Source organism: Pan troglodytes, chromosome X (genome assembly GCF_028858775.2).
Source record: "Pan troglodytes isolate AG18354 chromosome X, NHGRI_mPanTro3-v2.0_pri, whole genome shotgun sequence".
NCBI classification, from domain to species: domain Eukaryota; kingdom Metazoa; phylum Chordata; class Mammalia; order Primates; family Hominidae; genus Pan; species Pan troglodytes.
In genome coordinates, this window is record NC_072421.2 from 62246422 (window position 1) to 62318510 (window position 72089).

The following is a 72089-nucleotide window of genomic DNA, read 5'->3' on the forward strand; positions in this document are numbered from 1 at the left end:
GTGTGATCAGCTCACTGCAACCTCCGCCCCTTGGGTTCAAGTGATTCTCCTGCCTCAGCCTCCTCAGTAGCTGGGACCACAGGCATGCACCACTATGCCTAGCTAATTTTTTGAGTAGAGATGGGGTTTCACTGTGTTTGCCAGGTTAGTCTCAAAACTCCTGACCTCGGGTGATCTACTCACCTCGGCCTCCCAAAGTGTTGGGATTACAGGCGTGAGCCACCGCCCCTGTCCTGTCTCTTAATTTGAACTGAAAATAGTTCAGTGATCCCCTCTCTTCCTTCCCAACTGGCTGCCCCACCACCACCTCCCTCTCTACTCAGAAGAAAACAGAAAAGACTCAGGTAGGCTTGATATGCCTTCAAGTTGTTGGCATTAATTGATCCTGGCTTGAAATATTTTTATGCTAAGATACTTTCCTCCTTTATATTTTTCTGTATCCAAATGTAAGGAACAGTGCTTAGCCAAGCTGGATGGATCACTGGATGCCTATTGTACTGAGGTGCTTTAAAGAATGAGACCTCTTTTACTCCCTACCCCTTTCTACCCTCAATCAAGAAATAATGATGGGCCTTTCATTGGCACCTCTGCTAATGAAGTGAGGCCTCTGGGTCCAGGATTCTAATCTTAGTTGAACAATGAACAAAGCAATGGCTTTGGACTTACATGCAAAAGACAATCAGAGGATATAAGACAGGGTTTGATAAAGTGCTACATTGTATAGTACAGGCTATGAGTGCATTGGAGATAGCCAGAATTGCTAAGGAAAAAATTATTACAACAGTTAAAATGGTAAGAAAAACTTTAGGAACATTGTTAGTAGATGTTGAGACTATCATAATATGGGAGAGATCAGGCTCAACTCCAAATGCAGCAGGGACAAGTGGGGATTTATAGCCAACAAGCAGAACCTCATTCTGCTTGTTGGGATGGAGCAAGTGGATGGAAAGTTACTAAAAAGTCACATCAAGGGTTGGGTGTTTCTTGCTAAACTGATTTAACAGAATTCTTGCTGAAGGCAGGCCAGGGTGATCAGATGTTAAGGGTGAGATATTCTCTCTATACTGACTTAGAAGGATTCTTGCTACCACTGGACTAGATGGGCCAAAGATAAGGCCCAAGGACAAAGCCTAGTCAAAAAGAGGACTCAGAGGAGCCTAGCTAAAGTTTGGTCAAGGAGATGGTCTTTATTGGAATCCAGTGGATACCAGGAGAACAGCGATGAACTGACTATAGCACTCAATATGGAATCTGTGGGTGTTTGATGGCAATTAATTGATTAGGCTCACATGACTGCTAGTCTCTACCAAGTTCTAAATCCTGGGGGGTAGAAGTCTTAGTGTTCTGTAAAAATCTGCAAATACCTTGGCAATAGTAATAATGTCTTATGCTGATCAGTGTATTTAACTCTTCTAATGTCCTCTTTTCAGAAGTGTACAATCTCTTGGACTTAGAAAATTTCAGAAGTGGATACACCCTTGTAAGTCACATCTAGTATAATAACTATAATTATAATAATAGCAGATAAGATTTTTTAAGGGCTTATTGCAACCTGGGCGCTGCATTAAGGAGCATTACATGCAGTATTTCATTGAATCCTTACAACAAACCTACTTCCAGGCCTGACCCAGAGACCCTGGCCGAACAATGGATGAAAAAATGTACACAGACACAGGTTTTTTCCCTGGCTGCATGGTAGGGGACCAGGCTGCTCACAGACATCGAAGAGGATGCCATAAAGAGTCACAGTGGCCACAGCCATGACAAGCTGGCACTGCAGGCATTTATTTAGTACAGATTTAATGACAAAGGCTTTGAGTCAACACACTTGTGGGTAATTAACATGGTGGCATGGTCGTGCCCTGCCCCACATCTTGCGCAGGGATAATTAAAGGCCAGGTTCCGAGGCCTAAGTAAACTAACTTATCTAGATCAATTTATTTACATCCTCTTGTTATCTAACCTTTGCTTTCAGGCTCTGGATAAGAGAATCTGGCTGGCTTCAGCCAAATCCTCTTTGGAAGCTTTTGTAAAATCTCCTGGCCTTCCAAGAAGGTTTGCATCTTTTTTCTATAATTTCTGCCACCACCCTGACAGATCTCCTACAACCTACAAAATGTGTACTACTATACAGTTTCACAGATGAGAAAACAGATTCAAAGAGGTAAATCAATTAGCCAAAGATCACACAATTAGTAACTGACCAAGCTAGGATTTGAACTCAAGTTTGTCTGAAATTAAAGTCTAAGATCTTAGCCATTACTCTCACTTTACAGGACAGAGGACTTGAGCCCTAGGGATAGGAAGTGACTTTTCAAAATCACAGAGCAAATTGGGTGATCAGGTAAGGACTGTAACCCAGAAATCTTGGCTCTTAGTTCAGTGGGCCTTTATAGTATCTACCCTGTCTCACCAGTTTGCTGACAGCAAGGTAGACTTAAAAGAATGTCAGATTAAGTCCTGACTATCTCACCTACTGGCTGTGTGTGACCTGGGGTTAGTTACTTAACTTGGCTTCACCTCAATTTTCTCATTTGTAGAACAGAAGCCAGAATAACTACTCTGACCTGTGAAGCTGTTATGAGAATCAAATGAGATATGGGTATGAAAATGCTTTGTAAATAACAAAAGACTCTACACTTCAGAGGGCAATTTTCCAGTCCGGAACACCTAGTGAATTCTTGATGTAATCTATTATCAATAAGTCCTCATTGGAGAACTATTGGCTAGCAATGACAACTGAATACTTGAGGCCTGACTCCAGCCCGAGTAAAAGGAACAATAATTGCTGGCTATCCATAACTTTCCAGTGGTTTAAAAGATTAATTTGAAAGAACATTGCTTTAAAGGAGGATAGGCAGAATGAAATGATTTAAGGTCTATAAAGTAGAAGACACTCCCCCAGAGAGAAGTGGTAGAATCAATGAAAACTACTATTGCTGAGACAACCCCAATGAGAAATTGCAGTGCCCACAAGCTTCATTTGGTGTTTGCAGTTGGAGAGAATCAATTTGCTAAATTGGAAATGAAATCTGAATTGAATTCAGTGACTGAAGATTAAGTTTCTTCAGCTCTTTGCATTCTTAAAGTTTCTACTAGCACACAGAAAACAGCTTGCATGCTAAATCCCCTTTCCTTCTCAAGAAGGTGAATATTTATGGTCAATACTGGAGAGAGAGAGAGAGAGAGCCCTTAATCTCCATGTGTTCCCTTTCCTCCAACAAGAGTTTAACAGGGAGAAGAGTAGAGACAGTAGGAAAGTTTGCAAAAACACATCATGATGATTTTTCAGATGCAGCCTCTTAAAGAGGATGTAAGCAAAATTTCCCCTTTTTAAGAACAAAAACGGAAAGAAAAAACTATCTGTAGCTACAAGTAAACACAGTCCCCAAAAGCTTCAGGCCCAATTTTCTATTAAGGGGCAATAAACCTAGATTCCTTAATTGTCTGGCTTATTTCCCAAATTGTCTCTACTTTCCAAATTCATCTCTGACCAGAGACTGTATTTGCATAACTCCCAGACCATGGTGCTGAAAGAGCTGTTACATTCGGCCAAGTCCCAGGCAATTAGACTTGGGGCATCTGTCAAAAGAATTCCTCATGTGCTTTAGGGGCACTTAGTTGACAAATTATTTTCACTTGAACTTTTCTCTTTTGATCCTCCTTAAACTTCAGAGAAGTTGGGCCAAACAGGTATTATTCATATTTCACAGTTAAGGAAGTAGGTCCAGCGGAATGATTTGTCTAGTATCTCAGAGTGATTAAGAGGCAAAGACAGTCTAGGTGTTCTGATTTCTAACTAAGGACTTTCCAGGAAATACTATAGCTTCCTTATCCAACCCTCCTCACTGCCCCAGGATTCTCAGAGCTCTCAAGCAGTCTCTCCCTTTTCACCTATTAAATAAGGAGAGGAGGTAATGGTAGTCACTGCTGGGAAATATATATATTTTTGGAAGGACAATGCCTCACCCCAAAGGAATCAGTCGAATTATGAATTTCAGATTATTTGTAGCCAGGTGAGGGTAGAATCTGAGGAGTAGAGGACCATTTTGGCTCCAGAAAAGGTCCCATCATGTGGGCCCAGGTATGATCATCCATGTTTATAGTAGGAAATAATAGACTGTGCAACCTCTGGCCTGGTTTTAGTGTCCAGAGAGATTGGAGAGTGTTCTGAGCTGAACCAGGACATCGAGGTTCCATTCTTGCCTTCAGTGATGATTCACTTCGGTTTATTCTGTTCGGCAATGGTTACATCCAGCAGAAGGCCTCAGAGGCCATTTCCCAGGGCCAGTGATCTGGAAAAGTCCTCAGAGACCTTTGACTCTATCTCCCTTCATTGTACAGGCAGTAAAAGAGAAGCCCACTCAGGGCACAGGCTTAGGGGCCCGAGGTGACAAAAACAATGTGAAGGTTAGAAGTAAGGCCCCCTGTATCTGGTAAAGGAAGAATAAGGAGAGTGAGTACCTGGTATTCAACTTTGTTTGTAATAGCAAAAACGTTGGTAAGCACACAAGTCCCTAAGAACACTCAAGAATGTTTAAGACAAGTATTGCAGATGATTGAATATCTCCATCTATAAAGGGTGGCAATGTTTATTTAATGCTTAATATATGGTTACCAAATGCATGAATATGTGCACAGTGGGTGCTCAATACAGATTGTTTGATACAAACAGAGGTGGGGATAGCTAGCAACACACTTTTGTTCCTCCTAGGCTGTTAAGAGCCATAAATAATCTTAGAAATCATCCCAATCATTTTTCCATTCTCCATTTTAAACTGAGGCATAAAAAGAAGTAGTGGTTTGCCTACAATCATACAGTTAGTGGTACAGCTAGTACTCTAGTCTTCTGACTACCAAAGCAACATTTTCCCTACCATATCACATCATTTTACAAAGTCTTGGAGAAGGAAAGTGTCCTGCCCAAAGCCACACAGCTATTCAGTCACACAGCAGTATTAAAGCCAGGACTAAATAAATATTTCGTGTTATTCCTTTTTTTTTTTTTTTGAGACAGGATCTTGTTCTGTTTCCCAGGCTGGAGTGTAATGGTATGATCACAGCACACTGCAGCCTTCATCTCCTGGGCTCAAGCGATCCTCCCACATCAGTCTCCCAAGTAGCTGGGACTACCGGTGTGCACTAACGTGCCTGGCTATCTTTTTTTATTTTTATTTTTAGTAGAGGTAAGGTCTCACAATGTTGCCCAGGCTGGTCTTGAACTCCTGGGCTCAAGTGATCATCCTACCTCACTCTCCCAAAGTGCTGGGAGCACAGGCATGAGCTGTCATGCCTGGCCTTATTATCTCTCTTAATCTTTGAAACAACCTGTGAGGTAGAGAGTACTACAGCCACAATTTTATAGATGAAAACTCATAATTCTGAGAGGCTAATTTGTCTGAAGCACAGCTAAGATTCATACTCAGATCTGACTCCAAAGCCTGTGTTTTTAACCACTGTATTCTCAATAGATACCAGGTAAATCAAGCCAGAGAAGTTAGTTCTAGTGGGGCTCTAAAAAAACTGTGTAAATTTGAAAAATAAAAAATTATTAAAATACCTCCTTTGGGTGCAAATAAAAGTAATTCATTTTTTCCATTATAAAATTTGGAAAATATTAAAAACATTAAAAAATTACCATAATCCTACCACCCAGACTTACTATCTTGGTATATTGTTTTCCCCAGTCTTCTGATAGAATCAAACTTTAGATAGCCTGAATTCTATGATTCCAAAGAACTCTGTGGTCAAACAATACATTCTTTGAACTAGACCAATCTCCCCCAGTACATTTCAAAAGTTGACCAATCTCCCCCAGTACATTTCAAAAGTTGACCAATCTCCCCCAGTACATTTCAAAAGTTGACCAATCTCCAAATTGCCCATATAGCTGACAAGTTCCTGTGGAAGTCCTCATACCTTGCTACTCTCAGATAATCAAGCATTTGTTTATCAACTGTAAGCAATCTTACCATCTAATTCAGTATTATTCAAAGTATTATCCATGGAATGGTAGTCTTCTAAGATACTCTGGGGGAAGAGAGTCATGTGGTTGAATAAGATTGGAAAATACTATGTACTAGTTTCCTTGCCTGAGATTTATGATACTCAAAGTTCTTCAGAAAAGAGCCATGTATAGGCACAATTTTCCAGGTTTCTTTCATCCTAGAACTCCCTTTTCTACAAAAAAAAAAATCTATTAGTGTCAAGCAGTATTTTGAAAAAGGCTGATCTAGTTAAGGTGACCAACCATTCAGTTTGTGTGGGACTTAGGGGGTTTCCAGGATGTTGGACTCTCAGTGTTAAAACCATGAAAGCCCTGGGTAAACAAGGAAAAATTAGTCAGCACAGATTTCTATCTAAACTTCCTCTCCTTGAACTACAAACCACTGCTCAACAAAATAAAAGAGGACACAAACAAATGGAAGAACATTCCATGCTCATGGATAGGAAGAATCAATATCGTGAAAATGGCCACACTGTACAAGGTAATTTATAGATTCAATGCCATGCCCATCAAGCTACCAATGACTTTCTTCACAGAATTGGAAAAAAAATTACTTTAAAGTTCATATGGAACCAAAAAAGAGCCCACATTGCCAAGTCAATCCTAAGAAAAAAGAACAAAGCTGGAGGCATCACACTACCTGACTTCAAACTATACTACAAGGCTACAGTAACCAAAACAGCATGGTAGTGGTACCAAAACAGAGATATAGACCAATGGAACACAACAGAGCCCTCAGAAATAATACCACACATCTACAACTGTCTGGTCTTTGACAAACCTGCCAAAAACGAGAAATGGGGAAAGGATTCCCTATTTAATAAATGGTGCTGGGAAAACTGGCTAGCCATATGTAGAAAGCTGAAACTGGATCCCTTCCTTACACCTTATACAAAAATTAATTCAAGATGGATTAAAGACTTAAATGTTAGACCTAAAACCATAAAAACCCTAGAAGAAAACCTAGGCAATACCATTCAGGACATAGGCATGGGCAAGGACTTCATGACTGAAACACCAAAAGCAATGGCAACAAAAGCCAAAATTGACAAATGAGATCTAATTAAACTAAAGAGCTTCTGCACAGCAAAAGAAACTAACATCAGAGTGAATAGCCACCTACAGAATGGGAGAAAATTTTTGCAATCTACTCATCTGACAAAGGGCTAATATCCAGAATCTACAATGAACTCAAACAAATTGACAAGAAAAAAACAACTGCATCAAAAAGTGGGTGAAGGATATGAACAGACACTTCTCAAAAGAAGACATTTATGCAGCCAAAAGACACATGAAAAAAGTGCTCATCATCACTGGTCATCAGAGAAATGCAAATCAAAACCACAATGAGATACCATCTCAAACCAGTTAGAATGGTGATCATTAAAACATCAGGAAACAACAGGTGCTGGAGAGGATGTGGAGAAATAGGAACACTTTTACACTGTTGGTGGGACTGTAAACTAGTTCAACCATTGTGGAAGTCAGTGTGGCGATTCCTCGAGGATCTAGAACTAGAATTACCATTTGACCCAGCCATCCCATTACTGGGTATATACCCAAAGGATTATAAATCATGCTGCTATAAAGACACACGCACACTTATGTTTATTGTGGCACTATTCACAATAGCAAAGACTTGGATCCAAGCCAAATGTCCAACAATGACAGACGGATTAAGAAAATGTGGCACATATACACCATGGAATGCTATGCAGCCATAAAAAATGATGAGTTCATGTCCTTTGTAAATCATTCTCAGCAAACTGTTGCAAGGACAGAAAACCAAACACTGCATGTTCTCACTCATAGGTGGGAATTGAATAATGAGAACACATGGACACAGGAAGGTGAACATCATACACCGGGGTCTGTTGTGGGGTTGGGGGATGGGGGAGGGATAGCATTAGGAGATATACCTAATGTAAATGATGAGTTAATGGGTACAGCACACCAACATGGCACATGTATACATATGTAACAATCCTGCACGTTGTGCACATGTACCCTAGAACTTAAAGTGTAATAATAATAATAAAAAAGAAATAAAAAATGAAAAAATAAACTTCCTCTCCTTATCTCCCATTTTACAGATAAAGACATTACGATCTAGAAAGGAAAAAGTAATTTTATACACCTATCCAATGTCAAAACTGGAATTCAAACCCATTACTCATGGATCCCAAGGAAGTAATCTTTCTATACTCTACTAGGGAGAAATTTATGGGAGAGTAAAATTAAGGCATCTAAGAATCTAATACGCTAATTCATGACTATTTCTTATAGGTAATAATCATACTAAATTTGAATCAGGCATTATGACCTAAAAGATGGATGTCTCATGCACTAGGCTTTTACTGAGTTCTTGACAGGAGGAAAATAGGGCTGCCTGTTGTCCAAGTATGAGGGTGGTATAAAGCTAGGTAGAAGTAGTCTCTCCTTTCTGATCTTCACTGACATTTGGTCAAAAAGTCAGGAGTTTTAAGCTTGACTCCTACTTTTGCCTGGAAGTTGTGGAATGTTTTTTAGTAGGCTGACTTTTCTCTTCCCTGAGATTATATAACTTTCCATTTACTAAAACTTCCTGCAAATTCTTCTCCCCACCTCCCTTTCAGCTGACGATCTTGCCTCATACTTCATTGAGGAAATATAAGCCATGTAAAGCAAACTCTTCTCTCCCTCCCACCACACCTTGCTATTGCCTCCTTAGCCATACTCTCTGCCTTCCTTTATGCCGCAACATAAGAAGTCAGTCTGCTCTTAGCTAAGACCACATGTGTTCTGGCTCCTATCTCTTTTTGTTCACTTTTGTATCCCTAGCACATAAGACACAGTGCTAGACACATAGCCATCATGCAATAGGTATTTGACAGATGAGTGAATATGTGAATGGGTGAATAAGGCATTTCTCTCTCTGAATTTCAGTTTCTCTATCTATAAATGGAGTTCCAGAGAGGTAGCTTGGACTGAGTGAGAAAGGTTTCCCTGTTGCTTAAGAATAGCTCTGTTTTATCTGTTTTACACATCAAGATTCATATAAGGCTTCCTTTTAAGGAAAGGATTTTGTGGACTCACCCCCTAAAAAGCCTTTGAAAACCAGTAGCTAGGTTAATTCAAAGGATTCTTCTGGTTTCAAATGATGGATCTTGAAATCTGATCCATCTGATTTGGGATTCTTTCAGTCAACCAACATTTATCAAGCCTCTTTGGGTATTGAATGTGAATATAAATATATGGCAGAGGCCCTTCAGTCCTCGTTTCCAAGCCCCACACTGCCAAACCCAGACTTGTAAAGCATGAATATAAATTAAAATAATATATGCTCATATTATCATATCTAAAAGATTTGTCACTTTACAAAAAGGATTGACACCACTTTTAAATGATAAGCCTACTATTGTACTTCAAATAGATTTAACATAAATTAATTTTTACCCTATTTTTAGTTTCCTGATTATAGCTGAATGAGATCTACTTCTATCCTTTAAGATACTTGATCCTCTTGGCTTTCAAATGTCTATACAAATTATGAAATGCTTTAATATCTCACTGGTTATCATAAATAACACCTAGCAATTTATGGTGCACATAGGAGATGCTGCTGAAGACTTGATCAACACTTTTCACAACATTACATCTTTGACTGTACTGTTCTAGCTGTTTGGAATGCCTTCCCCTCTTCCACCCCTATCCACCTGGCAATCTCTTACTCATTCTTTAAGGTTAGGTTTAAATACCATTTTTCTGAAGTGCTTCCTGAGAAGCTCTTTCTGTTTTTATCCCAAGTAGAATTAATTATTGTCTTATCTAGAGTCTTACAATATTTCAAAAACACTTCTACAGTATATACCATATTGCATTATTGAATTTGCTTATTCATTTATCTTCCCTACTAGACTAAGAACTTGTTGAGGGTAGTGATTGAGTCACCAGTGTGTATGTCAGTGTTTGGTGTATGGTAGACATCGTGTTTGTTGAATGAATGACAGATCTCTCTTCATTAAGATCTCTGCTAAGTGTCTCCCTCAGTAAGGCTTTCCCTGACAAGCCTATTTAAACTAACACCTCTGGTAACTCCCTATCTGTGTCATTAACCTTTTTTTCTTTTTCTTCATAGTAATAATAACTACCTAATTTTATATGTTTCCAATTTTCTTGTTACCTGTCTCCTTCCTAGATTGTAAGACCCATGAGGGCAGGGTCTCTTTTCATTCTTGAATCCCTAGTACTTGAAAAAGAGTCAGACACTCGTTTTTCATAAATGAATGAATTTCAATGCTATATCACCAAAGGATATAGCAGGTGTTCAGTGAACATACCTGAACTACCATGTAAGACTGCTATGAGGATCAAATGATTCAATATTTCAGAATTTTTGTTTGTGGATTGTAAGTACTACAGGAATGTAATTACTAATATTAATACAACCACATTTTTAAAAGCTTTATTTTTAATTAATACTTCATCATTGTACATACTTATGGGGTACAATGTGATGCACTAACACATGTATACATGTGTAATAATCAAATCAGGGTAATTAGCAAATATTTCATTGAAACATTTATCATTTATTTCTAGTGAGAACATCAAAATATTTTCCTCTAGCTATTTTGAAATATACAATACATTATTGTTAACTATACTCACCCTACTGTGCAATATAATCTTAAAATGATAAATTTCTAAACTCCACATTATGCATAAAGATTTTGTAGTACCACTATTTTTTTTTTTATTTAAGATCTAGGGTACATGTGCACAACTTGCAGGTTTGATACATAGGTATATGTGTGCCATTTGGTGTGCTGCACCCATCAACTCATCATTTACATTAGGTATTTCTCCTAATGCTATCCCTCCACCTGCACCCCCACCCCCTGAAAGGCCCCAGTGTGTGATATTCCCTGCCCTGTGTCCAAGTGATCTCATTGTTCAATTCCCACCTATGAGTGAGAACATGCGGTGTTTGGTTTTCTGTCCTTGTGATAGTTTGCTGAGAATGATGGTTTCCAGCTGCATCCATGTCCCTGCAAAGGACAGGAACTCATCCTTTTTTATGGCTGCATAGTATTCCATGGTGTATATATGCCACATTTTCTTTCTTTCTTTCTTTTTATTAATTATACTTTAAGTTCTAGGGTACATGTGCACAACGTGCAGGTTTGTTACATATGTATGCATGTGCCATGTTGGTTTGCTGCACCCATTAACTCATCATTTACATTAGGTATTTCTCCTAATGCTATCCCTACCCCATCCCCTGCACCCATGACAGGCCCCAGTATGTGATGTTCCCTGCCCTGTGTCCAAGTGTTCCCATTGTTCAATTCCCACCTATGAGTGAGAACATGTGGTGGTTGGTTTTCTGTCCTTGTGATAGTTTGCTCAGAATGATGGTTTCCAGCTTCATCCATGTCCCTGAAAAGGACATGAACTCAGCCTTCTTTGTGGCTGCATAGTATTCCATGGTGTATATGTGCCACATTTTCTTAATCCAGTCTTCCATTGATGGATATTTGGCTTGGTTCCAAGTCTCTATTATTGTGAATAGGGCCACAATAAACATACATATGCATGTGTCTTTATAGTAGCATGGCTTATAATCCTTTGGGTATATACCCAGTAATGGGATGGCTGGGTCAAATGGCATTTCTAGTTCTAGATCCTTCAGGAATTGCCACACTGTCTTCTACAATGGTTGAACTAGTTTATAGTCCCACCAACAGTGTAAAAGCATTCCTATTTCTCCACATCCTCTCCAGCACCTGTTATTTCCTGACTTTTTAGTGATCGCCATTCTAACTGGCATGAGATGCTATCTCATTGTGGTTTTGTGCCTTTCTCTGATAACCAGTGATGATGAGCATTTTTTCACGTGTCTGTTGGCTGCATAGATGTCTTCCTTTGAAAAGTGTCTGTTCATTTCCTTTGCCCACATTTTGATGGGGTTGTTTTTATCTTGTAAATTTGTTTAAGTTCTTTGTAGACTCTGGATATTAGCCTTTTGTCAGATGGGTAGATTGCAAAAATTTTCTCCCATTCTGTATATTGCCTATTCACTCTGATGGTAGTTTCTTTTGCTGTGCAGAAGCTGTTTAGTTTAATTACATCCCATTTGTCTATTTTGGCTTTCGTTGCCATTGCTTTTGGTGTTTTAGTCATGAAGTCCTTGCCCATGTCTATCTCCTGAATGATATTGCCTAGGTTTTCTTCTAGGGTTTTTATGGTTTTAGGTCTAACATTTAAGTGTTTAATCCATCCTGAGTTAATTTTTGTGTAAGGTGTAAGGAAGGGATCCAGTTTCAGCTTTCTACATATGGCTAGCCAGTTTTCCCAGCACCATTTATTAAATAGGGAATCCTTTCCCCATTTCTTGTTTTTGTCAGGTTTGTCAAAGATCAGATGGTTCTAGATGTATGGCGTTATTTTGGAGGGCTCTGTTCTTTTCCATTGGTCGACCTCTCTGTTTTGGTACCAGTACCATGCTGTTTTGGTTACTGTAGCCTTGTAGTATAGTTTGAAGTCAGGTAGCATGATGCCTCCAGCTATGTTCTTTTCGCTTAGGATTGTCTTGGCAATGCGGGCTCTTTTTTGGTTCCATACGAACTTTAAAGTAGTTTTTTCCAATTCTGTGAAGAAAGTCATTGGTAGCTTGATGGGGGGATGGCATTGAATTTATAAATTACTTTGGGCAGTATGGCCATTTTCACGATATTGATTTCTGCTGTCCACGAGCATGGAATGTTCTTCTATTTCTTTGTGTCTTCTTTTATTTCATTGAGCAGTGGTTTGTAGTTCTCCTTGAAGAGGTCCTTCACATCTCTTGTAAGTTGGATTCCTAGGTATTTTATTCTCTTTGAAGCAATTGTGAAAGGGAGTTCACTCATGATTTGGCTCTCTGTTTTTCTATTAATGGTGTATGGGAATGCTTGTGATTTTCGCACATTGATTTTGTATCCTGAGACTCTGCTGAAATTGCTTATCAGCTTCAGTCGGTTTTGGGCTGAGACAATGGGGTTTCTAAATATACAATCATGTCATCTGCAAAAAGGGACAATTTGAGTTCCTCTTTTCCTAATTGAATACCATTTATTTCTTTATATTGCCTGACTGTCCTGGCCCAAAATTCCAACAATATGTTGAATAGGAGTGGTGAGAGAGGGCAACCCTGTCTTATGCCAGTTTTCAAAGGGAGTGCTTCCAGTTTTTGCCAATTCAGTATGATATTGGCTGAGGGTTTGTCATAAACAGCTCTTATTATTTTGAGATATGTTCCATCAATACCTAGTTTATTGAGAGTTTTTTAGCATGAAGCGTTGTTGAATTTTGTTGAAGGCCTTTTCTGCATCTATTGAGATAATCATGTGGTTTTTGTCTTTGATTCTGTTCATGTGATGGATTATGATTATCGATTTGAATATATTGAACCAGACTTGCATCCCAGGGATGAAGCTGACTTGATAATGGTGCATAAGCTTTGTGATGTGCTACTGGATTCAGTTTGCCAGTATTTTATTGAGGATTTTCACATCAATGTTCATCAGGCATATTGGTCTAAAATTTTCTTTTTTTGTTGTGTCTCTGCCAGTCTTTGTTATCAGGTTTATTTTGGCCTCATAAAATGTGTTAGGGAGGATTTTCTCTTTTTCTGTAGATAGGAATAGTTTCAGAAGGAATGGTACCAGCTTCTCTATGTACCTCTGGTAGAATTTGGCTGTGAATCTGTCTGGTCCTGGACTTTTTTTGGTTGGTAGTCTATGAATTATTGCCTCAATTTCAGAGCCTCTTATTGGTCTATTCAGAGATTCGACTTCTTCCTGGTTTAGTCTTGGGAGGGTGTATGTGTCCAGGAATTTATCCATTCCTTCTAGATTTTCTAGTTTCTTTGGGTAGATGTGTTTATAGTATTCTCTGATGGTAGTGTGTATTTCAGTGGGATCAGTGGTGATATCCCCTTTATCATTTTTTAGTGCATCTGTTTGATTCTTCCCTCTTTTCTTCTTTATAAGTCTTGCTAGCAGTCTATCAATTTTATTGATCTTTTCAAAAAACCAGCTCCTAGATTCATTAATTTTTTGAAGGTTTTTTTGTGTCTCTATCTCTTTCAGTTCTGCTCTGATCTTAGTTTTTTGTTGCCTTCTGCTAGCTTTTGAATTTGTTTGCTCTTGCTTCTCTAGTTCTTTTAATTGTGATGTTAGGGTGCTGATTTTAGATCTTTCCTCCTTTCTCTTGTGGGTATTATTGCTATAAATTTCTCTCTACACACTGCTTTAAAAGTGTCACTGAGATTCTGGTACGTTGTGTTTTTGTTCTCATTTGTTTTAAGGTACATCTTTATTTCTGCCTTCATTTCGTTATTTACCCAGTAGTCATTGAGGAGCAAGTTGTTCAGTTTCCATGTAGTTGTGTAGTTTTCAGTGAGTTTCTTAATCCTGAGTTCTAATCTGATTGCACTGTGGTCTCAGAGACAGCTTTTGTGATTTCTGTTCTTTTACATTTTCTGAGGAGTGCTTTACTTCCGATTACGTGGTCAATTTTAGAATAAGTGCAACGTGGTGCTGAGAAGAATGTGCATTCTGTTGATTTGGGGCGGAGAGATCTGTAGATGTCTGTTGGTCTGGTTGTTGCAGAGCTGATTTCAGGTCTTGGATATCCTTGTTAACCTTGTTTCTCATTGATCTGTCTAATATTGACAGTGTTGTGTTAAAATCTCCCATTATTATTGTGTGAGAGTCGAAGTCTCTTTTTACTTCTCTAAGTATTGCTTTATGAATCTGGGTGCTCCTGTATTGGGTGCATATATATTTAGGATAGTTAGCTCTTCTTGTTGAATTGATCCCTTTACCATTATGTAATGGCCTTCTTTGTCTCTTTTGATCTTGGTTGGTTTAAAGTCTGTTTTATCATACAGTAAGATTGCATCCCTGCTTTTTTTTTTTTCTTTCCATTTGCTTGATACATCTTCCTCCATCCCTTTATTTTGAGCCTATGTGCATCTTTGCATGTGAGATGGGTCTCCCGAATACAGCACAGTGGTGGGTCTTGACCCTTTATCCAATTTGCCAGTCTGTGTCTTTTAATTGTGGGATTTAGCCCACTTACATTTAAGGTTAATATTGTTATGTGTGAATTTGATCCTGTCATTATGAGTTTTGCTGGTTATTTTGCCAGTTAATTGATGCAGTTTCTTCATAGCATCGATGGACTTTACAATTTGACCTGTTTTTGAAATGGCTGGTACTGGTTGTTTCTTTCCATGTTTAGTGCTTCCTTCAGGAGCTCTTGTAAGGCAGGCCTGGTGGTGACGAAATCTCTCAGCATTTGCTTGTCTGTAAAGGATTTTATTTCTCCTTCACTTATGAAGCTTAGTTTGGCTGAATATAAAATTCTGGGTTGAAACTTCTTTTCTTTAAGAATGTTGAATATTGGCCCTCACTCTCTTCCGGCTTGCAGAGATTTTGCAGAGATATCCGCTGTTAGTCTGATGGGCTTCCCTTTGTGGGTAACTCGACCTTTCTCTCTGGCTGCCCTTAACACTTTTTGCTTCATTTCAACCTTGGAGAATCTGACAATTATGTGTCTTGGGGTTGCTCTTCTCAAGGAGTATCTTTGTGGTGTTCTCAGTATTTCCTAAATTTGAATGTTGGCCTACCTTGCTAGGTTGGGGAAGTTCTCCTGGATAATATACCGAAGAGTGTTTTCCAACTTGGTTCCATTCTCCCTATCACTTTCAGGCATACCAATCAAATGTAGATTTTGTCTTTTCACATAGTCCCATATTTCTTGGAGACTTTGTTCATTTCTTTTTACTCTTTTATCTCTAACCTTGTTTTCTCACTTTATTTCATTAATTTGATCTTCAGTCACTGGTACCCTTTATTCCACTTGATCGAATCAGCTATTGAAGCTTATGCATGCCTCACAAAGTTCTCATGCCATGGTTTTCAGCTCCATCAGGTCATTTAAGGTCTTCTCTACACTGTTTATACTAGTTAGCCATTTGTTTAATCTTTTTTCAAGGTTTTTAGCTCCCTTGCAATGGGTTTGAACATGCTCCTTTAAGTTGGAGGAGTTTGTTATTACCGACCTTCTGAGGCCTACTTCTGTCAACTTTTCAAAGTCATTCTCCATCCAGCTTTGTTCCATTGCTGGAGAGGAGCTGCAATCCTTTCGAGGAAAACAGTGAGTCTGATTTTTAGAATTTTCAGCTTTTCTGCTCTGGTTTCTCCCCATCTTTGTGGTTTTATCTACCTTTGGTCTTTGATAATGGTGAATTACAGATGGGGTTTTGGTGTGGATGTCCTTTTTGTTGATGTTGATGCTATTCCTTTCTGTTTGTTAGTTTTCCTTCTAACAGTCAGGTCCCTCAGTTGGAGTTTTCTGGAGTTCCACCTTGACCCTGTTTTCCTGGGTATCACCAGCAGAGGCTACAGAACAGCAAATATTGCAGAACAGCAAATATTGCTGCCTGGTCTTTCCTCTGGAAGCTTTGTCCCAGAAGGGCAGTCGCCTATATGAGGTGTCATTCAGCCCCTACTGGGAGGTGTCTCCCAGTTAGTCCACACAGGGTTCAGGGACCCACTTCAGGAGGCAGTCTGTCCATTCTCAGAGCTCAAACGCCGTGCTGGGAGAACCACTGCTTTCTTCAGAGCTGTCAGACAGGGACATTTAGGTTTGCAGAAGTTGTCTGCTGCCTTTTGTTCATCTATGCCCTGCCCACAGAGGTGGAGTCTAGAGGCCATAGGCCTTGTTGAGCTGCACTGTGCTCTGCTCAGTTCGAGTTTCCTGGAGGCTTTATTTACCTACTCAAGCCTCAGCAATACTGCACCCCTCTCCCCCAGCCAAGCTGCCATCTCACAGTTCAATCTCAGACTGCTGCGCTAGCAATGATCAAGGCTCCATGGGTGTGGGAGCCACTGAGTCAGGCATAGGAGAGAATCACTTTGAGACCTTGGAAAAAGCACAGGATTTGTGTGCGAGTGTCCTGTATTTACAAGTAGTCTGTCATGGCTTCCTTTGGCTAGGAAAGGGAAATCCCCTCACCCCTTGTGCTTCCCAGGTGAGGTGATGCCCCACCCTGCTTCGCCTCACTCTCTGTGGGCTGCACCCACTGTGCAACCAGTCCTAATGAGAATAAACCAGGTACCTCAGTTGGAAATTCAGAAATCACCTGTCTTCTGCATTGATCACGCTGGGACCTGCAGACTGGAGCTGTTCCTCTTCAGACAACCACTGTTTCAAATCCCATCCCTGAAACGCAGGATTAGATGGGTTGACTGCAGAATTTTTTAAGAATATTTTAAGGACTATTTTAAGAATCATTTGATAAAATGTTTCAATGACATTTTAGAAGAAGGCACAATTCTCATAGACAGACACATCATAATTTCGCTTAAACCTGAAACAGATCCTCAAAAGAATGGGTCTTATAGTCAGTCCTTTATCATTTTTTTCCAAGATAGTTTATGTCCATATTAGCTAAGAATGGATTAATATAATTTTAGAATGTATTCATAAAGACTAAAGCAGATTTATCATAAATAGGCACTTGGCAGGTAGTGGAAGAATTTTTAAATGAGTGCACTACTATAAATAGTACAAATTGTCGATGTCAACAGTAACATCAGACAGGCACTGAAAAAGCTTTTGTCTGCCTTAAATGAATATTACTTTGAAAACTTTTTTTAAAAAAAGCAATTTGGATAAATTTTCCTCCAGCTAGTTAATGCTTTAAGTAAGGAATGAAACCACATAAAATTAAAGAATTTTTTTTTTAAATTTTGCAGTTAAGAAAGAAATGAGTTGTCTACTCTCTGCACTCCATTTTGCTTGAAAAGGAAAACCACTGGCAATTTCTGTAAGAAAATAACTGAAAATCTCAAGTGCTTCATGCATTATTAGCCTATTTATGGATGATATAATTTACCTATTGCAAGAAATGAAGATTCACAAGTTATCCAGTTACCAACAAGTTTTAGGCTTCAAAGTGGCATAAAATCAGAATTTATAGCTGGGTATACACCAAATGATCTACTCTGTTTAGTCCCTACTAAATTTAAACGAGTTTAGGTGATGTTTTATTTATAGACCACTGGGAATAAAAATGTCCTATGTAATCTGTAATTTGATCATAAACAGTCATGCAAAATTATTCTGTGGAATTTAAAAAGACCTATTTTATTGGCCAACTCTCCAAATGTGATTGGCAAAAATCCAGATGGTTAAGACAGTTATTTTGCTTCCAAAATCAAAATCATATTTTTTGAAATCACCATTGCAACTGCTCAAATCTACCCACTAACTGGAAAAAAATGAATAGGCAATGATATTTGGGACAGCAAAATGATTAGACTATTAATAGATTCAATATGATACTACTGAAATACGAAAGCCTGGGAACCTCAGACCTTAGCGCACAAATAGGCATTATGATGGAACGTGAGACTGAACAAAGGAGATAATGTATATAACTGAAGAGCTCTAAGAATATATGACAAATCACAAAGGAAAGATGTACATGCTGGTACCTGAGCAACATGGGCAGTGGTAGTGGATACCCACTCACTGTGGTGAAGCAGAGTGGGATGATGCCAAGGTTGGGTGACAGTGGCTTGGTTACTAGGAATGGTTCTGAAAAGAAAGGCCATTCATCATAGACAGAGTATGTAAGAGTGTTCCATTGTCTCAAGCCTAGCTTTCAAAGCAGTTGTTTTCTCAGTATCCAATCAGAGATATGTGGCATGTCTGTAAGGTGTCCAGGTAGTCATGATGAGAGACCAGTCTACATATAGCAGTATTCCTATTAGGGGTCAGAGAATGGAGGCAGGGTTTGGCCCTTGGAGAATGGAGGCTGCCAGTACCTGGTGGGGTATCAGGACTGAGGTGTAACTTAAGCACCAGTCTCAAGAAAGGGAGGTTTGCTAGGTACTGCAACAGGTCAGCAATGAGCAACATGAGGACTGTTGTTAATACTACTAATTCATTGCATTTAGGATTTTTGCTAAATGACTGCCAGTAACTGTTGGGGTATCAGGGATGAGGTGCAACTTAAGGACCAGTTTCAGGAAAGGGAGGATTACTAGGCAATGCAACTAGACAGCAATGTGCAGCATGAGGACTATAGTTAATATTAATTAGTTCATTATATTCAAGATTTTCACTAAATGAGTAGGCTATGAGTTTCTCTTGCCACAGGGAGAAAAATGGGTAACTATGTGAGATAATGGATTTATTCATTTGCTCCATTATAGTAACCATTTTACTATATATGTATTTTATAACATCATGTTGTACATAGTAAATATACACAATAAAATTCATTTTTAAAAGGCAAAGAAAATCTGGGCATGGTGGTGGACACCTGTAATCCCAGCACTTTGGGAGGCTGAGGTGGGTGGGTCACCTGAGGTCAGGAGTTCGAGACCAGCCTGACCAACATGGAGAAACCTCATCTCTACTAAAAATACAAAATTAGCCGGGTGCGGTGGCGCATGCCTGTAATCCCAGCTACTCGGGAGGCTGAGGCAGAAGAATTGCTTGAAGCCGGGAGGCAGAAGTTGAGGTGAGCTGAGATCATGCCATTGCACTCCAGCCTGGGCAACAAGAGTGAAATTCCATCTCAAAAAAAATAAAAAAAAGGAAAAACCCAGTAAAAGTCTAGATCTAGGTTCTTTGAAAGTTCTAGGCTAACAAAAATTGTTTTATGCCACATTGCTTTTGGTTAATGACATCTATACTACAATATTTACTTTTTACTCTAGTCCTCTTTTATTAAAAAGTCTTTTTTTCTCATTAAAAATTTAAGAGTCAATACACATTTTTTATGGTTGCTTTTTTATTATTATTATACTTTTAGTTTTAGGGTACATGTGCACAATGTGCAGGTTTGTTACATATGTATACATGTGCCATGTTGGTGTGCTGCACCCATTAACTCGTCATTTAGCATTAGGTATATCTCCTAATGCTATCCCTCCCCCCTCCCCCTACCCCACAACAGTCCCTGGAGTGTGATGTTCCCCTTCCTGTGTCCATGTGTTCTCATTGTTCAATTCCCACCTATAAGTGAGAACATACGGTGTTTGGTTTTTTGTCCTTGCGATAGTTTGCTGAGAATGATGGTTTCCAGTTTCATCCATGTCCCTACAAAGGACATGAACTCTTCATTTTTTATGGCTGCATAGTATTCCATGGTGTATATGTGCCACATTTTCTGAGATACCATCTCACACCAGTTAGAATGGCGATCATTAAAAAGTCAGAAAACAGCAGGTGCTGGAGAGGATGTGGAGAAATAGGGACACTTTTACACTGTTGGTGGGACTGTAAACTAGTTCAACCACTGTGGAAGTCAGTCTGGCGATTCCTCAGGGATCTAGAACTAGAAATACCATTTGACCGAGCCATCCCATTACTGGTTATATACCCAAAGGATTATAAATCATGCTGCTATAAAGACACATGCACACGTATGTTTATTGCAGCACTATTCACTATGGTTGCTTTTTTATGGATAGTAGGGTGGGTAACCACATTTGAGGATAGCTATTACTTTGGTCTCTAAGATTTATATGTTGAGGAGCTTGCATTCTTTTTATTTTTGCTATTATTATCATCATTAGAGAATATTTAAAATATGAAAATACACATTCTGTCTTAATATAAACTATTAATAAAAATGTGGCTCCCCTAGGATGGTGCACTGGATGATCTTAAGCCTTCAAGCAGTCCTCTTGCCAGTGACATCAGCACAACAATCTTTTTATTTTTTAAATTCTTATTTGTATAGATTTAAAAAGTACAAGTGCAGATTTGTTACATGGATAGTTGTGTAGTGGTGAAATCTAGGCTTTTAGTATAACCATCTCAGCACACCAATCTTTAGTAAGGACATTAACAAGTTTTCCATACAGCTGTCTTGCTTGTCAAAACTAAAATTCAGATGATTTGTTTGATAGAGTTATGGCATTATCGTGTATATGAAATTCAAAACAAGTTCTTCTACAGTAATGCTGTTTGACTGAACTGAGTCTGATGTTTGAAATGTCCAAGATGTTACTTCAGTGCCTCATATCTCAGAAATCAAAGGAACAGCTTGCAATATAAATGCAGCACTTAACTCATGGGCTGTTACAAAGAGGGTCAGCAAAATAACAACATGCAGGAAAATGACGCTACAGAAAATTTTCAGAGAATTTCAAATCTGCCAAGCCCAGCTGAAGCTGTGGAAGGTTACACATCAAAATTTGGCCTACAGATTCCAGAATTTATGCAATAGATTCTATTATGGTCTCACTACCTTGAGAGTATGTTCTGTTCAAAAATCTGTTAAAATGAAATCCAGGAACTGACACCACAGAGGTAACATATCCTGTGTTGTTAAACAGTTTGAGATATTATTATTCACACAACAGCAAAGGTCAGGAGGCATAAGGATAGTTAGAGTTCAAGGCAGGATGCCTTGAGATGTGGTCTATTAATAATAACTCAAATGTGGCCTATTAATAATCTCTATATCTTCATCTCACAAGACTGTGGGGGACACCACATATTAAGATAATAATTATCACACAATTGAGACTGCTGGAATATAGTCTTTTCATAGAGATTTCACTGATCTCAAGAAGGAGAGATGCCAAACTGCTGCCTGGGAGGAAGTGATTTACTTTAATGGCAATAGTTTCCAAATCACTGATACCATTAGAATACCTCAACTATAAGAAGCCAGTAACAGATTTCCTAAAGTATCTTTTAGGATGTAAGGGCTCCAAACCTTAAAGTGCCCACAATTACTTGTGAGTGGACCCAAGGTACCAATGATCCCTTTTATTCCCCACTGAGACAAACCAATATGTAGGCAGTTTTCTTTGCTTAGACATGGAAGTGTTAACACCGACCCTTGGGAAGCCACAATGTAGCAAAAGTACTATGCCAAACATTTATAGCTTGTATAAAAATTCCACATCCCCATATTGGCCACCTCAAGATGAAAACAGATAACTCCCTAAATGTTAACTGGCTTTAATCTCCTAACATTAAATATAAAAACCACATGAGAAATATAGAAATTCAAATAGAAGTAAAATAAACATGTCAAAAATCATTAACAAAAAGCTATTTGTGGTACAGCATGGAGGACAAATGTTCTACTGTGTAAATTTTAGAATGAGACAGACAAAAGTTGGAAGGTCAGCTTATTTTCCCCTACTTCTATTGCTTCAGCTTCATCTCCTTGGCATCCGATGTCCACAATGTCGAGTTGTCTATCAGTAATTGCATTACTAGCGTGCTATCTTTGTATGACTTAATGTATCAAGTTCAGCAATAGCTTCATTGGCAGCTGTCTTTGCAAGTCAGCAGGCTTTCTCTGGGGGAGTTCAGAATCTCATAATAAAACACAGAGTAGTTAAGGCCCAGCCCCAATCTGATAGGATGTGCTCGTTGCATTTCCTTTTTGCTGATTCCAAAAGCTTCTTGGTATGCTTGTTGTGACTGATCCACAATCCCCTTCTTGTGATCACCAGCAGCAACCTCAGACAAGTAACCGTAGTAGTCTCCTTTCATTTTCAAATAGAAGACTTTGCTCTCTGCTTGTGAAGCACTGGGGATCAAGAACTTTTCCAAAAAAGGAGTAAATCATTGCAGATATCTCCTAGCTCTATCTCAATTTTCTCTTTGTATTCTCATACTATCTACCGTTTTTTTTCTCAGCACCTTCCGTCTTTTGTTCAATACTTGAGAAGATCCTCCAAGATGATCTACGGGCTTCTACAACATTTTTATAAGCAGCTGAGAGAAGGTTCCTCTCCTCATTGGACAATTCAGCTCCTTACTCAGTTACAAGACTTCATGCAGGCTGCCATGTCATCATATGGCCTACTCGGCCAGTTTGGCCTTCTGAAAGTGAGTGGTGGCCTATGAACCGGGGCTCAGCAGTCTCTTGGCGGTGTCGGCAGCGGCAGGGCTGAGACTCTGTCCCTGGGTCTCGCTGCTCACAGGCTAAAGCCACTCTGCAGACAGGGTTTCCCTGCTATTTTTCATCTTTTTGATACTAGCCATTTTGACAAGTGTGAGGTGATATTTCATTGTGGTTTTAGTTTGCATTTCCCTAATGATTAGTGATGTTGAGCATTGTTTTATATATCTGTTAGCCATTTGTATGTCTTGAGAAATGTCTATTCAGGTTCTCTGTCCATTTTTATTTTATTTATTTACTGATTTTTTTATTTAGTTTTGAGACAGAGTGCCCCTGCGACACCCAGGCTGGAGTGCAATGGCACGATCTCAGCTCACTGCAACCTCCGCTTCCTGGGTTCAAGCAATTCTCCTGCCTCAGCCTCCCAAGTAGCTAGGACTACAGGAGCATGCCACCATGCCTGGCTAATTTTTGTGTTTTAGGAGAGATGGGGTTTCACTGTATTGGCCAGGCTGGTCTCCAACTCCTGACCTCAAATGATTTGCCCTCCTCGGCCTCTCAAAGTGCTGGAATTACAGGCATGAGTCACCATGCCCGGTCTAAATTGGGTTATTTGTTCTTTTGCTATTGAGTTGTTTGAGTTCCTTATATATTTTGGAAATTCATCCCTTATAAAATGTATTACTTCCAAATATTTTCTCCTAATCTGTAGGTTGTCTATTCATTTTGTTCATTGTTTCTTTTGTTATGCAGAAGCTATTTAGTTTGATGTAATTGCATTTGACTATTTGTGCTTCTGTTGCCTAATCTTTTGGAGCCAAATCCAACAAATCATTGCCCAGACCAATGTCATTTCAGTTTTCCCTGCATTTTCTTTTAGTCTTAAGTTCATTCTGAGTTGATTTTGGTATGTGATATGAGATAAGGGTCCAATTTCCTTCATTGTCTGTGCATATCTAATTTTCCCAGCATTATTTATTGAAGAGAGTACCCTTTCCCCAGTGTATGTTCTTGGCACCTTTGTCAAAAATAAGTTAACTGTAAATGTGTGGATTTATTTCAGGGTTCTCTATTCCATTCCATTGGTCTTTGTGTCTGTTTTTAGGCCACCACCACTATGCTGTTTTGGTTATTATAATGTTGTTGTATATTTTGAAGTCAGGTAGGGTGATGCCTACAGCTTTGTTATTTTTTCCCCAAGATTGCTTTGAGTATTTAGAGACTCTTGTGGTTTCATATAAATTTTCAATTTTTTTCCTATATCTGTGAAAAATATCATGGGTATTTTGATTGGGATGACATTTAACCTGTAAATTGCTTTGGGTAGCATTGTCATTTGAACAATATTAATTCTCCCAATCTATAAGCATGGCATATTTTTCCATTTTTGTGTTCTCATCTATTTCTTTCATCAAAGTCTTATAGTTTTCCTTGTATAGATCTTTCAGCTCTTTGGTTACATTGATTCCTAGGTATTTTATATATTATAATTTTTTGTAAATGAGATTGCTTTCTTGATATTCAGATCATTTGCTATTGGTGTATATAAGTGCTACTAATATTTTTGTGTTTATTTGCATCCTGCAATTTTACTGAATTCATTTATCAATTCTAACGTTGGTGGAGTCCTTAGGTTTTTCTACATATAAGATCTTGTCATCTGGCTGGGTGTGGTGGCTCACGCCTGTGGTCCCATCACTTTGGGAGGCCGAGGCAGGTGGATCGCGAGGTCAGGAGATCGAGACCATCCTGGCTAACAAGATGGAACCCCATCTCTACTAAGAGTGCAGAAAATTAGCTGGGCATGGTGGCTGGCGCCCGTAGTCCCAGCTACTCGGGAGGCTGAGGCAGGAGAATGGCGTGAACCCGGGAGGCGGAGCTTGCAGTGAGCAAAGATCGCGCCACTGCACTCCAGCCTGGGCAACAGAGCAAGACTCCGTCTCAAAAAAAAAAAAAAAAAAAAGATCTTCTCATCTGTGAACAAGGCTAATTTGACTTCTTCCATCACAATTTGGATGTCCTTTATTTCTGTCTTTTGTTTAGTTCCCCTGGCTAAGACTTCCAGTACTATGTTGAATACTGTTGTTGAAAGTGGGCATCCTTGTTTTGTTACAGTCCCTAGAGGAAAGGCTTCCAATTTTTCCCAATTTAGTACAGTGTTAGCCATGGGCTTGTCTTATATAGCCTTCATTATTTTGAGGTATGTTCCCTCTATACCCCTGATTAGGGTTTTTTATCATAAAGGAATCCTGAATTTAATCAAGTTTTTGCACCTACTGAAATAATCATATAATTTTTGTTCATAATTCTATTAATGTAATACATCATGTTTATTGATTTGTTTATAAGGAACCATCCTTGTATCCCTGGGATGAATTTCACTTGACCATGGTGAATGATCTTTTTACTGTGTTGTTGAATTTGGTTTGCTAGTATTTGATTGAGGATTTTTGTATCTATTTTCATCAGTAAATAATGCCCTGTAGTTTTTGTTTCTTGTTTCATCTGTGTCTGGTTTTGGTGTCAGGTTAATGCTGATCTCATAGAATGAGCTTGGAAGTATTCCCTCCTCTTTAATTTTTTTGAAGAGTTTGAGTAGGATTTTTATTAATTCTTCTTGAAATGTTTGGTAGAATTCAGCAGTGAATCCACCAATTACTGGGCTTCTCTTTGATCAGAGACTTTTTATTATGACTTTGATCTCATTACTTGTTACTGGTTTACTGAGGATTACTATTTCTTCATGGTTTGATTTTGGTAGGTTGTATGTATCCAGGAATGTATCCGTTTCTTTTTGGTTTTCCAATTTGTTAGTGTATAGTTAGTTTTTCATAGTAGTCTCTAACGATTTTTTTGTACTTCAGAGGTCTAAGTTGTTAGGTCAACTTTTTCATTTCTGATTTTGTTTATTTGGGTCTTCTCTTTTTTTTCTTAGTCTAGCTGAAGGTTTGCTGATTTTGTTTTTCTTTTCAGTAAACCAACTTTTTCTTTTGTTAATCACCTGTATTGTGTTTTTAGTCTCAATTTCATTTATTTCTGCTCAGATCTGTATTATTTCTTTCTCCCTGCTAATTTGAGATTTGGTTTGTTCTTACTTTTCTAGTTCCTGAGGTGCAGTATGAATTTATTTGAAGAGTTTCTACTTTTTTTATATAGGCATTCATTGCTGTAAACTTTCCTCTTAATACTGCTTTTGTTGCATCTCATTGATTTCCATATGTTGTATTTCTGTTCTCATTTGTTTGAAGAAATTTTCAAGTTTCCTTCTTTTTTTATTACTACTATACTTTAAGTTCTAGGGTACATGTGCACAATGTGCAGGTTAGTTACATATGTATATATGTGCCATGCTGGTGCGCTGCACCCACTAACTCGTCATCTAGCATTAGGTATATCTCGAATGCTATCCCTCCTTCCTCCCCTCACCCCACAACAGTCCCCAGAGTGTGATGTTCCCCTTCCTGTGTCCATGTGTTCTCATTGTTCAATTCCCACCTATGAGTGAGAATATGCAGTGTTTGTTTTTTTGTTCTTGAGATAGTTTACTGAGAATGATGATTTCCAATTTCATCCACGTCCCTACAAAGGACATGAACTCATCATTTTTATGGCTGCATAGTATTCCATGGTGTATATGTGCCACATTTTCTTAATCCAGTCTATCATTGTTGGACATTTGGCTTGGTTCCAAGTCTTTGCTATTGTGAATAATGCCACAATAAAAATACCTGTGCATGTGTCTTTATAGCAGCATGATTTCTAGTCCTTTGGGTATATACCCAGTAATGGGATGGCTGGGTCAAATGGTATTTCTAATTCTAGATCCCTGAGGAATCGCCACACTGACTTCCACAGTGGTTGAACTAGTTTACAGTCCCACCAATAGTGTAAAAGTGTTCCTATGTCTCCACATCCTCTCCAGCACCTGTTGTTTCCTGACTTTTTAATGATTGCCATTCTAACTGGTGTGAGATGGTATCTCAATTTGGTTTTGATTTGCATTTCTCTGATGGCCAGTGATGGTGAGCATTTTTTCATGTGTTTTTTGGCTGCATAAATGTCTTCTTTTGAGAAGTGTCTGTTCATGTCCTTCGCCCACTTTTTGATGGGGTTGTTTGTTTTTTCCTTGTAAATTTGTTTGAGTTCATTGTAGATTCTAGATATTAGCCCTTTGTCAGATGAGTAGGTTGTGAAAATTTTCTCCCATTTTGTAGGTTGCCTGTTCACTCTGATGGTAGTTTCTTTTGCTGTGCAGAAGTTCTTTAGTTTAATTAGATCCCATTTGTCAATTTTGGCTTTTGTTGCCATTGCTTTTGGTGTTTTAGACAGGAAGTCCTTGCCCATGCCTATGTCCTGAATGGTATTGCCTAGGTTTTCTTCTAGTGTTTTTATGGTTTTAGGTCTAACATTTAAGTCTTTAATCCATCTTGAATTGATTTTTGTATAAGGTGTAAGGAAGGGATCCAGTTTCAGCTTTCTACATCTGGCTAGCCAGTTTTCCCAGCACCATTTATTAAATAGGGAATCCTTTCCCCATCGCTTGTTTTTCTCAGGTTTGTCAAAGATCAGATAGTTGTAGATATGTGGCATTATTTCTGAGGGCTCTGTTCTGTTCCTCTCATCTGTTCTGATCAGATTCTCTGATCTATATATCTGTTTTGGTACCAGTACCATGCTGTTTTGGTTACTGTAGCCTTGTAGTATAGTTTGAAGTCAGGTAGTATGATGCGTCCAGCTTTGTTCTTTTGGCTTAGGATTGACTTGGCAATGTGGGCTCTTTTTTGGTTCCATATGAACTTTAAAGTAGTTTTTTCCAATTCTGTGAAGAAAGTCATTGGTAGCTTGATGGGGATGGCATTGAATCTGTAAATTACCTTGGGCAGTATGGCCATTTTCACGATATTGATTCTTCCTATCCATGAGCATGGAATGTTCTTCCATTTGTTTGTATCCTCTTTTATTTCATTGAGCAGTGGTTTGTAGTTCTCCTTGAAGAGGTCTTTCACATCCCTTGTAAGTTGGATTCCTGGGTATTTTATTATCTTTGAAGCAATTGTGAATGGGAGTTCACTCATGATTTGGCTCTCTGTTTGTCTGTTGTTGGTATATAAGAATGCTTGTGATTTTTGCACATTGGTTTTGTATCCTGAGACTTTGCTGAAGTTGCTTATCAGCGTAAGGAGATTTTGGGCTGAGACAATGGGGTTTTCTAGATATACAATCTTATCTGCAAACAGGGACAATTTGACTTCCTCTTTTCCTAATTGAATACCCTTTATTTCTTTCTCCTGCCTGATTGCCCTGGCCAGAACTTCCAACACTATGTTGAATAGGAGTGGTGAGAGAGAGCATCCCTGTTTTGTGCCAGTTTTCAAAGGGAATGCTTCCAGTTTTTGCCCATTCAGTATGATATTGGCTGTGGGTTTGTCATAGATAGCTCTTATTATTTTGAGATACGTCCCATCAATACCTAATTTATTGAAAGTTTTTAGCATGAAGGGTTGTTGAATTTTGTCAAAGGCCTTTTCTTCATCTATTGAGATAATCATGTGTTTTTTTGTCTTTGGTTCTGTTTATATGCTGGATTACATTTATTGATTTGCATATATTGAACCAGCCTTGCATCCCAGGGATGAAACACATTCAAAAGCTAGCAGAAGTCAAGAAATAACTAAAATCAGAGCAGAACTGAAGGAAATAGAGACACAAAAAACCCTTCAAAAAATTAATGAATCCAGGAGCTGGTTCTTTGAAAGGATCAACAAAATTGATAGACCGCTAGCAAGACTAATAAAGAAAAAAAGAGAGAAGAATCAAATAGATGTAATAAAAAATGATAAAGGGGATATCAACACCAATCCCACAGAAATACAAACTACCATCAGAGAATACTACAAACACCTCTACGCAAATAAACTAGAAATTCTAGAAGAAATGGATAAATTCCTCCACACATACACTCTCCCAAGACTAAACCAGGAAGAATTTGAATTTCTGAATAGACCAATAACAGGATCTGAAATTGTGGCAATAATCAATAGCTTACCAACCAAAAAGAGTGCAGGATGAGATGGATTCACAGCCGAATTCTACCAGAGGTACAAGGAGGAGCTGGTACCATTCCTTCTGAAACTATTCCAATCAATAGAAGAAGAGGGAGTCCTCCCTAACTGATTTTATGAGGCCAGCATCATCCTGATACCAAAGGCGGGCAGAGACACAACCAAAAAAGAGAATTTTAGACCAATATCCTTGATGAACATTGATGCAAAAATCCTCATGAAATACTGGCAAACCGAATTCAGCAGCACATCAAAAACTTTATCCACCATGATCAAATTTCCTTCTTAATTTCTTTATTGACCCTTCAGTTGTTCAGGAGCATATTGTTTAATTTCCATGTGTTTGTGTATTTTCTGAGGTTTCTCTTGTTATTGATTTCTAATTTTATTCCATTGTGGTCAGAAAAGATATTTGATAGGATTTTTATTTAAAACATTGTTCAGACTTGTTTGTGGCCTAATATATGATCTATTCTGAAGAATGTTCCATGTGCTGCTGAAAATAATGTGTATTCTGCAGCAGTTGAGTGAAATGTTTTGTAAATGTCAGTTAAGCCTATTATATCTAATGTGTAGTTTAACTCCGCTGTTTCTTTTGTTACTTTTCTGTCTGTATGAAGTCTGCTTTTATGTATTGATGATCTGTCAATTACGGAGAGTGAGGTATTAAAGGTCCCTACTATTATTGTATTGTACTCTATCTCTCTTTAGGTCTATTAATCTTTGCTTATGTACTTGGGAACTCTGATATTGGATGCATAGATATTTATAATATTTATGTTCTTGCTGAATTGACCCCTTTATCATTATATAGTGACTTGTTTTTTTATACAGTGTTTGATTTGTAATATATTTTATCTGATATGAGTATAGCTGCTACTGCTCTTTTATTGGTTTCTTTTTTCTTTTTTTTTTTTTTCTTGGAGATGGAGTTTCGCTCTTGTCACCCAGGCTGAATCTCAGCTCACTGCAACGTCTGCCTCCCAGGTTCAAGCAATTCTCCTGCATCAGCCACCCAAATAGCTGGGGATTACAGGCGTGTGCTACTGTGCCTGGGCCTTTTTTTTTTAATTTCTAGTTGTATAAAATATCTTTTCTACTCCTTCACCTTCATTTTATGTGTTTATAGGTGAAGTGGGTTTCATGAAGGCAGGATATAGTTGGATCTTGTATCTTTGTACACTCAACCACTCTGTGTCTTTTAATTGCAAAATGGAGACCATCACATTCATTGTTACTATTGATAAGAAAGGACTTACTACTACCATTTTGTTGCTTGTATTCTCGTTGTTTTGAGACTCCTCTCTTACTTTCATCCTTTATTTATGTCTTACTTTGCAGTTAAGTGATTATTTCTGGTAGTATGTTTTAATGCGTTGCTTTTTATTTTTAGTGAATCTCTTATAGAGTTTTGTACTGTGAGTATCATGAAGCTTACAAGAAAAGCACCTTATAAATACAAGTTATTTAAAAGATATGACAACTAATCTTAGATCACACGGAAAAAAATAGAAACAAAGGCAAAGAACACACAAAAAATCTACACTTTAAATTCATCCCTTCCACATGTTGATTTTTAATTGTCCTAATCTACCTATCTTATATTACTTATCTCTGAAGTTGCTGTAGCAATTATTATTTTTGATAGATTTTTCTTTTGTGCTTCATTTGTCTTTTGGGCTAGACTTATAAGTGGATTTGCACATCACAAATACAGTAATAGAGTATTCTGGGTTTGTCCATGTATTTAATTTTACTAATGGGTTTCATACCTTGAAAAGTTTTCTTTTGATTTTTTTTTTTTCTTTGTAAGACTGCCTCTAGCATTTCTTGCAAGATTTACCTGGTGATGTTGAATTATCTCAGATTTTCTTTGTCTGGGAAAGACTTTATCTCTTTATACCTTCATATTTAACTGATAGTTTTCTGGACTACAATACTCTTTCATGGTAATTTTTTCTCTGAGTACTTTGAAAAATTAATTCAATTCTTTGCAGGCCTGTATGGTTTCCACTGAGAAGTTTATTGCCAGATGAATTGGAGCTCCTTTAAATGTTATTTGCTTCTTTCCTCTTGCTGCTTTTAGGATCCTCTCTTTGTCCTCGATCTTTGCTGTTTTGATTATTGGAGTAGTCCTATTGAGCTGACGATGTTTGGTATTTTAAGAACAAAAAACCAAACACCGCATATTCTCACTCATAGGTGGGAATTGAACAATGATATCACATGGACACAGGAAGGGGAATATCACACTCTGAGGACTGTGGTGGGGTGGGGGGAGGGGGAGGGATAGCATTAGGAGATATACCTAATGCTAGATGATGAGTTAGTGGGTGCAACGCACCAGCATGGCACACGTATACATATGTAACTAACCTGCACAATGTGCACATGTACCCTAAAACTTAAAGTATAATAAAAAAAAAAGAAGAAGAAAAAAAAGAACTTCTTGTACCTGGATATTTATATATTTCTCAAGTTTTGGACAGTTTTCTGTTATTATCTCTTTGAATAAGCTTTCTACTCCTTGTTCTTGCTCAGTTACCTCTTGAACACCAATAATTTTTACCTTTGATCTTTTCAGAGATTTTTATGTATCTTGTAGGTGCTCTTCATTCATTTTGCTTCACCTATTATTGTGCATTTTCAAACACCTGGTCTTCAAGCTCATTGATTCTTTCCTCTTCTTCGTACATTTCCACTGTTGAGAACCTGTAAATAGTTCTTCAGTTTAGCAAAAGTATTTATCAGTTTTGAAATTTCTGTTTGATTTTTTAAAAATTACTTTAGGCCAGGCATGATTACTCATGACTATAATCCCATCACTTTGGGAGGCTGAGGCAGGAGGATTGCTTAAGCCCAGGAGTTTGAGGCTGCAGTGAACTGTGACTGCACCACTGCATTTCAGCCTGGGCAACAGCAGAAGGCCCAGTCTCTAAATTTAAAAAGAAATTACTTTAATCTCTTTGTTAAATTTATCTGATAAATTTCTAAACTAACTCCTTAACTGTGTTATCTTGGAGATCATTGTGCTGGCTGACTACTTCAGTTTCACTTATTCCAGAGTAAAAATTGTCATTTGGAGGGAGATTTTCCACCTGCTTGGTGCCTGGCAGAGTGAGTGGGAGGGTTGTCACAAACGTAGAAGTCTGATTCTCCTTCCTTATGACTACTTTATGGATTCCACTCATCAGAAACCTGTGCCATTACCACTGCAAGCAAACCTGTGAATTAGACCTGGTGACAAGAGGAATCCCCTTGGCTATGTCTTCCCCTGTGGGAAAAAAAGAGAACAGAACACTCCCAGAAGCTTTTGCTGTTGAAAAACCCCATAGCTCTCAATGTCACTGAGGACACCCACAGCCTTAATCTCTAGGAACCTCTTCAATATTTGTTGACATTGATCCTAGCTACATGGAGACAACATCCCTTGGCTCCTACTGAAGCTGAAAACACCACACTCCGCCCCAGCATCACCCTCACACTCACATGTAGGTGAATGTCTTTTGCTCCCAGAACAAGCCAGTAATATATGGAAAACGTGACTGCTCCATCAAATGCACAGACAGCAATGCAAGGCAATAAGAAACATGAAAAAATCAGGGAAACATAGCACCATCAAAGAAACACAATAGTTTTCTAGTAATCTACCTCCCCAAAATAGATATGTTTGATTTTCCTGACAAAGAACTTAAAATAATTGTTTAAGGAAGCTCAGTGAGCTATAAGTGAGCACAGATAGACAAACATCAGAAAAACAATAAACACACACAGAAAACAAGAAGTTCAATAAAGAGATAGAAATGATTTAAAAAAGAAACAGAAATTCTGGAGCTGAAGAATACAATGCATAAAAAATGCAATGGAGAGCATCAATAGCAGACTTGATCAAGCAGAAGAATTTGTGAACTCAAAGATAGGTCATTTAAGCCGACCTAGAAGCAGCTTCTTGGTTCCTTCTCAAATCTCTGTTTGGTTTGGCCCACCTGGCTCCACTCCTGACTCTATCATGTCCATCAGGGTGACCCAGAATTCCTACAAAGCATCCAGCTCTGGCCCCTGGGCCTTCAACAGCCACTCCTACATAAGCAGGCCCAGTACCTGCATCCGCTTTTCAAGCTTTTCCTGAGTCTGTAGCAACACCAGCTTCTGTAGTGGCCTGGTTACTGGCATGGTTCTAGGTGGAGGATATGCTGGGGCCAGTGGTATAGGAGGCATTACAGCTGTCATGGTGAACCAGAGCCTGCTGGGCCCCTTTAAGTTGGATGTGGACCCCAACATCAAGGCCATGAAAACCCAGTAGAAGGAGCCCATCAAGACATTCAACAACAAGTTTGTCTCCTTCATCATCAAGGTATGGTTCCTGGAGTAGCAGGACAGGATGCTGAAGATGAAGTGAAGCCTCTTGCAGCAGCAGCAGAAGACAGATTGGAGCAACATGAACATATTCAAGAGCTACATCAACAAGCTTTGCAGGCAACTGGAAAGGTTGGAACAAGAGAAGCTGAAGCTGGAGGCAGAGCTTGGCAATATGCATGGGCTGGTGGAGGACTTCAGTAATGTGTATGAGGATGAGATCAACAAGTGTGCAGAGATGGAAAATGAATTTGTCCCCTTTAAGAAGAATGTGAATGAAGCTTACATGAGTAAGATAGAGCTGGAGTTTCACCTGGAAGGGCTGACTGATGAGATCAGCTTTCTCAGGCAGCTATGTAAAGAGGATCTCTGCAAGCTGCAGTCCCATATCTTTAACATATCTGTGGTTCTGTTCAGGAACAACAGCCACTCCTTGCACATGGATAGCACCATGGCCAACGGCTGTGCCCAGTATGAGAAGATTGTCAACCACAGCTGAACCAAGGCTAAAAACATGTACCAGATTAAGTATGAGAAGCTGCAGACACTGGCTGGGAAGCAGAGGGATGATTTGTGTTGAAGAAAGATGGAGTTCTCCAAAATGAACCAGAACATCAGCTGGCTCCAGGCACAGATTGAGGGTCTTAAAGGCCAGAGGGCTTCCTTGGAGGCTGCCATTGTGGATGCAAAGCAGTGTGAAGAGCTGGTCATTAAGAATGCCTACACCAAGCTGGTGAAACTGGAGGCTGTCTTGCCATGGGCCAAGCAGGATATGGCATGGGAGCTGCATAATTATCAGGAACTGATGAGAGTCAATCAGGCCCCGGACATTGAGACTGCCACCTACAGGAAGCTTCTGGAAGGTGAATAGAGCTGCCTGGAGTCTGGAATGCAGAACATTATTATCCATATGAAGACTACAAGTGGCTATTCAGGTGGTCTGAGCTCAGCTTATGAAGGCCTCACAAGCTCTGGCTTTAACAATGGCCTGGGCTCCAGCTGTGGCTTTGGCAGGGCCTCTGGCTCCTTCAGCTGTACCAGCTCCTATAGGGCCATGGTTGTGAGGAAGATCAAGACCTATGATGGGAAGCCAATGTTCGAGTCCTCTGATGCACTGCCCAAGTGAATAGCTGTAGCAGCCCCTCCCAACCTCCCCTTCCTGTGGCTGCCCCAGAGCCTGTGAGGGATGCTGCAGTACAGGGGAGCATAGGGAACAGGAGATCCATCTGAGGCTCATCCTTATCCCTCAGCCCACCCTTGTGGGCAGTTTATTGCATGGGGTACCCCCACTTGCCCATGCCCCCAAATAAAAACAAATTTATTTATATTTTTCCCAAAATAAAGCCTCAGTTAGATCTGTTGAACGAATAAAAAAAGGTCATCAAAAAGGATCCAGTGAGTGGAGAAAAAGGAATGAAGAACATCCACAGGACTTATAGACACCATTGAGAAAGCTAGCGTTTTCATTATAAGAATAAAATAGAGAAAGCTTATGTAAATAAATAATAGTTGCCAATTTTTCAAATCTCTGAAGAGATACGAACATGCAGATACATGAATCTCACAGTCTCCATTGAGATCACCCCATAGAATCCATCAAGACATACTCAAAACTGTTAAAAAGAAAAGACAAGGAGCAAATTTTGAAAGCAGCAAGAGAAAATATATTCCTCACATGTAAGGACATACTTATAAGGGTATCAGTAGATTTCCCAAGAGAAACATTGCATGCCAGGAGAAAGGGAAATGGTATATTCAAATTGCTGAATGAAACCTCTGCCAACCAAGAATATCTAGCAAAGCTATCATTTGCAAATGAAAAAAGAGATTAAGACTTTCCCAGATTATAAAAAAAAAAAGCTTAAAGGAGTTCGTTACCACTAGACTGGCCTTAAAAGAAATGCCACAAGAAGTTCATCAACCAGAAAAAAGAGTGCTAATTAGTGACATAAAAATGTATGAAACTATAAAATGCACTGGTAAAAGTGAGTATATGGTCAAATTCAGAATACTCTAAGATTATAATGGTGATAAGTAAATCACTTATAACTCTAGAATAAAGGTTAAAAGACAAAAATGTTAAAAATAACTACAGGCAAAATAATGTGTTAATTGAAACATTATATAAACATGAATTGTTGTACCAAAAACAAAAAAAATATGGGAGGAGTAGAAGTGCAGAGCTTTTGTATCCCAATAAAGTTGTTCTCAGCTTATAATAAATCTGCATAACTAGAAGATGTTTTACATAAGTCTTATGATAGCCTAAAGCAAAAACTTTTAGTAGATACACACACAAAATAGAAATTAAAACATACATACCTTTAGAGAAAATAATCATCAAATCACAAATCAAAACAGCAAGAAACAAGGGACGAAAGTATCTTTAAAAAGTCAGAAAACAATTAACAAAATGTCAGTAATAACTTATTGCTCATCAGTAATTACTTTGACTACAAATGAATTAAATTCTCCAATGAAAACTCATAGAATGAATAGCTAAAAAGAGACCTAACTATATGCTGCCTACAAGAGAATCAATTTTTTGTTTTTATTTTTAGATTCGGAGGTATATGTGCAGGTTTGTTACAAGGGAGTGTTGCACAATGGTGAGATTTAGGCTTCCAGTGTACCTATCAACCAAATAGTGAACATTGTATTCAATAGGTAATTTTTTAACCCTTACTCCACTCCCACTCTCCCACCTTGTAGAGTGTGATGGTTAATACTGAGTGTCAACTTCATTGGATTGATTGATACTAAGTAATAATCCTGGGTGTGTCTGTGTGGGTGTTGCCAAAAGAGATTAACATTTGAGTCAGTGATCTGGGAAAGGCAGATCAACCCCTAATCTGGTGGGCACAATCTAACCAGCTTCCAGTGACTATAAAGCAGGCAGAAAAATGTGAAAAGGAGAGATGGGCCAAACCTCCCAGCCCACATGTTACTCCCGTGCTGGATGCTTCTTGCCCTTGAACATTGGACTCCATGTTCTTCAGTTTTGGGATTCAGACTGGCTCATCTTACTCCTCAGCTTGATGACAGCCTATTGTGGATCTTGTGATCATGTAAGTTAATGCTTAATAAATTCCTGTGTGTGTGTGTGTGTGTGTGTGTGTGTGTGTGTGTGTATTTCCAATTAGTTATGTCCCTCTAAGAGAGCCGTGACTAATACAGACTTTGGTACCAGGAGTAGGGATAGAGGAGCAGAATATTAAGGATAGGGTTCTTTCATTAGTTTGGGGGTTTCTGGAGTTGGCTGCCTAATGTGATTAGATCCAAAGATGCTTCTAATAGTATGGAGAACACTGATAGTCCTTGGAATAAATTGTTTGGAGAGTTATGTAAAATAAATGCATTTGACACTTCTGATTTACCACTTATGTGAGGCAAGTAGTTTAGTGACTCTGCATAATACCTTTGACCATATGTGGAGAACCAAGGAACATAATGAAGCTGATTGGTTGCTCCTAAGTTGAGTGGACAAAGTGGTGAAAGAAAATGATGAACTCAGGGATTCTGTCTCCTGGCTTCAGAAGCAGATACTGAGCCTCAAATCTGCTAAGATTGCCCTGAGTGAGAGTCTTATTTCCTGTAGAAAAAGAACTGAAATTGTGGGGAAAAAAAAAAAAAACAGACATAAGCTCTTATCATGCAAGTGGCTGACCTGCAATGAGAGGTACACGGACAGCTGTGCCAGGTGTATACTGTTAAAGTAAGAGCATTGATTGGAAAAGAATGGGACCTTGAAACTTGGAATGGGGACGTGTTGGAGGACCCTGATGAAGCTGGGGACACAGAGTTAGTAAACTCTTATGAAGCTGTTTTGCCAAAAGGAAGAGTTTCCCTGTCTCCGATAGTGGCAACATTCCCTCCCTGACCCATGCTGCCATCAGCCTTTCCACGTTTGTCTGAGGAGATAAATGCTGTGCTGCTTGAGGCAACAGTGATGCCCGCTCCTGAGGCAGTTGCCAGGCTAGATAATGTTGATTCTCCTCAAGGGCCACCCCCAAAACCTCTGTTTGCTTCTAGACATATAGACTAAAGTCTTGGTGGGCCCCTAGAGGTGAGGTTGAGAGTGTGACCCATAAGGAGGTGTGCTACACTCAAAAAGAACTGTTTGAGTTCTGTAATTCATATAAACAGAAATCATGAGAACAGGTATGGGTATGGGATAATGGTGGAAGGAACGTAGAGTTGTATCAGGCTGAATTTATTTATTTGGGCCCACTAAGTAGGGACTCTGCATTTAATGGGTCCACTAAGTAGGGATTCTGCATTTAATGTTGCAGCTCAGGGAGTTAAAAAAGGTTCCAATAGTTTATTTGTTTGGTTAGCTGAAATATGAATTAAAATATGACCCACTGTGAGCAAGCTGGAAATGGCTGCTCACTTTTGGTTTAATGTAGAGGAAGGGATCCAAAGGCTTAGGGAGATTGGGCTGGTGGAGTGGATTAGTCACTTTAGTCCTACTCATCCCAGCTTGGAAGGTCCAGAAGATATACCCTTAACCAATGCCTTGCAAAATAGATTTGTGAGGGCAGCATCTGCATTTTTGAAGAGCCCTGTAATTGTTCTTCTCTGTATGTCAGATCTAACAATGGAAACCACAGTCACTCAACTATAAAATTTAAATACAATGGGAATAATTGGATCTTGAGATGGCAGGGGCCAAGTGGCAGCACACAACCATCAAAGGCAAGGTGAGTGTAGCTGCCATAATATATAGCAGATGCAAAGCAGCAAACAGAATAGTCTGACTCATGCAGAGCTCTGGAATTGGCTAACTACCATGTTCCTAGAAGTGAAATTGATAGAAAGCCTACTACATTCCTACATATATTATACAAACAGAAAACTTTTATGTTGAATGGATGAAAGACTAATTTAAATTATAAAAACAGACAATCATGGGCCCTAAATCAATTTCCTGACCTGAGCCAATTTACAGATCCAGAACCCCTTGAATAAAGGGGAGGCAGGGTCCCCTTGTGGAAGGATCCCACTACATTAATGACAATTTATGAAGTGAATATTTCTCCCATCCTTCCCCAAGGATACACCTGGCCTTCCACCAGGGTAACCATGCACTGGGAAAAGTGAAATGATCAGACATTTCAGGGACTACTAAACACTGACTCTGACTGATGTTGATTCCAGGGGACCCAAAACGTCATTGTGGTCCTCCAGTTAAAATAGGGGCTTATGGAGGTCAGGTAATTAATGGAGTTTTATCTCAGGTCTGACTTACAGTGGGTCCAGTGGGTTCCCAGACTCATCCTGTGGTCACTTCCCCAGTGCCAGAATGCATAATTGGCATGACATATTTAGCAGCTGGCAGAATCCCCACATTGGCTCCCTGACTGGTAGGGTGAGAGCGATAATGGTGGGAAAGGCCAAATGGAAGCCATTAGAACTGCCTCTTCCTAGAAAAATAGTAAATCAAAAACAATATCACATCCCTGGAGGGATTGCAGAGATTATTGCCACCATCAAAGACTTGACAGATGCAGGGGTTGTGATTCCCACCCCATCCCAATTCAACTCTCCCATTTAGACTGTGCCGAAGACAGATGGATCTTGGAGAATAACAGTGAATTATCGTAAGCTTAACCAAGTGGTGACTCCAATTGCAGTTGCTGTATCAGATGTGGGTTCATTGCTTGAGCAAATTAGCACGTCTCCTGGTACCTGGTATTGCAGCCATTGACTTGACAAATGCCTTTTTCTCCATTCCTGTCCATAAAGCCTGCCAGAAGTAATTTGCCTTCAGCTGGCAAGGTTAACAATATACCTTTACTGTCCTACCTCAGGGGTATATTAACTCTCTGGCTTTGTGTCATAATCTTATTTGGAGAGACCTTGATCACTTTTTGCTCCCACAAGATATCACATTGGTCTATTACATTGATGACATTATGCAGATTGGATCCAGTGAGCAAGAAGTAGCAAACACACTGGACTTATTGGGGAGACATTTGTGTACTAGAGGATGGGAAATAAATCTGACTAAAATTCAGGGACCTTCTACCTCAGTAAAATTTCTAGGGGTCCAGTGGTGTGGGACCTGTTGAGATATTCCTTGTAAGGTAAAGGATAAGTTGCTGTACTGGGCCCCTCCTACAACCAAGAAAGAAGCACAACGCCTAGTGGGCCTATTTGGATTTTGGAAGCAACACTTTCCTCATTTGGGTGTGTTGCTTGGGCTGATTTATTAAGTGCTCTGAAAGTCTGCCAGTTTTGAGTGGGATCCAGAAGAGGAGAAGGCTCTGCAACATGTCCAGGCTGTTGTGCAAGCTGCTCTGCCACTTCAGCCATGTGACCCAGCATATCCAAAGCTGCTTGAGGTGTCAGTGGCAGATAGTGATGCTGCTTGGAACCTTTGGCAGGTTCCCATAGGTGAATCACAGATGAGGACTCTGGAATTTTGGAGCAAGCCCCTGCCATCTTCTGCAGATAACTACTCTCCTTCTGAAAGACAGCTCTCGGCCTGTTACTGGGCTTTAGTGGAAACTGAATGTTTGACTGTGGGTCATCAAGTCACCATGTGACCTGAACTGCCTATCATGAACTGGGTGCTTTCTGACCCATCTAGCCATAAAGTGGGTCATGCACAGAAGCATTCCATCATCAAATGAACTGGTATATATGTGATCAAGCTCGAGCAGGTCCTGAAGGCACAAGTAAGTTACATGAGGAAGTGGCTCAAATGCCCATGGTCTCCACTCCTGTGATCCAGCCTGCACCAATGGCCTCACGGGGAGTTTTCTATGATCTGTTGACAGATGAAGAGAAGACTCAGGCCTGGTTCACAGACAGTTCTGCACGATATGCAAGCACCACCCAAAAGTGGACAGCTGCAGCACTACAGCCCCTTTCCAGGACATCCCTGAAGGACAGTGGTGAAAGGAAATCTTCCTAATGGGCAGAACTTTGAGAAGAGCACCTGGTTGTGCATTTTGCATGGAAGGAGAAATGGCCAGGTGTGTGATTATATACTAACTCATGCGCTGTAGCCAACAGTTTGGCTGGATGGGCAGGGACTTGGAAGAAGCATGATTGTAAAATTGGTGACAAAGAAATTTGGAGGAGAGGTATGTGGATGGTCCTCTCTGAATGGTCAAAAACTATGAAGATATTTATACCCCCTGTGAGTGTGCACCAACAGATGGCCTCAGCAGAGGAGGATTTTAATAATCAAGTGGATAGGATGACCCATTCTTTGGCTATCACTCAGCCTCTTTCCCCAGCCAACCATGTCATTGCCCAATGGGACCATGAGAAAAGTGGCCATGGGGGCAGGCGTGGAGGTTATACATGGGTTCAGAAACACGGACTTCCACTCACCAAGGCTGATCTGGCTACAGTCAATTTTCCGGGAGCAGAAACCAACTCCAAGCCTTTGATATGGCACCATTCCCCGGGGTGATCAGCCAGCTACGTGGTGGCAGGTTGATTATATTGGACCTCTTTCATCATGGAAAGGGCAGATGTTTGTCCTCACTAGAATAGACACTTACTCCAGATATTGGTTTGCCTATCCTGATTGCAATGCTTCTGCTAAGACTACCATCCATGGACTCACAGAATGCCTTATCCACCGTTATGATATTCCATACAGCATTGCCTCTCACCAAGGCACTCACTTTATGGCTAAAGAAGTACAGCAGTGGGCTCATGCTCATGGAATTCACCGGTCTTACCATATTCCCCATCACCCTGAAGCAGCTGGATTGGTAGAATGATGGAATGGCCTTTTGAAGTCACAATTACAATGCCAACTAGGTGACAATACTTTGCAGGGCTGGGGCAAAATTCTCCAGAAGGCCTTGTATGCTCTGAATCAACATTCAGTATATGTTACTTTCTCCCATTGCCAGGATTCAAGGGTCCTGAAATCAAGGCGTGGAAGTGAAAGTGGCACAACTCAGCATCACCCTTAGTGATCCACTAGCAAAAATTTTGCTTCCTCTTCCTGCAACATTACGTTCTGCTGGCCTAGAGGTTCCAAAGGGAGGAATGCTGCCACCAGGAGACACGACAATGATTCCATTAAACTGGAAGTTAAGTTTGCCACCTGGACACTTTGAGCTCCTCCTACCTTTAAGTCAAAAGGCTAAGAAGGGACTTATAGTGTTGGCTGGAGTGATTACCTGGACGATCAAGATGAAATCAGTCTGCTACTCCACAATGGAAGTAAGGAAGAGCACACATGGAATACAGGAGATCCATTAGGGCGTGTCTTCATCAATACCAGCTACAACCATGTGACCAGCTGCAGAAATGAGGACGATAACTGTCATGAGTATTTCCTCCTTGTTTTGTTAAAAACATGTTTGTGCGTGTACCAGTTGTACTAAGGAAATATCTTCCTCTTATTTTCTTTTCTTTATCATGTTACATAAGATTTATTGACTTCATATAAACATTTAATTATTTATGTAATAGTATTGGGGTTGGGGATTGGTTCGTTTTCGGTTGTATGAAGCATAGTGTATTATGTTCAGCGTAATTATGACCTCATTATTTTCTTAACATAAAAATTATGTATGATCTCAGGAGGTATATATGGGTTCAAGTTGACAAGGGGCGTAGTTGTGATGGTTAATACTGAGTGTCAACTTCATTGGATTGAAGAATACAAAGTATTAATCCTGGGTGTTCCTGTCTGGGTGTTGCCAAAAGAGATTAATGTTTGAGTCAGTGGGTTGGGGAAGGCATATCCACTCTTAATCTGGTGGCACAACCTAATCAGCTTCCAGCCAATGTAAAGCAGGCAGAAAAACGTGAAATGCAGAGATGGGCCTAGCCCCCCATCCTATATGTTTCTCCCGTGCTGGATGCTTCCTGCTTTCGAACATTGGACTCCAGGTTCTTCAGTTTTGGGACTCATATTGGCTCTCCTTGCTCCTCAGCTTGTAGACAGCCTATTATGGGACCTTTTGAAAATGTAAGTTAATAGTTAATAAGCTTCTCTCTCTCTATCTCTCTTTCTCTCTCTCTCTCTCTCTCTATATATATATATATACACACACACATATATATATACATATGACATATAGTCATGTATATGAATACTATATATGTATATATATGACTGTATATAGTTCTCTACATATATATAGATCTATATATATAGAAATAATAAGGTATGTATATATCCTATACATAACTATAGGGCTAATAGGATATATATATATCCTATTAGTTCTGTCCCTCTAAGAGAACTCTGACTAATACATAGCTTTTACTGTTGATTATTTCCATCCTTATGTCCATGTGTACCCAATGCTCAGCTCCCACATAAAAATGAGAACATGCAGTATTTGATTTCCTGTTTCTGAATTATTTTACTCATGATAATGGCCTCCAGCTCTATCCATGTTGCTGAAAAGAATATGATTTCCTACATTTCTATAATTTTTAATTATTTTTATAATTTTTTGAGTACCTAGTAGGTGTTCATATTTATAGGGTACATGAGATTTTTTTTTCTTATACTTTAAGTTTTAGGGTACATGTGCACAATATGCAGGTTAGTTATACATGTATACATGTGCCATGCTGGTGTGCTGCACCCATTAACTCGTCATTTAACATTAGGTATATCTCCTAATGCTATCCCTCCCCACTCCCCCCACCCTACAACAGTCCCCAGAGTGTGATGTTCCCCTTCCTTTGTCCATGTGTTCTCATTGTTCAATTCCCACCTGTGAGTGAGAATATGTGGTGTTTGGTTTTTTGTCCTTGCAATAGTTTACTGAGAATGATGATTTCCAATTTCATCCATGTCCCTACAAAGGACATGAACTCATCATTTTTTTATGGCTGCATAGTATTCCATGGTGTATATGTGCCACATTTTCTTAATACAGTCAATCATTGTTGGACATTTGGGTTGGTTCCAAGTCTTTGCTATTGTGAATAGTGCCACAATAAACACACGTGTGCATGTGTCTTTATAGTACCATGATTTATAGTCCTTTGGGACTATAAGTAATGGGATGGCTGGGTCAAATGGTATTTCTAGTTCCAGATCCCTGAGGAATCCCCACACTGACTTCCACAATGGTTGAACTAGTTTACAGTCCCACCAATGGTGTGAAAGTGTTCCTATGTCTCCACATCCTCTCCAGCACCTGTTGTTTCCTGACTTTTTAATGATTGCCACTCTAACTGGTGTGAGATGGTATCTCATTGTGGTTTTGATTTGCATTTCTCTGATGGCCAGTGATGGTGAGCATTTTTTCATGTTTTTTGGCTGCATAAATGTCTACTTTTGAGAAGTGTCTGCTCATGTCCTTCGCCCACTTTTTGATGGGGTTGTTTGTTTTTTTCTTGTAAATGTGTTTGAGTTCATTGTAGATTCTGGATATTAGCCCTTTGTCAGATGAGTAGGTTGCAAAAATTTTCTCCCGTTGTGTAGGTTGCCTGTTCACTCTGATGGTAGTTTCTTTTGCTGTGCAGAAACTCTTTAGTTTAATTAGATCCCATTTGTCAATTTTGGCTTTTGTTGCCATTGCTTTTGGTGTTTTAGACATGAAGTTCTTACACATGCCTATGTCCTGAATGGTATTGCCTAGGTTTTCTTCTAGGGATTTTATGGTTTTAGGTCTAACATTTAAGTCTTTAATCCATCTTGAATTAATTTTTGTATAAGATGTAAGGAAGGGATCCAGTTTCAGCTTTCTACATATGGCTAGCCAGTTTTCTCAGCACCTTTATTAAAAAGGGAATCCTTTCCCCATTTCTTGTTTTTGTCAGGTTTGTCAAAGATCAGATTGTTGTAAATGTGTGGTATTATTTCTGAGGGCTCTGTTCTGTTCCATTGGTCTATATCTCTGTTTTGGTAACAGTACCATGCTGTTTTGGTTACTGTACCTTGTAGTATAGTTTGAAGTCAGGTAGCGTGATGCCTCCAGCTTTGTTCTTTTGGCTTAGGATTGACTTGGCAATGTGGGCTCTTTTTGGTTCTGTATGAACTTTGAAGTAGTTTTTTCCAATTCTGCGATGAAACTCATTGGTAGCTTGATGGGGATGGCATTGAATCTATAAATTACTTTGGGCAGTATGGCCATTTTCAAGATATCGATTCTTCCTACCCATGAGCATGGGATAATCTTCCATTTGTTTGTATCATCATTTATTTCATTGAGCAGTGGTTTGTAGGTCTCCTTGAAGAGGTCTTTCATGTCCTTTGTAAGTTGGATTCCTAGGTATTTTATTCTCTTTGAAGCAGTTGTGAATAGGAGTTCACTCATGATTTGGCTCTCTGTTTGTCTGTTATTGGTGTAGAAGAATGCTTGTGATTTTTACACATTGATTTTGTATCCTGAGACTTTGCTGAAGTTGCCTATCAGCTTAAGGAGATTTTGGGCTGAGATGATGGGGTTTTCTATATTTTCAATCATGTCATCTGCAAACAGGGACAATTTGACTTCCTCTTTTCCTAGTTGAATACCCTTTATTTCTTTCTCCTCCCTGATTGCCCTGCCCAGAACTTCCAACACTATGTTCAATAGGAGTGGTGGGAGAGGGCATCCCTGTGTTGTGCCAGTTTTCAAAGGGAATGCTTCTAGTTTTTGCCCATTCAGTATGATATTGGCTGTGGGTTTCTCATAGGTAGCTCATATTATTTTGAGTTACATCCCATCAACACCTAATTTATTGAGAGTTTTTAGCATGAAGGGTTGTTGAATTTTGTCAAAGGCCTTTTCTGCATCTATGGAGATAATCATGTGGTTTTTGTCGTTGGTTCTGTTTACATGTCAGATTAGATTTATTGGTTTGTGTATGTTGAACCAGCCTTGCATCCCAGGGATGAAGCCCACTTGATCATGGTGGATAAGCTTTTTGATGTGCTGCTGGATTCAGTTCTGCAGTATTTTATTGAGGATTTTTGCATCGATGTTCATCAGGGTTATTGGTCTAAAATTATCTTTTTTTGTGGTGTCTCTGCCAGGCTTTGGTTGAATCTCTGAATACACCAATAACAGGCTCTGAAATTGAGGCAATAATTAACAGCTTACCAACCAATAAAAGTCCAGGACCAGATGCATTCACAGCCAAATTCCACCAGAGATACAAGGAGGAGCTGGTACCATTCCTTCTGAAACTATTCCAATCAATAGAAAGAGGGAATCCTCACTAACTCATTTTATGAGGCCAGCATCATCCTGATACCAAAGCCTGGCAGAGACACAATAAGGCCACTAACTCTTAGATTTGCCCTTTGGGGACTATTTTTTAGCTTTTGTGGGAATGCTTTATTTTTTAAATATGTTTGTACTTTGTCTTCTCAGACTGTGTTTGTTTTCAAGTAACTTGTTTTCAAGTTCTCTAATTTTTTGTTTGATAAATTATGCTTTTATGAGACTCCGATGTATTCTTCAGTATGTCAGTTGCATTCATCAACTCCAGAATTTCTGTTTGGTTCTTTATAATTATTTAAGTCTCCTCAGTCTACCTGACAGAATTCTGAATTCTTTCTCCGTGTTGTCCTTAATTTCCTCTAGTTTCCTCAAAACAGGTATTTTATGTTCCCTATCTGAAATGTTACATATCTTCGTCTCTCCAAGATTAGTTCTTGGTGATTTATTTAGTTTGTTTGGTGAAGTTACATTTTCCCATAAATGCTTGTGAATGTGTGTTGGTTTCTGAGTATTGAAGGTTTAGGTATTCATTGTAGCCTTTGCTGTCTCAGACTGTTTTTTCCCAGCCTTCTTATGACGCCTTTTCAGATATTTGATGGAACTCAGGTGTTTTGAGTTTTCAGTAACTGTAGTCGTATCTGCATTTGTTGGTAACCCAAGCTCAGTAATCATGTGGCACTTGCAGACTTGTAGAGACCTACTCGGTGGTCTTGGATAGAATCCAGATTTCTCTGGATTACCAGGCAGGGGCTCTTGTTCTCTTTCCTTATGTTATCCCAAAGAAACAGAGCCTCTCTTTCTGTTCTTAGGTATCTGGAGCTATGAGAGGGGTTACACAGGTACTCCTGTGGTCAACAAATGTGTATATGTTGAGTCAGGCCTGAAGCCAGCACATTATGCAGTTTTGCTCAAGGTCTGTGGTAATCACTACCTGGCTACTGCCTGTGATTGTTCAGGTCTGTGTAGTCAGCAGGTGGTGAATCTTGCCAGGACTGAGTCCTTTCATTCATTGCAACAGGTTCCATTCTGGTGAAGGGCATGTTTATAAATGTGATCCAGGAGCTAGAGTGTGAAATGGGTTCCTCAAGACTCTGCATGATATTCTATCCTACTATAGCTGAGCTGGTTTCCAAGTTGGAAGAAAATGTTCTTTTTACTCTTCCCTCTCTTCTCCTCAGGTGGCAGGGTGGCAGAAGGAGTTTCTCCTATAATGGTTAACTTTGTTGTCTGAGGTTGGAAGAAAAGTGGTGTAAGCACTCTCTTGTCCACTCCAGCTTGTGTTTCACTGGGTTGTGTGTCCCCCAAGTCCACTCACTCTGAGGCCAACAAAGCAACATGACTTGCCCCGAAATTTCAGTCCTTGTAGCCTAGACTGCCTTTCAAGTTTATTTAAAACCCCAGAGCACTATAGCCCAAAGTTGTAATGCTTTCTTGAATTCAGGTTACAACTAGTGGGATGGGTGATTCCCCTCTGGCTCTGGCAGGTTAAAACGCTCCCTTCATGGGCACCAGTTGATTTCTGCCCCATGTTGCTTTCTATTGTGACAGGAAAACACTGAGTTCCAGTGCATGGTTCCACTGTGATTCCTCTCCCTAAAGTACACAGATTCTCTCTGATTGCCACATGGCCACTGTCAAGGGATGAGGGATGGATAGCATTAGCAATTCAAGATGGCCTTTTCTATCCTCTTTAGTGCCTCTTTTAGTGATACAAAGTTAAAACTAGGTACTGTGATTGTTCATCTGAGTTTTGGTTTTAATAAATGTGCTGTTTTATGTGAATAGTTGCTGAATTAGTTTTTCTTGCAGGGAGGAAGATCGGCGAAAACTTCTATTAACTCATCTTGCTCCACATCCCACTGATTTAATCAGTTTTTTTATGGCTGCATTGTATTTCATGTTGTGTATATGCCACACTATTTTTATCCAATCATACATTGAAGAAGAGTTAGGTTGATTACATGACTATCTTATTGTGAATGACATTGTGATAAACATGAGTTCAGGTGTATTTTTTTTGTAATAATTTTTTTTCTTTTGGATAGATGTCCAGTACTGACACTGCTAGGTGAAATGGTAGTTCTATGTTTAGTTCTTTGAGACATCTCCATAATTTTCCCATAGATGTTGTATTAATTTACATTCTCACCAACAGTGTGGGAAACAAAAGGTGATCTTTTCTTTCACACAAATATCTGTTCTTTTTTGATTTTTAAATAATACCCTTTCTCTCTGATATAAGATGATATATCATTTTTCTAACTATTAGTGATGTTGAGTATTTTTAGTAGGTTTCTTGCCCACTTGTATGTCTTATTTTTTAAAAAGTCTGTTCATGTTCTTTTCCCATTTTAAAATGGGATTTGTTTTCTTCTTGTTGAGTTTTTGAAGTTCATCATAGACTCTGGATATTAGTCCTTTGTCAGAGGCATAATTTGTAAATGTTTTATCCCATTTTTTACATTGTCCATTTACCCTGTTGATTATTATTTTTTGCTGTGCGGAAGCTTCTTAGTTTGGTTAAGTTCCATTTGTCTATTTTTGCTTCTTTTGTATTTTCTTTTGGGGTCATGGACATAAATTCTTTGGCTAGACCAATGTCCTAAAAAGTATTTCCTAGGTTTTCTTCTAGGACTTTATAGTTTTAAGTCTTAGATTTAGGTCTTTAATTCACCTTGAGTTAACTTTTGTATATGGTGAGACATAGTGATCTAGTTTTATTCTTCTTCATATGGCTAGAAAATTTTTCCAGCACCATTTAATAAAATATGAGTTTTTCCCCTTTAGTTTTGTCAACCTTGTCAAAGATCAGTTGGTTGTAGGTATGCAACTTTATTTCTGGGTTCTCTGTTCTGATCTATGTGTCTATTTTTGGACCAGCACCATACCATTTAAGTCACCGTTGCTTTCTAGTATTATTTGAAGTCAGGTAATGTAATTACTCCAACTATTTTCTTTTTGCTTATGGTTGCTTTGGCTATTCAGGCTCTTTTTTGGTTTCTTGTGAATTTTGTGATTGTTTCTTCTAATTCTGTAAAAAACGACATTAGTCTTTTTGATAGATATTATGTTGAACCCGTAGATTGCTTTGGGCAGTATGGACATTTTATATTGATTCTTTCAATCCATAAGCATGAAACGTTTTTCCATTTGTTTGTGTCATCTATGGTTTCGTTCATTAGTGTTTTGTAGTTCTCCTTGTAGGAGTTTTCACCTCTGTATTAGTCCATTTTTTACACTGCTGATAAAGACCTACCTGAGACTGGTTAATTTATAAAGGAAAAAAGGGTGAAAAGGACTTTTCTGCATGGCTGGGGAGGCCTCATAATCATGGTGGAATGCAAGGAGGGGTAAGTCACATTTTACATGAATGGCAGCAGGTAAAAAGAGCTTGTGCAGGGAAACTCCTTCTTATAAAACCATCAGGTCTCCTGAGATGTTATTCACTATCATGAGAACAGCATGGGAAAAACCTGTCCCTATGATTCAATTACCTGTCACTGGATCCCTCCCACAATACGTGGGAATTCAAGATGAGATTTTGGTGGGGACACAGCCAAACCATATCAACCTCTTTGGTTAAATATATTCCTACCTATTTTATTCTTTTGTGTGGCTCTCATAAATAGGTTTGAGTTCTTCATTATTTCTCAGCCTGTATACTGTTGGTGTATGGAAATTCTATTTTTTTTACATTGATTGTGTGTCCTAAAACTTTATTGAGGCCAGTCATCCAGTCTAGGAGTGTTTTGAAAAAGTCTGTAGAATTTTCTAGGTATAAGATCATGTCATAAGCAAACAGAGCTAATTTGACTTTCTTTTTTTTTTTTTTTTTCAATTTGGATGACTTTTATTTTTTTCTCTTGCTTGAGATTTTGAGTTCCATGTTGAAAAGGAGTGGTGAATGTTTTTTGAGGCATGTTCCTTCAATGTCTAGTTTATTAAGTGTTTTTTATCATGAGGGAATGTTGGAATTTATTAACTACTTTTAGTGTATCTTTTTAGATGCTCATAATGTTTTTCTTTCTAATTCTTTTTATGTGGTGAATCACTTTCATTGATTTGCAAATATGCAAATGTATTTTCATTCCTGGAATAAATTACCCTTCATCATGATAAATTATCTTTTTGATGTGCAGATGGATGGTTTGCTAATATTTTGTTTAGGATTTTTTGTTCACATTCATCAAAGCTATTATCCTGTAGCTTCCTTTCTTTGTGATGTCCTTGCATGATTTTTGTATCAGGGTGATACAGTTTTGAAGAATGGATTAGTGGGGAATGTCTCCTCCTTGATTATTTGAAATAGTTTTAGTAAGATTGGTACTCGCTTTTCTTTATATCTGGTAAAATTTGCCTGTAAATTTATCTGGCCATGGGCTTATTTTATGTTGTAAGATTTTTTAAAATTATCAATTCACATTCAATACTTATTGGTTTGTTCATGATTTCTATTTCTTCCTGATTCAGTCTTGGGAGGTTGTATGTTTCCAAAAATTTATCTATTTCCCCTGGGTTTTCTAGTTTGTGCACAGAGATGTTTATAGTAATCTCTGATGATCTTTTGTATTTATGTGATATCTGTTGTCATGTCACCTTTATTATATCTAATTGTGCTTTATAAAATTTTCTTACTCTTTTTTCTTGGTTAAACTAACTAACAGTCTATTGATTTTGTTTATCCTCTAAAAATCTAATTTTTTAATCTTTTTTTGGTCTTAATTTTATTTAGCTCTGTTCTGATTTTTTTTTATTTTTTCCTTTATGTTAGCTTTTGTTTTGACTTGTTCTTGCTTTTATAGTTCCTTGAGGTGTAGTGTTAGGTTGTTAATGTGAGATCTTTCTATCTTTTCGATGTAAGCATTTAATACTATAAAATTTCCTCTTAGTACTGCTATCACTATATCCCAGACATCTTGGTATATTGTATTTGTAATTTATTTGTTTCAAAATTTTTTTTTGATTCCTACCTTAATTTCATTGTTTTCTCAAAAGTCATTCAAGAGGAATTTGTCTAGTTTCTATGTACTTGTTTCATTCTGAGAGTTTCTTCTGGTATTGATTTCTATTTTTATTTTACTGTTTTCTGAGACAATATTTGGCTTTATTTTTTAATTGTTAGAGACTTACTCTGTGGACAAACATATGGTCAATATTAGAGAACATTCTATGCAGAGTTGAGAAAAATGAACATTCAACAATTGTTGGGAAGAATGTTCTATACATGTCTATTAAGGACATTGGTGTAGAGTCCAGTTCAAGTCAAGAGTTTTTTGGTTGACTTTCTGCCTATCTTCTTTGTCTTTTTGAACCTGTTTAATCTGATATAAGCATGGCCACTGCCACTTGCTTTTGTTTTTCATTTTGCTTTGAGTCTGTGGGCAACTTTATCCGTATGGTGGATCTTTTGTAGGCAAGAGATGGTTGAATTTTTTTAAATCCAAATTACTAGTCTATATCTTTTAAATGGAGCATTTAGGCCATTTATGTTCATGGTTAATATTGATTTGTGAGATCTTGTTCCTGTCACAGTTTTGTTAGGTAATTGCTTTGGAGTCTCAATTGTGTAATTGCTCACTAGAACCTGTGAGCTTTCTAGTTACATATATTTTTTATGATAGTAAATATTGTCCTTTTGTTTCCATGTTTGGAATTCTTTTGAGCAGTTCCTGTAGTATCAGTTTGGTGGTGACAAATTCCCTTAGTGTTTGGTGGTCTGGGAAAGACTTTATTTCTCCTTCATTTATGAAACATAGTTTGGCAGGATATAAAATTTTTGGCTAATGTTTCTATTTCTTTTTTTAAAAGACAATCGAGATGGGGTCTTTCTGTGTTGCTCAGACTGGTCTTAACTCCCAGGTTCAAGTGATCCTCCTACCATGGCCTCCCAATGTGCTAAGATTACAGGCATGAGCCACCATGCCTAGCCTCTTTTTTCTTCAAAGAGGCTACAAATAGGCTCCCAATCTCTTCTGGCTTATAACATTTCTACTGAGAAATCTACTGTTAGTCTGATAGAATTTACTTTATAAGTAATTTGGCACTTCTCTCTAGCTCCTTTGAGCATTTGTTCTTGCATGACGACCTTGGAAAGTTTGATGACTCTATTCTTTGGTGATGCTCATCTTGTATAGCGTCTTCTGGATGTTCTCTGAATCTCTTGTATCTTGAGGTCTATGTCTCTAGAAAAAATGGAAAAATTTCCCTAAATTTTTTCCTTAAATATGCTTTCCAATATTCTTAGTTTTTATTCTCCCTCAGGGATGTCTAGATATCATAGGTTTGGTTAATTTAAATAATCTCATATTTCTCAAGGGCTTTATTCAGGTTTTAAAATTATTTTTTCTTTTCCTTTTTTGTCTAGCTGAGTTAATTCAAAAGATCAGTCTCCGAGCTCTAAAATTTTTTCTTCTGCTTGGTTTATTCTATTGCTAAAGCTTTCAACTGTGTTTTAAAATTTTTTCAGTAAATATTCTATTTCCAGAAACTCTGCTCAGTAAAAAAAAACTCTCCTAAATTATTATCTCTTGTTTGTTTGTATTGGTGTTAAATTTTCTTTTGTTATTAGGCCTTCTTACTCTCCATTTATTCATTTATTGAAGTCATTGCACTTCGTTATTCACCATTTTTTGAATTCTTTATCTGTCATTTCAAAATTTTTGTTTAGGATTCATTGCTAGAGAACTAGTGTGATAATTTGGGGATGTCGTAACTCTCTGTTTCTTCATGTTGCAGGATTTCTTGTACCGGTTTTTTCTTACCTATAGAAAGTTCAGTTCTTATTTTTGTATTTACTTTTCTGAGGGTGGAATTGTTTTATTTCCCCCTTGAGAATGTGACTGTTGTCCGTGTTAGGTACCATCTTTTAGGTTTTCTTATATGTGCTTTTATTAGGCCAAGGCTCTGTATGAATTCCTTGGTTATGGATAGACTTAATGTTGTAGTGGTGGTCTCTCAAATGATAGTTGTGTGTAGATTTTAGTAGTGGTGTGTTGTGTGTGGTTAGGCTCACTGTCTCCTACAGAGATGAGAAGATATAGGTCTTAGGAGGCTTATATTATTTCCCATTGCCTTGTGTTTCTGTCAGCAGGAATTATATTGGATTGTGCAGTTCATTTTGCAGGCCTGACATTTTTAAGTATGACCCAGCTGAGCTCTGCACAATGATGTCAGCAGTTGTGAAGGGCCGTGCAGTTTGATTCTCTGGCCAGTAGGTGGCATTTGAATGTGAGAAGTAATTTCAGTAATGGCAGTGGGATTTTTACTTGGCCCTTGCTGATTGTGGGAAGTACTGAAATGTTCCTTGCTATGAGTGGTCAGTAGGCCTCTCAAGACCTTGTTCCATGCTCTTCTTCCATGGTGGCTGGAGAGGGCAGAGCTGGGTGGAGTTAGGTTAAGTGAGCCCACAACAAGGCTCTCTAAGGTGGGTGCAAGAACTGACCATGGTTGGGGTCTATAGGCAACTCACAGGCAGTTTGGACAACACATCAGGGAGGGTTGGAATTATGTTCCTTCCATCACAGAGCCTACTCAGGAAAAAGTGGCAGCTTTGGGCTTTTAGCCCATTGGTCTACAATAGGACCTCTTCAGCACCCACACTCCTGACTCAGCAGGTGTTCCTCCAGCATCTGACAACAGGCCTGACTCATTATGCTATTGCCAAGCCATCCATGCCAAGACTGATGAGCCTTTTTATACATTCGAGACTGTGAGACTCCTTGTAGCAGAAACCTTGGCTATCTGGTCATAATCTTCCCAGTTCAGTCCTGCAAAGTGAAAGGCACCCAGCTCTTACACAGCCACACTCTTCTGAGCCACACTCTTCTCTGTTATCAGAAGGTGAGAGCTCCTCCTTCACTTGAAATCAGTCGACAAATCTTATTTCAATACCCCTGGGCAGTGTGCTTGACCACTGGGGAACTGTGACCAGGCCATTGGATTTGTCCTCTTGCCCTTCAGAGTCAAGCATTAGCTGTAATGTGGGGGTAAACTGCTCCCAGCATACCAAAAAACCACTCAGGCAGGGCAATGGAGGCTGTGCTGTGAATACTCCTATGTGGAAACAGCCAGGCAAGCAGCCTTGCAAGTAACCAACAGTTATGGGGGTACATGATTCAGATGCATTTCAGTCCTATGGCAATGACAGTGGGGACTACCTTGGACATGTGAGTGTGCATGGGCTCTTTCTCCCTACTTGTCACATAGTAGGAGCTGTAGCTGCTTAGGGCAGGATACACAGTCTTGAGAGTTAGGCCTCCAGAGTTTCATTTTGCTGGTTTTGCTCAGCACATTGAAGTCTTTTGGGCTCCATATGTGTTCAGGCAATGCCTTTCTGTGTTCCTCACACAGCTTCCCTGCTAGTTCAAAGTTCTGTGGGGCTGATGGAAACTCCTACAGGTAGCATACCAGAAGTTCATGGTAAAAATGTGGTGTCCCAGGTTTCTTTACTCATCCTAGTTTTGGGTCTGGTCCAGGTCTTGGGGCCATTTTTCCTGGCAACACCAAGCTGGCAGCCCCACTTCCTTTATCTTCAATTACAGCATCTTCCAAAATTCCACCAAAAAGTTAGAACTAGTAAATAAATTCAGTAAAGTTGCAGGATGCAAATCAACATACAAAAATTAGTAGCATTTCTACATAGAAATGACAACTTAGCTGAAAAAATAATCAGAAAAATCCCACATATAATAGCATCAAAATTTTAAAATACAAAGGGAGAAATTTTATTGAGGAGGTGAGATTTAAACAATGAAAACATAAAATGTTGAAAAATGAAAGAAGAAACAAATAAGTGGAAAAATATGAAAAAATTATATGCTCATGGATTGAAAGAATTAATATTGTTAATGTGTCCATACTACCCAAAGCTATATAGAAATTCAATGCAATTCTCACCAAAATTCTGACAAAATTCTTCACAGAAACAGAAAAAAAAATCCTAACGTTCACATGGAACCACAAAAGACCCCAAATAGTCAAAGTAATATGGAGAAAAAAAAAGTTGGAGTGAGTATGCTTCCTGGATTAAAATTATATTACAAAGCTGTAGTAATTGAAACAGTATAGTACTGGCATAAAAACAAAAACATGTAGAAATGAAACAGAATATGAAGCTAAGAAATAAATCTAAACTTAATACAGCCAATAATTTTTGGGAAGGTCACTAAGAATATAATGAGAAAAAAATGACCTCTTCAATAAATTGTGCTGAGAAAACGACACTTCCACATGCAAAAATAAAACAAAATAAAAGTTGATAAAAGGCATAAAGGCAAGACCTGAAATCACAAAGTTTCTAGAAAGAAACGTAGGAGAAATGCTCCCTAACATTGGTCAAAACAATGAGTTTTTTGATATTACACTGGCTGCAAAAAAGAAAAAATAAATAAATGGTACTACATCAAACTAAAATGCTACTGCACTGCAAAGGATACAATCAATAAAATGAAAAGACAACCTATACATTGGGAAAACATTTGCAAACTACTTGTCTGATAAGGGATTAATAGCCAAAATTTATAACGAACTCTTCCAATATAATAGCAGAAAAACAAATAACCCAAATAAAGCAAGGACAAATGACCTAAACTGACATTATTTTTTCAAAGAAAATATAAAAATGTTCAGCAGCTATATAAGAAGTTGCTCAACATCCCTAATCACTAGTTACATGCAAGTTAAAAACACTGTAATATCACTTCACACCTGACAGAATGGCTATTATTGAAAAGTCAAGAGATAACAAATGTTGGCAATGGTGTGGAGAAAAGGAAACCCCACTATACTGTTTGTGGAAATTTAAATTGGTGCAGTCATTATGGAAAACAGTATGGAGGCTCCTGAAAAATGTTAAAATAGAAATATCATATATTCCAGCAATATTTCTGGTTGTATTTCTACAGGAGTTGAAGTAATTAACTTTTGTGAGAAGTATCTGCACTCCCATGTTTACTGTGGCATTATTCACAATAGCCAAAATATGGAAACACCTAATCATCTGTTGTTGGTGGATGAATTTATAAACCCAATGAGGTATATATACAAAATAAAATACTATTCACCCTTAAATATGAAGAAAATCCTGTCACTTGCAACACATGGATAAGTCTGTAGGATATTATGTTAAGTAAAATAAACCAGAAAGAGAAGAAAAAATATTTCATTATGTCACACACAGATAAAATTTAAAAGAAAAACAACAAACAGACAAAGATAGAGAATAAAACAGTGGTTATCAAGGGGCTGGTAAAGAAGGAAATGGGGAGATGTAAGGGAAAAAATTCTAAAGTGCAGACATGTAGGATCAACAAGTCCAGAGATCTAATGTACATTATGAGGAATATAGTTAGCAAACTTTTATTGTGTTCTATAAAAAAAAGTAATGAGTTGTCTAAAAAAATCAAGAAAACCATCTTATATGGTTTGGTTCTGTGTCCCCACCAAAATGTTACATTGAATTGTAGTTTCCAATGTTTGGGGACCTGGTAGCAGGTGATTGGATCATAGGGGATAGATTTTTCCCTTGCTGTTCTGGTGACAGTGAGTTCTCACAAGATATGATGATTTAAAAGTCTGTGGCAATTCCTCCTTTTTTCTCTCTCTCTCTCCCTCTCTTTTCTGTTGCCATGTTACATGCTTGATTTCCCTTCATCTTCTGCTATTATTGTAAGTTTCTTGAGGCCTCCCAAGCCATGCCTCCTGTACAGCCTGCAGAACTATGAGTCAATTAAACATCTTTTTTTTATAAACTACCCAGTACCGTTGGTCCTTTATAGCAATGTAAGAATAGAAAAATACAAAAAAAAACGGTGTCAGAGAAGTGAGGCATTTCTATAAAGATACCTGAAAATGTGGAAGCAGCTTTGGAACTAGGTAATAAGCAGAAGTAGGAACAGTTTTGAGGGCTCTGAAGAAGACAGGAAGATTAGGAAAAGTTTTAAACTTCCTAGATACTTGTTGAATTATTGACCAAAATGTTGATAGTAATATGGGCAATGGATTCCAGGAAGAAGTGGTGTCAGATGGAGATGAGAAACTTATTGGGAACTAGAGTAAGGGTCACTCTTGCTAAGCTTTACCAAAGAGACTGGCAGCATTGTGCCCCTTTTCTAGAGATCTGTGGAACTTTGAACTTGCAAGAAATGAATTAGTGTATCTGGCAGAAAAAAAATCCTAAGCAACAAATCATACAAGTTATAACCTGGCTGCTTCTAACAGCCTACATCACATGCATGGGCAAATAAATGATGTAAAACTGGAACTTAAAGAGTAAGTATAGTGTAAAAGTTTGGAAAATTTGCAGCCTGACTATGTGTGGGGAAGAAACATTTTCCAAGGAGAAATTCAAGCTGGCTGCAGAAATTTGCATAAGTAAAGGGGAGACAAATGCTAATAGCCAAGACAATGGTGAAAATGCCTCCAATGTATTTTAGAGATCTTAGCAGCCGCCTCTCTTATCACAGGCCTGGGTTTATGGGGAAGAATGGTTTCATGTGCCAGGCCCAGGGCCCTGCTGTTCTGTGCAGCCTTGGGACATAACACCCTGTGTCCCAGCCACTCCAGATTTAGCCATGGCTAAAAGGGACCAATGTACAGCTTGGGCCATTGTTTCAGGGGGCATAAGCCCCAGTGCTTGGCAACACCCATGTGATGTTGGGCCTGTAGGTGCACAGAAGGCATGATTTGAGGTTTGGGAGCCTCCACCTAGATTTCAAATGATGTATAGAAATGCCTGGATATCCAGGCAGAAGTCTTCTGCAGAGACAGAGCCTTAATGGAGAGCCTCTACTAGTAAAGTGCAGAGGGGAAATGTGGGGTTGGAGACCCGACTCAGAGTACCTATGGAGGCACTGCCTGTTGGAGCAGTGAGGAGAGGGCCTTCGTTTTCCAGCCTCCAGAATGGTAGATTCATCAACAGCTTGCACCATGCAACTGGAAAAGCTGCAGGCACTCAACGCCAGCCTGAGAAAGCAGCCACGGGGGCTTTACCACACAGAGACACAGGGCCAAAGCTGCCAAAGGCCTTGGGAGCTCAACCCTCATATCATTGTGGTCTGGATGTGAGACATGGAATCAAAGGAAATTATTCTGGAGCTTTAAGATTTAGTGACTGCCCTGCTTGGTTTTAGACTTGCATAGGGCCTGTAGCCTCTTTGTTTTGGCCAATTTATGCCATTTGGAATGAGAATATTTACCCAATGCCTGAACCCTTATTGTATGTTGGAAGTAACTAACTTGTTTTTGATTTTACAGGCTCATAGGCAGAAGGAACTTGCCTTGTCTCAGATGAGACTTTGGACATGAATTTTTGAGTTAATGCTGGAATGAGTTAATACTTTGGGGAGTGTCAGGAAGGCATGATTGTGTTTTGAAATGTGAGGAGGACATGATATTTGAGAGGGGCCAAGCGTGGGATAATATGGTTTTGCTCTGTGTCCCCACCCAAATCTCATGTCAAATTGTAATTTCCAGTGGTGGGTGTGGGACCTGGTGAGAGGTGATTAAATCATGGGGGTGGATTTTTCTATTGCTGTTCTGGTGATAGTGAGTGAGTTCTCATGATATCTGATAGTTTAAATATCTATGGTACTTCCCCATCCACCACTCTGTTGTCACCATGTGGCAATGTGCTTGCTTCCCCTTCACCTTCTGCCATGATTGTAAATTTCCTGAGGCCTCCTCAGCCATGTCTCCTGTATAGCCTGCAGAACTGTGAGGCAATTAAGCCTCTTTTCTTTATAAACTACTCAGTCTCAGGTAGTTTGTTATACTAATGTGAGAACAGACTAATACACCATTCCATTTATTATAGCAACAAAAAAAAAATAAACTTAACAAAGAAAGTAAACAATTTGTGTACTGAAAACTATATAATATTGATAAAATAAATTGAAGAAGACACAAATAAATGGAAAAATATCTTGTGTCCATGAATTGGAAAAATCAGTATTGTTCAAATGTACATACTCTCCAAAGTGATATACAGATCCAATTTAGTCTTGCCCAAAATTCCAATGGCATGTTTCACAAAAATAGAAAAGTAAATTCTACAATCTTTATGGAACCATAAAAATCCCTGCCTAGCCAAAGCAATACAGAAAGAAAAACGAAGTTGGAAATATCATGCTACCTTACTTAGAAGTATACTACAAAACTATAGTAATCAAAATGGTATGTTACTGTCATGAAAACAGACACATTGACAAATGAAACAGAATAGAACCCCTAGAAATAAATCCAAGCATATATGGTAAACTAAGTTTTGATAGTGACATCAAGAAAACACAATGGAGAAAAAATAGTCCTTCTAGTACATTGTTTTGAAAAAAACTGCTTACAAAAAAGTAATAGAATAAAATTCGCCCTAATTTCACCTCATACAAAAATCAATTCAAAATATATTAGAGGCCTAAACATAAAATCTAAAATAGTAAGACTCCTAAAAAATAGGAAAAAGCTCTGACAAAATTTTTTGGCAAGAATTTTTTTAATACACAAATAAAAGCACAGACAACAAAAGGAAAAATAAATAATGGAGACTACTTCAAACTAAGACACTTCCAACCAACAAAGAAAGCAATCAATATACTGAAAAGGAAGTCTACGATTTGGGAGAAAACATTTGTGAACCATATGTCTGATAAGAGGAAAAGACGAAGTCAATTTTTCCCTGTTTGCAGATGTATATCTAGAAAACCCCATTGTCTCAGCCCAAAATCTCCTTAAGCTGATAAGTAACTTCAGCAAAGTCTCAGGATACAAAATCAATGTACAAAAATCACAAGCATTCTTATACACCAACAACAGACAGAGAGCCAAATCATGAGTGAACTCCCATTCACAATTGCTTCAAAGGGAATAAAATACCTAGGAATCCAACTTACAAGGGATGTGAAGGACCTCTTCAAGGAGAACTACAAACCACTGCTCAATGAAATAAAAGAGGATACAAACAAATGGAAGAACATTCCATGCTCGTGGGTAGGAAGAATCAATATCGTGAAAATGGCCATACTGCCCAAGGTAATTTACAGATTCAATGCCATCCCCATAAAGCTACCAATGACTTTCTTCACAGAATTGGAAAAAACTACTTTAAAGTTCATATGGAACCAAAAAAGAGCCCGCATCGCCAAGTCAATCTTAAGCCAAAAGAACAAAGCTGGAGGCATCACACTACCTGACTTCAAACTATACTACAAGGCTACAGTAACCAAAACAACATGGTGCTGGTACCAAAACAGAGATATAGATCAATGGAACAGAACAGAGCCCTCAGAAATAATGCCACATATCTACAACTATCTGATCTTTGACAAACCTGAGAAAAACAAGAAATGGGGAAAGGATTCCCTATTTAATAAATGGTGCTGGGAAAACTGGCTAGCCATATGTAGAAAGCTGAAACTGGATCCCTTCCTTACACCTTATACAAAAATCAATTCAAGATGGATTAAAGACTTAAATGTTAGACCTAAAACCATAAAAACCCTAGAAGAAAACCTAGGCATTACCATTCAGGACATAGGCATGGGCAAGGACTTCATGTCCAAAACACCAAAAGCAATGGCAACAAAAGACAAAATTGACAAATGGGACCTAATTAAACTAAAGAGCTTCTGCTATGCAGAAGCATAGCAAAAGAAACTACCATCAGAGTGAACAGGCAACCTACAAAATGGGAGAAAATTTTCACAACCTACTCATCTGACAAAGGGCTAATATCCAGAATCTACAAAGAACTCAAACAAATTTACAAGAAAAAAACAAACAACCCCATCAAAAAGTGGGCGAAGGACATGAACAGACACTTCTCAAAAGAAGACATTTATGCAGCCAAAAAACACATGAAAAAATGCTCATCATCACTGGCCATCAGAGAAATGCAAATCAAAACCACAATGAGATACCATCTCACACCAGTTAGAATGGCGATCATTAAAAATTAGGAAACAACAGGTGCTGGAGAGGATGTGGAGAAATAGGAACACTTTTACACTGTTGGTGGGACTGTAAACTAGTTCAACCATTGTGGAAGTCAGTGTGGCGATTCCTCAGGGATCTAGAATTAGAAATACCATTTGACCCAGCCATCCCATTACTGGGTATATACCCAAAGGACTATAAATCATGCTGCTATAAAGACGCATGCACACATATGTTTATTGCGGCATTATTCACAATAGCAAAGACTTGGAACCAACCCATATGTCCAACAATGATAGACTGGATTAAGAAAATGTGGCACATATACACCATGGAATACTATGCAGCCATAAAAAATGATGAGTTCATGTCCTTTGTAGGGACATGGATGAAATTGGAAATCATCATTTTCAGTAAACTATTGCAAGAATAAAAAACCAAACACCGCATATTCTCACTCATAGGTGGGAATTGAACAATGAGATCACATGGACACAGGAAGGGGAATATCACACTCTGGGGGCTGTGGTGGGGTGGGGGGAGGGGAGAGGGATAGCACTGGGAGATATACCTAATGCTAGATGAGGAGTTAGTGGGTGCAGCGCACCAGCATGGCACATGTATATGTATATGTAACTAACCTGCACAATGTGCACATGTACCCTGAAACATAAAGTATAATAAAAAAATGAGGTTAATATCCAAAATATAAAAGAAACTGAAACAGCTTAGTAGAAAAAACTCAAAGAGCCTGAATCAAAATGGGCAAAAGACCCGAGTAGGCATTTCTCCAAAGATGACATAAAAATAGACAAAAGGTATATGCTCAACATCACTAATCATCAGGAATGTAAATAAAAATTACCTCATTCCTGTTAGGATGACTATCATCAAAAAGGAAAGAGATAACAAGTGTTGGTGAGAGTGTGTAGAAAAAGGGACCTTTGTTTAATGGTGAGAATGTAAGTTCATGCAGCTATTGGGTAAAATACTGTAGATATTCCTAAACAAATTGAAAATATAACTACTGTATAACCCTGCAATTTCTCTTTTTGGTACATACGTACATTTGTTTGTTACGTGCTGCTGTAATAAAATATCACAAACTGCATAATTTATAATTTACAGAAATGTACTGGTTCATAGTTTTGGAGGTGGGAAATTCCAATATTAGGGAGCTGGTATAGCAGGAGGACCTTACTACACCATTATTTCATGTCAGAAAACAACACATGGAGAAAGGGCAAAAGGTGGACAAGGGAGAGAAAAAGAGGGACAAACTTGTTCTTTTACAAAGAACCTACACCTGTGATAATGAAAACAGTCCTGTTGTAATGACACTCCTTCATTCATGAGGGTCATGCCCCCATGAGCCAAACACATCCCATTAGACCTCATTTCCTGACGTTGCCACATTAGGTATTAAGTTTCCAACCCATGAACCTTGGGGGACATATTCAAACCATAGGTATACTGAAAAAAAAAGACATATCCACCCCATAATGATATATGCACTCTTAAATTCATTACAGCATTATTCACAACAGCTAAAGTTGGAAACAACTGAAATATCTGTTGTTAAATACAGAAATAGATAAATTGTTATTTAAATATTATTTAGCTTTTTTGTATTATTATACTTAAAGTTATGGGGTACATGTGATGAACGTGCAGTTTTGTTACATAGGTATACATGTGACATAGTGGTTTGCTGCACCCATCAACCCATCAACCCATCACCTATATTAGGTATTTCTCCTAATGCTATTCCTCCCCTAGCCCCTCACCCACCAACAGGCCCCAGTGTGTGATGTTCCCCTCTCTGTGTCCATGTGTTCTCTTTGTTCAACTCCCACTTATGAGTGAGAACATGTGGTGCTTGGTTTTCTGTTTCTGTGTTAGTTTGCTGAGAATGATGGTTTCCAGCTCCATCCATGTCCCTGCAAAGGACATGAACTCATCATTTTTTATGGCTGCATAGTATTCCATGTTGTATATGTGCCACATTTTCTTTATCCAGTCTATCACTGATGTGCATTTGGGTTGATTCCAAGTCTTTGCTATTGTGAACAGTGCTGCAATAAACATACATGTGCATGTGTCTTTATAGTAGAATGATTCATAATCCTTTGGGTATATACCCAGTAATGGGAATGCTGGGTCAAATAGTATTTCTGGTTCTAGATCCTTGAGGAATTGCCATACTGTCTTCCACAATGGTTGAACTAATTTACATGCCCAACAACAGTGTAAAAGTGTTCCTATTTCTTCACATCCTCTCTAGCATCTGTTGTTTCTTGACGTTTTAATAATTGCCATTCTAACTTGAGTGAAGATGATGTCTCATTGCGGTTTTGATTTGCATTTCTCTAATGAACAGTGATGATGAGCATATTTTCATATGTTTGTTGGCTGCATAAATGTCTTCTTTTGAGAAGGGTCTGTTCATATCCTTTGCCCGCTTTTTGATGGGGTTGTTTTTTCTCAAAAATTTGTTGAAGTTCTTTGTAGATTCTGGATATTAGATCTTTTCCAGATAAATAGATTGCAAAAGTTTTCTCCCATTCTGTAGCTTCCTTGTTCATCCTGATGATAGTTTCTTTTGCTATGTGGAAGTGCTTTAGTTTAATTAGATCCTATTAGTCTATTTTGGCTTTTGTTGCCATTGCTTTTGGTGTTTTAGACATGAAGACTTTGCCCATGCTTATGTCCTGAATGGTATTACCTAGTATTTTTTCTAGGAGTTTTATGGTTTTAGGTCTTAGGTTTAAGACTTTATGTCTTACATTTAAGTCTTTAATCCATCTTGACTTAATTTTTATATAAGGTGTAAGGAAGGGGCCCAGTTTCAGTTTTCTGCATATGGCTAGCTAGTTTTTCCAACACCACTTATTCAATAGAAAATCCATTTCCCATTGCTTGTCTGTGTCAGGTTTGTCAAAGATCAGATGGTTGTTGATGTGTGGTGTTATTTCTGAGGACTCTTTTCTGTTCCATTGGTCTACATATCTGTTTTGGAACTAGTACTATGCTGTTTTGGTTGTTGTAGCCTTGTAGTGTAGTTTGAAGTCAGATAGCGTGATGCCTCCAGCTTTGTTCTTCTTGCTTAGGATTGTCTTGGCTATGCAGGCTTTTTTTTGTTCCATATGAAGTTTAAAGTAGCTTTCTTCCAATTCTGTGAAGAAAATCAATGGTAGTTTGATGGGGATAGCATTGAATCTATAAAATACTTTGGGCAGTATGGCCATTTTCACGATATTGATTCTTCCTACAAATGAGCATGGAACGTTTTTCCATTTGTTCGTGTCCGCTCTTATTTTCTTGAGCAGTTGTTAGTAATTCTCCTTGAAGAGGTCCTTCACATTCTTTGTAAGTTGTATTCCTAGGTATGTCATTCTCTTAGTAGCAATTGTGAATGGGAGTTCACTCATGATTTGGCTCTTTGTCTGATATTGGTGTATAGAAATGCTTATGATTTTTGCACATTGATTTTGAATCCTGAGACTTTGCTGAAGCTGCTTATCAGATTAAGGTGATTTGAGGCTGAGAAGATGGGGTTTTCTAAACGTATGATCATCTCATCTGCAAACAGAGACAATTGGACTTCCTCTTTTCCTATTTGAATACATTTTATTTCTTTATCTTGCCTGATTGCCCCGCCCAGAACTTCCAACACTATGTTGAATAGGAGTGGTGAGAGAGGGCATCCTTGTCTTGTGCTGGTTTTGAAAGGGAATGCTTCCAACTTTAGCCTATTCAGTATGATATTGGCTGTGGGTTTTTCATAAATGGCTCTTATTATTTTCAAATATGTTCCATTAATACCTAGTTTATTTTGAGTTCTTAGTATGAAGGGGTGTTGAATTTTGTTGATTTGTGTCAGGCCTCTAAGCCCAAGCCAAGCCATCGCAACCCCTGTGACTTGCAGGGGTATGCCCAGATGGACTGAAGTAACTGAAGAATCACAAAAGAAGTGAAAATGCCCTCCCCTGCCTTAACTGATGACATTCCACCACAAAAGAAGTGTAAATGGCCAGTCCTTGCCTTAACTGATGACATTCCACCACAAAAGAAGTGAAAATGGCCGGGCCTTGCCTTAAATGATGACATTACCTTGTGAAAGTCCTTTTCCTGGCTCATCCTGGCTCAAGAAGCTCCCCTACTGAGCACCTTGGGACCCCCACTCCTGCCCGCCAGAGAACAAACCCCCTTTGACTGTAATTTTCCTTTACCTACCCAAATCTTATAGGCCCCACCCCTATCTCCCTTCACTGACTCTCTTTTCGGACTCAACCCGCCTGCACCCAGGTGATTAAAAGCTTTATTGCTCACACAAAGCCTGTTTGGCGGTCTCTTTGCACAGATGTGCATGAAAATTTGCATATGTTGAACAAGCCTTTTATCGCAGGGATGAAGCCAACTTGATCGTGGTGGATAAGCTTTTTGATGTGCTGCTGGATTTCGTTTGCCAATATTTTATTGAGGATTTTGGCATCAATGTTCATCAGGGATATTGGCCTGAAATTTTCTTTTTTTATTGTGTCTCTGCCAGGTTTCGGTGTCAGGAAGATGCTCGTCTCATAAAATGAGTTAGGGAGGATTCTCTCTCTATTGTTTGGAATAGTTTTAGAAGGAATAGTATCAGCTCCTCTTTGTGCCTCTGGTAGAATTTGGCTGTGATTCCATCTGATCCTGGACTTTTTTTGGTTGGTAGGCTATTAATTACTGCCTCAATTTCAGAACCTTTATGGGCCTATTTAGGGATTTGACTTCTTTCTGGTTTAGGCTTGGAAGGGTGTGTGTGTCCAGTAATATATCCATTTCATCTAGATTTTCTAGTTTATTTGTGTAGAGCTGTTTAGAGTATTCTCTGATGGTAGTTTGTATTTCTGTGGAATCAGTAGTTATATTCTCTATATCATTTTTTATTGCTTCTGTTTGATTCTTCTCTCTTTTCTTTTGTATTAGTCTGGATAGCAGTCTATCTATTTTGTTTATCTTTTCTTTTTTTTCTTTTAACATATTTATTAGAGAAAGCTAAGTTTCATTTTTTTCTTTTTTAAAAATTTTATTATTATTATACTTTAAGTTTTAGGGTACATGTGCACAATGTGCAGGTTAGTTACATATGTATACATGTGCCATGCTGGTGTGCTGCACCCATTAACTCATCATTTACATTAGGTATATCTCCTAATGCTATCCCTCCCCCCTCCCTCCACCCCACAACAGTCCCCAGACTGTGATGTTCCCATTCCTGTGTCCATGTGTTCTCATTGTTCAATTCCCACCTATGAGTGAGAACATGTGGTGTTTGGTTTTTTGTCCTTGCGATAGTTTACTGAGAATGATGATTTCCAATTTCATCCATGTCCCTACAAAGGACATGAACTTATCATTTTTTTATGGCTGCATAGTATTCCATGGTGTATATGTGCCACATTTGCTTAATCCAGTCTATCATTGTTGGACATTTGGGTTGGTTCCAAGTCTTTGCTATTGTGAATAGTGCCACAATAAACATACATGTGCATGTGTCTTTATAGCAGCATGATTTATAGTCCTTTGGGTATATACCCAGTAATGGGATGGCTGGGTCAAATAGTATCTCTAGTTCTAGATCCCTGAGGAATCGCCACACTGACTTCCACAATGGTTGAACTAGTTTACAGTCCCACCAACAGTGTAAAAGTGTTCCTATTTCTCCACATCCTCTCCAGCACCTGTTGTTTCCTGACTTTTTAATGATTGCCATTCTAACTGGTGTGAGATGGTATCTCCTTGTGGTTTTGATTTGCATTTCTCTGATGGCCAGTGATGGTGAGCATTTTTTTTCATGTGTATTTTGTTGATCTTTTCTAAAAACCACCTCCTGGATTCACTGATTTTTTGGAGTTTTTGTATCTCTACTTCCTTCAGTTCTGCTCTGATGTTAGTTATTTCTTGTCTTCTGCTACCTTTTCAATTTGTTTTCTCTTGCTTCTCCAGTTCTTTTAACTGTGAGGTTAGGGTTGATTTTAGATCTTTCCTGCTTTCTCTTGTGGGCATCTAGTGCTATAAATTTCCCTCTACGTACTGCTTTACATGTGTCCCAGAGATTCTGGTACATTGTGTCTTTGTTCTCATTCGTTTCAAAGATATTCTTTATTTCTGCCTTCATTTCATTATTTACCCAGTAGTCATTCAGGAGCAGGTTGTGCAGTTTCCATGTAGTTGTGTGGTTTTGAGTTAATTTCTTAATCCTGAGTTCTAATATGATTGCACTGTGGTCTGAGAGACAGTTTATTATGATTCCTGTTCTTCTGCATTTGCTAAGGAGTGTTTTACTTCCAATTATGAGGTCATTTTTAGAATAAGTGCAGTGAGGTACTGAGAAGAATGTATATTCTGTTGATTTGGGGTGGAGAGTTCCATAGATGTCTATTACAACTGCTTGGTCCAGAGCTGAGTTTAATCCTAAATATTCTTGTTAATTATCTGTCTCATTGATCTGTCTAATATTTACAATGGGGTGTTAAAGTCTCCCATTATTATTGTGTGGGAGTCTAAGTTTCTTTGTAAATCTCTGAGAACTTGCTTCATGAATCTGGGTGCTCCTTTATTGGGTGCATATATATTTAAGATAGTTAGCTCTTCTTGCTGCATTGATCCCTTTACCATTATGTAATGCCCTTTTTTGTCTCTTTTGATCTTTGTTGATTTAAAGTCTGTTTTATCAGAGATTGGGATTGCAACTCCTGCCTTTTTTTGTTTTCCATTTACTTGGTAAATATTCCTCCATCCCTTTATTTTGAGCCTATGTATGTCTTTACATGTGAGATGGGCCTCCTGAATACAGCACACTAGTAGGTCTTGACTTTTTATCCAATTTGCCAGTCTGTGTCTTTTAATTGGGGGCATTTAGCCCATTTACGTTTAATATTGTTATGTGTGAATTTGATCCTGTCATTATGATGTTAGTTAGTTATTTTGCCCATCAGTTGATGCAGTTTCTTCATAGCATTGATGGTCTTTACAATTTGGCATGTTTTTGGAGTGGCTGGTACCAGTTGTTCCTTTCCATGTTTAGTGCTTCCTTCTGGGGCTCTGGTAAGGTAGGTATGGTCGTGACAAAATCTCTCAGCATTTGCTTCTCTGTAAGGGATTTTATTTCTGCTTCACTTATTAAGCTTACGTTGGCTGGATATGAAATTCTGGGTTAAAATTTTTTTTGTTTAAGAATGTTGAATATTGTCCCCCACTGTCTTCTGGCTTGTAGTGTTTCTGCCAAGAGATCTGATGTTAGTCTGATGGGCTTCCCTTTGTAGGTAACCCGACCTTTCTCTCTGGCTGTCCTTGGCATTTTTTCCTTCATTTCAACCTTGGTGAATCTGACGATTATGTATCTTGGGGTTTCTCTTCTCGAGGAGTATCTTTGTGTTGTCCTCTACATTTCCTGAATTTGAATGTTGTCCTGTCTTGCTAGGTTGGGGAAGTTCCCCTGGATAATATCCTGAAAAGTGTTTTCCAACTTGGTTCCATTCTCCCCATCACTTTCATGTACACAAATCAAATGTAGACTTGGTCTTTTCACATAGTCCCATATTTCTTGGAGGCTTTGTTTGTTCCTTGTCATTCCTTTTTCTCTAATCTTGTCTGCTCGCTTTATTTCATTAAGTTGATCTTCAATCTCTGATATCCTTTCTTCCACTCGATTGATTCAACTATTGATACTTGTGTATGCTTCACGAAGTTCTTGTGCTATGTTTTTCAGTTCCATCAGGTCATTTATGTTGTTCTCTAAACTGGTTATTCTAATTCGCAATTCATCTAATCTTTTTTCAAGGTTCTTAGCTTCCTTGCCTTGGGTTAGAACATGCTCCTTTAGCTCAGAGGAGTTTGTTATTACCCACCTTCCGAAGCCTAATTCTGTGAATTCATCAAACTCATTCTCCATCCTATTTTGTTCCCTTGCTAGTAAGAAGTTATAATCCCTTGGAGGAGAATATGTGTTCTGGTTTTTGGAATTTTCAGACTTTTTGTGCTGGTTTCTCCCCATCTTTGTGGATTTACCTACCTTTTGTCTTTGATGTTGGTGACCTTTGTATGGGGTCTCTGAGTGGATGTGTTCTTTCTTTGTGTTTGTTAATTTTTCTTCTAACAGTCATGCCCCTCTGCTGCCAGTCTGCTGGAGTTTGCTGGAGGTCCACTCAAGACCCTGTTTTCCTGGAGTTTTGCAGCCACCAGTGGAGGCTGCAGAATAGCAAAGATTGCTGTCTGTTCTTTCCTCTGAAACTTCATCCCAGTGGGGCACCTGACTTATGCCAACCAGAACTGTCCTGTATGAGATGTCTGCCAGCCCCTACTGGGAGATGTCTCCCAGTCAGGATGCCTGGGGGTCAGGGGCCAACTTGAGGAGGCAGTCTGACCCTTAGAAGAGCTCGAGTACAGTGCTAGGAGGTCTGCTGCTCTCTTCAGAGCCATCAGGCAGGGATATTTTAGTCTGCTGAAGCTGCACCCATAGCCACCCCTTCCCCAGGTGCTCTGTCCCAGGGAGATGGGGGTTTTATCTATAAGTCCCTGACTGGGGCTGCTGCCTTTTATTCAGAGATGCCCTGCCCAGAGAAGAGAAATCGGGCAGTCTGGCCACAGCAGCCTTGTTGAGCTGCTGAGGGCTCTGACAAGTTCAAACTTCCCAGCTGATTTGTTTACACTGTGAAGGGAAATCAACCTACTAAAGCCTCAGCAATGGCAGATGCCCCTCCCTCCACCAGGCTCAATCCAAGCCAGACTATTTGTCATCCTGGCTTCAGCCCTCTTTCCAGAGGAGTGAACAGTTCTGTCTCATTGGCATTACAGGCGCCACTGGGATATGGGGGAAAAAAACTCCCGCAGCTAGTTTGGTGTCTGCACAAATGGCTGCCCAGTTTTGTGCTTGAAACACAGGGCCCTGGTGGGGTAGGCACCAGAGGTAATCTCCTGGTCAGCAGGTTGTGAAGACCACAGGAAAAGCACAGTATCTGGGCTGGAGTGAAGAGTTTCCCAGGCTCAGTCCCTCATGGCTTCCACTGGGTAGGGGTTAAAATTCCCTGACCCCTTGCACTTCCTAGGTGAGGTTACTCCCCACCCTGCTTTGCACTTCCCAGGTGAGGCGACTCCCCACCCTGCTTTGGCTTTCCCTCCATGGGCTGCAACCACTGTCCAACCAGTCCCAATGAGATGAACCCGGTACCTCAGCTAGAAATGCAGAAATCACCCTCCCTTACACATCAATCTCACTGGGAGCTGCATACTGGAGTTGTTCCTATTTGGCCATCTTGCCAGCAATCCCCCTAAGTATTATTTAGCTTTTGAAACAGGGATCCTGCCATTTGTGACAACATGGATAAACCCAGAAGAAAAGATTAGGCTAAAAAAATTAACCCAGATAGAGAAAGAAAAATATCACATATTCTAATTTATATGTGTGATCCTTAAAAAAGACATAGGGCAGGGCCAAGATGGCAGACTAGAAGCAGCTCATGTGCACTGCTCTCATGGAGAGGAAACAATGGCTAGCGAACACTGACCCTGCAGGTTGATCTTCTGGGAAGACCCATCGGCATCCATCAAGGCAGGAAAAGAGCACAAAAAGCAGAGAGGAGAAAAGCTGGGCACCAGCTTGTCTCAGCTCAGAGCAGAGCCAGAAAAATCTCTCTAACAGGGAAAAAGGTGGGTGAGAGTTCCTAAGGGATTCACACTCTCCACAAGAACCTTTGCAAGACTAGGAATAGGAGAATCCCCACCTCCCATGCACCCCTCCCCCAACTGTGCTTCTAGACTTAGCCACCCTGTGGAAGCAACTCTGAAGTCCAAGTGATATCTATAAGCCTTGGGCCATGGAGGTGACAAGCCCTGGTCCCATAACCCCAGTAGAGGCTGCAGTTATGGTATCTGGGAGCAGAAAGATTGTTCTACCCACCATTGCCAGTTGAGATCCAGCATCAGCTTCTGATCCAGCAGTCCTGCTTTGGCCCAAATTTGGCTGACTACCCCACCTACCCCCACCACTCATAGCCAGGTAGACAATGCTTGCTAGAACTTCCAGCCCAGTGGTCCCACTTTTGGGTGAATTCAGCTGGAGGGCACAGCCTCCTGATGTCCCAGGAAACACCCAGAGGGCAGAGTACATAACCCTACCCACCTCTGCCACTGATAGCCAAAAGGGTTATGTTTACTAGAGCTTCTGCCCCAGCTGTCCCACTTCTTTGTAAACTCAGCTGGAGGGCACAGCTTTCTGTTCTCTGGGAAATACCCAGATGACAGAACACGTGACCCCATATGCCCCACTACTGGTAGCCAGGTGAGCAACATCTGTTAAAACTTGCAGCCCAGCAGCCCCACTTCTGTGTGAGCTCAGCTAGAGGACACAGCTTTCTGTTGTCCCAAGAAACACCCAGATGGTAGAGCACATGAATCCATCCACACCCACCACTGGTGGCCAAGTGGGAAATACTTACTAGAGCTTCTGGACCAGTGGCCCCACTTCTGCGTGAACTCAGCCAGAAGGCTCAGCTTCCTGTTGTCCAGGAAACACCCAGACAGCTGAATGCAAGACCCCACCCACCTCCACCACTGGCAGCCAGGTAACTCTTGGTAGAGCTTCCAGCTCAGCAGCTTTGCTTCTGTGTAAACTCAACCAGCATGTGCAGCCTCCTGTTGTCTCAAGAAGCACCCAGATGGCAGGGACAGTGACCCCACTAAACCCTACCACTGATAGCCAGGCAGGAAATGCTGGTTAGAGCTTCAACCCAGTGGTCCAGCTTCTGTGGAAACTTGGCTGAAGGGTACTGCCTCCTGATGTCCCAGGAAACACTGAGATGGCAGGGCATGTGATATGGTTTGGCTGCATCTCCACCCAAATCTCATCTTGAATTCCCACTTGTTGTGAGAGGGACAGGATGGGAGGTAATTGAATCATGTGGGCAAGTCTTTTCTGTGCTGTTCTCATGATAGTAAATAAGTCTCACAAAATCTGGCCACTGATGGCCAGGCAGGCAACACCTGCTAGGGCTTCTGGCCCAGTGGTCCTGCATCTATGGGAACTTAGCTGATGAACACAACCTCCTGATGTTCCAGGAAGCACCTAGACAGCAGAGTGGGCATCCTCACCCACACTTGCCGCTGGTAGCCAGGTGAGCCATGCCTGCTAGAGCTTCCAGCCCATTGGTCCTATTTCTGCCTGAATTTGCCAAGGGGCACAGCGTTCTGTTGCCCTAGAAACACCTAGACAACAGGGTGGGCAACTACACTCAACCCTGCCTCCCATAGCCAGATGGAACACACCCACTGGGGCTTCCACCTAGTGGTCTCACTTCTCCCTAAACTCTGCAGGCAGGGGCAACCCCATGTTTCCCCAGAAAGCACATGAACCGCAGATTAGGTCTGCTGGGAAGGATACTTTTGGCGGCTAGGTACAATCTCTGCCTGAGGGAGACTTGTAGACCAGAACACCCAACAAAAGAAATGCAGGTAAAGACATAGTAATTGGAGGGGGCTCCTCCAAGAACCAGGAGCAGACTAGAATTGAAGCCAGTGAACCAAACCCACCTTATACCATAATCAAACCCTATGGGTGTCAAAGAAGGAAAAAGCAGAACAAAATCTGTCCAAAAAAACAGCAACTTTAAAGATTGAAGGAACATCAGCCC

The 72089-nt window shown here is 39.2% G+C and overlaps 1 pseudogene; it reads right to left on the bottom strand.

Annotated features, from left to right (window-relative positions):
• Positions 1–22169: 22169 nt before the first annotated feature.
• LOC473642 (14-3-3 protein zeta/delta-like) lies at positions 22170–33217 on the bottom strand (annotated as a pseudogene).
• Between the last annotated feature and the right edge of the window lie 38872 nt (positions 33218–72089).